Source organism: Panthera leo, chromosome A3 (assembly GCF_018350215.1).
Source record: "Panthera leo isolate Ple1 chromosome A3, P.leo_Ple1_pat1.1, whole genome shotgun sequence".
Classification (NCBI taxonomy): domain Eukaryota; kingdom Metazoa; phylum Chordata; class Mammalia; order Carnivora; family Felidae; genus Panthera; species Panthera leo.
The window spans coordinates 109,235,829-109,307,917 of record NC_056681.1 but is presented as its reverse complement, the minus strand read 5'-3'; the positions used below and the strand labels follow the sequence as shown (position 1 = coordinate 109,307,917).

General features: G+C 43.4%; 2 long non-coding RNA genes across 12 annotated transcripts; both read right to left on the bottom strand.

Annotated features, from left to right (window-relative positions):
* Nucleotides 1-34,106: 34,106 nt before the first annotated feature.
* On the bottom strand, nt 34,107-51,132 carry LOC122216414. 11 transcript variants are annotated; one of them, XR_006200883.1, is made up of 6 exons: nt 50,658-51,132; nt 49,551-49,690; nt 40,684-40,839; nt 39,071-40,016; nt 37,421-38,924; nt 34,107-34,308 (listed from the first exon to the last, which is right to left on the bottom strand). It is a non-coding gene; the product is annotated as an uncharacterized LOC122216414 (long non-coding RNA). The 11 variants fall into 11 exon arrangements; XR_006200891.1 differs by lacking the exon at nt 34,107-34,308 and having other exon boundaries at nt 37,334-37,862; nt 38,067-38,924; XR_006200893.1 differs by lacking the exon at nt 34,107-34,308 and having other exon boundaries at nt 37,334-38,924; nt 39,071-39,315; nt 39,675-40,016.
* Nucleotides 51,133-55,101: 3,969 nt separating this feature from the next.
* Nucleotides 55,102-61,522, bottom strand: LOC122216415. The gene is made up of 2 exons (XR_006200894.1): nt 61,310-61,522; nt 55,102-55,639 (listed from the first exon to the last, which is right to left on the bottom strand). It is a non-coding gene; the product is annotated as an uncharacterized LOC122216415 (long non-coding RNA).
* Nucleotides 61,523-72,089: the final 10,567 nt, after the last annotated feature.

The window sequence follows — 72,089 nt, the reverse complement described above, 5'->3', positions numbered from 1 at the left end:
TTCATGTGACAGTGGTGTCAGTGGAGTCTGTGATGGTGGCATCCAGGGGATGGCCTTCATGAACTTTATAAGCCCTGTGCTGAGTGGAAGCCAGACTGGCAAAAAAATGGCTCCAATATATCTATATCTCTGTATGCGATTTTATCTAAAAGTATACATCACCCAGGAATTTAGCCAGAAGATACTCATTTCATTAGTCAGAATATTTCAAATTTTCTTCCACATTGGTAATGGAGACAAAATGGGGAAAAATAAAGAGGTTAAAAAAACATATAAATGCTAAGAATCACAGAAGTTAAACTCTCTCGACTCTTGCTTTGTTACTCAGAAATGTTTTCAGTCAGGGGCACCTTGGGTGGTTCAGTTAGTTGAGCGTCGGACTTTGGTTCAGGTTGTGGGCTCAGGTTGTGATCTCCTGTTCATGAGTTCGAGCCCCGCATCAGACTGGCCGCTGTCAGCCAGAAGCCTCCTTCGGATCCTCTGTCCCCACCTCTCTCTGCACCTCCCCCGCTGGTGCTATCTCGAAATAAAGAAACATTAAAAAGAAAAAAAGAAAGAAAAGAAATGTTTTCAGTCATTTGCAAGAGTAAAACAAATTTCTAGCAGACATGCATTTTCCTCATACATTCCAACTTCTAATGACCTCTCAAGCCTTCTGATTTTTGCCTGTGTGTTTCTAATATGGATATTGCCGATTCACGTTTGACTAATTAGAAGGTACAACAGATAACTGGTCCAAAATAGAAAGACATTTTAGCACAGGAGTAATGTGGTAGGAGGAACCACAGCATCAGTAATTTAAGAGGTGAATCTTCTGGAACGCTTCGTGGCTTTGTCCCACACGTAACCTCTCACAATGACCTCCCATCTTATCATCTCTTCTAGTCGTTCAGAGTCTGCAATAGTCTGACTTTAATCTCATCCATCAAATGGGAATAATCAGAGCTCCCAGAGGTTTTTGGTCAAAACAAAGGAAACAATACAGGCAAATGTGATTTGAAAGATGTAAAAGCTGTATGTGTTTAGAAGGTAGTTCCTTTATGGCTGTGTTTTTGCTTTAGCCCCCTTTCAGTGTAGGGATTTCCTGTCCCTGAACCGCAGGCTCCATGATACCTGGAACAAGATTTCTCTAACTGCCCCCCCACTCCCCCCCACCCCCGCCCCATGTCCTGCTCAACTTCTACTGATGACCAGCATAACTCTGCTTGAGTATTTACCTTCTAGCTTAGATTTCAAAACAATGGTTCTTAATGACCAGCCTATCCTTGCCTTTAGGGACTGGTTTGTCTACTTCAGACTTACCTTCCACCTTCTCCCCTTGTTTCCGAACCTAGATAACAAGTCCCCCAGCTTCCTAAAAAAAGAAAAAACAAAAACAAAAAAACAAAAATCCCAAAAAAACTAAGACAAAAACGAATAAACAAAAAACCCAATGATCTCCTTTGGTCTCTTTTGGCCTGGTTTATTCTGCTTCCACACAAGTTATGTATCTGAATTATTCTGTATTTTTTTTAAGTGTTTATTTTTGAGAGAGAGAGAGAGAGAGAGCAAGCGCAGGGGAGGAGCAGAGAAAGAGGGAGTCACAGAATCTGAAGCAGGCTCTAGGCTCTGAGCTGTCAGCACAGAGCCCAAAGCGGGGCTCAAACCCATGAACTGTGAGATCATGACCTGAGCAAAAATCAGATGCTTAACCGATTGAGCCACCCAGGCGCCCCAAGATCCAGCTTTATGAAGTGAATAATCATCTCTTCATTTGTCTGTTTTGTAAGATTTCAAATTAATGTATTAGATTCCTAATGACAAGATACCCTCATATCTGATAGAGATAAAATGTATCTTTTTGGGGGGGGGGGAGTGTGTGTGTGTGTGTGTGTGTGTGTGTGTGTGTATACACCAAGTGGGGTGAGTGGGTGCTGGGAGAGAGAATCTTAAGCAGCCCCCATGAGCATGGATCTCAGAGCTCAATCCTACAACCCTGGGATCATGACCTAAGCCAAAATCAAGAGTCAGACACTCAATGACTGAGCCACACAGGTGCACCTAAAATGTATCATTTTTGAATGCTCTTAAACAAATATAGTTCTTGTAGGCTCTTGACTGCCTATCTGTGTGAGTCTCAGAGACTCCAAGAATGGACTTTAGAGTTACCCCATAGTAGAATTATGGGGTCACAGGATGGATGGTAACAGTTTTTTTATTATTAAAAATTTTTTTGATGTTTATTTATCTTTGAGAGAGAAAGAGAGACAGAGTGTGAGCAGGGGAGGGGCAGAGAGAGAGGGAGACACAGAATCCGAAGCAGGCTCCAGGCTCTGAGCTGCCAGCGCAAAGCCCGACACGGGGCCAGAACTCGCAAACCCCAAGATCACGACCTGAGCCTAAGTCGGAGGCTCAACCGACTGAGCCACCCAGGCGCCCTGGGAAGTGACAGTTATGAGTGAGAAGGTTTACTTTCCTGCACGTGAGTCCTCAAGAGTATTAAGGAGGCAAATACACTGAAATATGATTTGCTCAAATTACCAATAAGGCTGCCACGTATGTTTTATCATCTTAAGTCTCTGATTCAAGAAATGTCTTACCCCGAACACTATTGTCTGCACGCAACAGGGTTTTTTCAGGACGTTAGCTCTGAGGGCAAGCATGTAATAAAGATATTCGGCTACTGCGGCTTTTCTTCTGAGGGTGCTAGGGCTTTAAATGAAAGCAGTAAATTTTCTTCTGCTGCAGTAATGAGAAACCCTCAAACCATTTATGTAGCATAATTCAGAAGTTACAGGACAGTTTACAACGAAGCATTTTTATGAGCAGTCACATGCAACAGTCAAAAGAGCTTTCCTTATTCCAGCTTTAAAATGCTAAGACGTCCAGCCACACTGTGAACCTAGGAGAAAAGGAACTGAGCACGTGGGGAGGGAGTCAGAAGGCCTGGGTTCGTCTGCAAAATCTGCTCGTCACTAGTTCATGGCCAGGGCCGCTCAACCCACCTGCTCGCTGCCTCTGTTTCTTTATTTTTCAAGTGGGGATAATAAAGTGGGGTCTGTCTTGCCTGGTCCTGCCTGCTTGGGTGGCTCCTGTGTAATAATAGAAGTAAATATTCTGAATACTGAGAAGTGCTCTGCATGCTGTTATTTGATCTCAGTGAATGACTGGATACATATATAATAAACTATCTGTCAATATTTAAGATGAATATTGTTGGGTTTTTTTAGAGGCTCTATTACTATTAATCTCTTTAAATTATAAAAGTCATACATGAACGTAGGCTAACTGTAAAAAGTTCAGACACATATAAGGCAAAAAAAGAAACAAACCCCAAACACCTCTTTTTTCACATGCCAACTCTCACCCCACCCCTGTCTCCTCAGAGCTAACCACAGTCATACTTGATATGTACCTTCTAGATCATTTTCACACTTAAAAAAAAATCCATAAACAAATATACATAGTTTTTACATAAATGATATCAGTTATGATGGTTTTCCATACAATTTGTAGATGGCTTCCTCAGAAGTCAATGAAATATTTTACGTATATCCAAACTAAAGTATTGGCAAGGGGCACCTGGGTGGCTCAGTCGGTTGAGCATCCGACTTCGGCTCAGGTCATGGTCTCACGGTTTGTGGGTTCAAGCCCCTCGTCAGGCTCTGTGCTGACAGCTCAGAGCCTGGAACCTGCTTTGGATTCTGTGTCTCCGTCTCTCTCTGCCCCTCCCCTCCTCGTGCTCTGTATCTCTCTCTCTTTGTCTCTCAAAAATGAATAAACATTAAAAATAAATAAATAAATGAATAAATGAATGAATGAATAAATAAATAAATAAATAAATAAATAAATAAATAAAGTATTGGCAAAAGGCTTTACACCTTTACTGCAGAGACTCTCTTGTAAATCTCATGCATGTACCTTGCTTTTCTCACTTCCATTGCTTCCTGGAATGTATTTTATTTTACCGTATCGTATGCATCTTTGTAAGAATTTTTAAAACCCTTCGGGAACAAGGTGAGCTTATCAAATGTTGGTTGCTTCTGCTTCTTCCCTTCCCTTGATCACTTTACTTTTTCTAAAGAAACTCTCAAGCTGATAGAAACAAGAGACTCCCTCTCCCCCTGCCTCCAGTGTCTCTCTGGGTCATTCCAAGTTCAGGGAGTGACTTTTACCTCAGACAACCCCTTTCTCAGACACAAATCCGCATCTATCTTTACATCCCTCTAGCATTCTTTCGTAGTTACCTCAGGGAAATCTCCACTCCTTGCGCCCTACCCCCCCACCCCCCCTTCACTTGCTTGATCAAAAAACACAGCCCACATTCGGCTGATGCTAATGATGCCTCTACATCCATGAAAAAGTGTGTTTGCTGATTTACTCCTGCTAAGGTATTTCTCACGTGCCCTGGCTATGCCAAGATACCATGGACCACCCAGTTATGCAGGCATGTGTCAGGGGGGCTGACTTAGTTTAAGGAATCATAGGCGGCTTCTCTGAGGAAACACTGGCCTAAACTGGGGTCTGAGAGAGTAGGAGGAGGTAACAAGGAGAAAAGTGGGAGGGGGGAGGGGTGGGTATAGGAGGAGAGGAGGGAGTACATTTGCGTCTTGAAACAGTACCTCTGACTTAAGTATGGAAAACAAGTTGGAGACAAGCTAACGTATTGCATGAAGACTTTCAAAAGATTCAAGGAAAAATAGATGTTGTTTTACGAGGGTTAACAGGTTCTGATAATCTTGTAAAATCTCTCAAAATGTTCATTTATCACCTAATCCTCTGATTACTAAATCCTTTCAAGCATTTAAGTATTATTTCAGATACAAATCTGAAGAAATTACTTCTCAATTATGATGATGTATATTACGCCCAGAAGGTTTCTACTGTTTTGGGAATAAACTTTTCTTTTTTAACTTTTTAATTTATTTTTTTGAGAGAGGGAGAAAGAGAGAGTGAGAGTTGGGGAGGGGCAGAGACAGAGGGAGACAGAGGATCCGAAGTGGGATCTGTGCCAACAGCAGACAACCCGATGTGGGGCTCGAACCCACGAACTGTGAGGTCAAGACCTGAACCATGAGATCACGACCTGAGCTGAAGTCGGAGGCTTAACTGACTGAGCCACCCAGGCGCCTTTGGGTATAAACTTCTGATGGAATGGAAGGTTCTGCTATGGTCCTTGCCCTGGAAACTGGAGGGAAAGAAGGTCCAAGTGAGGCAAGGTGAGAAGGAGATCCCCAGAGGACCACCAGGAGGCACTCAGTGCTCTTACCTTGGTGTACTTACCTGGGCCAGGACATAGTCTAGGTCCTCAAGTTTGGGGAAACATGATTCATTATTCATTACCTTCCTGCCCCTCCTACTCTAGTTTCTCCTACTTTTGTTTGAAATCATTTATTCATGATCCAGATTTTAATATGGTCATACTTATCAATAAATACTCAGGAACCACTCGTTGAGGAGGCAGTAAGAAAAAAAAATATCAAAGCAGTATGAGCCAGATTCCCTATTCTGACATTGGCAATGTCAGAAGCATATAAAAATCAGGAGCATATTTCATTCTTGTCCTCAGCAAAAGGCTCAACAGAGCAATATTAACTATCATGGAGACAAACAGACTGTCACAAACGTAGATCAGCTATTGCCATTTAAGGATTGTCTCTGAGGATGGGATTCTGTCTTCTAAAAATTTCATGACTCCGATTTAATCCACAGATGAAAATATTTAAAAATAAACCTCACCAAAGGATACTGAGAATGCATGCTGTCCAGGTGACGTTCTGAAAACAAATCTTCATTCACCCTTATTTCATGGGATACTGATTTCTATTTTATTCCAGTTTTAAACCATGGCTTAATGTATTTCTGTTTTTTCAGCCCCCAGTTTTTTTCCTTTGCTGTGGTATTTCTGGACTTCACCTTCCAGGATGCTTGAATAATTTGTGATGGGTTATTTGAAGAAGATTCCAAGAATGAAGGAAAGAGTTTGGGTTGGTGAATGATTCTGCTTGAAAATGCGTTCTCTGTTGAGGTTGGAAAACGATAAGGAAAGTAAAAACAGTGAGGAAGGGAAAGCAAGAAAGGAAACAAGACACAAGGGATAAGCAACAAACAGTTTCATTTACAGGGGGAAATGGATAATTTATATGCTTTCTGTAGATATGGCCAACTGGGAATTAACCCATTTCTAGTTTTCGCAACCACAGATGTGGCTAGTCCAAACTGGAGGAAAAAATTAGGTTGAAGCGATTGCACACAAGAAATCGTAGTCCGAGTTTCTCATTGAAACATGGAACAGAGATGAGAGACAGTGAGGTCAAGAGCATTGGCTTTGAAGATTTAGACTGATAGATTGTATATAATAATGAATATATATATTTGAATATATATATATATTTCGTGAATATATATATATTTATATATACAGTCATCTATCAATCCAAATGTATACATGTATATCTATGTAAAATTATCTCCATCTTTATCTCCACATGGATACTTACATCACACAGTAAACACTCAATGGCCGTATGCTTTTGTTATTATTGTGATTCTCGAGGTGAGATTGTCTGGAGTTGTGGTATGATGAATAATGATCCCCCAAAGATGCTCGTGTCCCAATTTTTGGAGACTTGCATGTTACGTTTTATAGCAAAAGAGGTTTGGCAGATGTGACCAAATTAAAGATTTTGAGAGGGGGACACGATCTTAAATTACCATGAGGCTTGATGTAAACAAACACAAGGGTCTTTATGAGAGGGATGTAGAAGGAGTCAGTGTCAGAGAGAAGATAATGTGGTGACTGAAGCCAAGGGACAGGGAGAGATTTGAAGATGCTAGCTTCGAAGATGGAGCAAGGGGGCCATGAGCCAAAAGATGTGGGCCACCTTTGAAAGCTGGAAAGGGCAAAGAAACATTTTCTCTTGGAGCCTTCAGAAGGAATGAAACCGTATGGACCCATTTTAGCCTTGTGACCTCCAGAACCATAAGATAATACGTTTTGTTTTGCCACTAAGTTTGTGATAATTTGTTAGGTCAGCAATAGAAAACTAATGCAGTTGTGGTTGCAAAGGACCCGTGGGAGCTTCCCCCATGGTCACCTCTCTCTGGGTGGCCAATCTGTGGAGAGTCACAGCTCCAGTCCTACAGGAGCTGGAGCATTGAGGGGACACCTGAAGGCATTCAGAGGCAGACTCCCCATTACTGTCCTCAGATACTTTCAGACACGTGCCTTGTCCTCTACATCACCTGTAAGCAAACTGTACCTGGCCCTGATCCCCCTTTTCAGCAGACCTGGGTTTTGGTAGGAATTTAGAGGAGCCAAGCAAGAGAGGGAGAAGCAGGAGCCCGCCCACACACATTGCAAGTGGTGAATTACTGGCTGAGGTTTTCCTGGAAGGCTCTTAAATGGCTTTCAGAGCATTCTTTGTTGGGCCCCTACATTCTTTGGCAGGGCTGTCATGACCCAAGGGGTGTGGTGAGCAAGCCACATCCTCTTGGGTGTTTTGTGGGCCGCTTTGCCGCGTGGCATAGGGACCCTGGCTTGACAGACCTGTTTCCCCCTAAACCTATTACTCAGGAAACGTTTGACCTTTTTCTGTTTATCCTTGAGATGAAAAGGTCTCTCCAATCTTCCACTATGAAAAAGAGTTTGTCCTTAAGTTTTAGGAACTGTTATTTTGAGTCCTTACACCTGCTAAATATCACCCCATGTCCCAAAGGCCGAAAGTAAAAGGCAACAGCCGCTCTCTCCTCAAGCAATGATTCAGCCACTGTAGTCAGACAAGAGGCCATTATCCTATTCTGTAAAGTCTTGCTCACTCCTATACACAGCCGTAGTCACTTGCTGTATTGAAGCACTTGTTCCCACATTCTGGAATCATTTGACTCCCCCTCCTCCAAATCCATGTGTTCTTCAATGTTGGGATCATGTCTAGTAGTACTTGGTATTCCCAGAGATTAGTATGGTGCTTGGCACATAATAAGCTATTGATAATGTTTGTTGGATGAATGAACTTTACCCCACGTAGTAGTTATTTATGTACTTGATAACACACCAGATATAGTTGCTTTTATTAACCCACCAGGTATAGTTGCTTTTATTAAAAAAAAATTGAGGTATAATTTTTATATATAATCCATCAAAAAGTATTAAATATTGTGTTCAATGATTTTGAAAATTGAATACATCATGACAATTGAATTCACCGAACAAAAGATAACTACTATTTATGTACTTTTTTCACCATGGATGAATTTTGCTCAATTTGGTCTTCATATAAATGGAATCATACAGTATATGCCTTTTTGGTTAGCTTCTTTTGCTTAGCATAACAGGAAGTCTAGATTCATCAACGTGTTGTATCATCAGTGTTTGTTGTTGTTTTGTTTCTGATTACTATTCCAATTTATGAAAATATCACATTGTGTCTATCCATTTTCCTACTGAACATTTGATCTATTTCTAGCTTAGGGCTATTGTGAATAAAGCTTCTCTGAATAATCTTGTACAGATCTCTTTGAGGACATACATTTTCATTTCTTTTGAGAAATATTGACTATGGAATTTCTGAGTCATAGTATGCATGTAGAAGATATTTTTTGTTTATTTATCTAAACTTATCAAAATTAATTTTATAAGAAATTGAAAGACTGTTTTCCTAAGTAGTACCATTCTCCATTCCTACCAGCAATGTTTGAGAATTCCATTTTCTCCACATCACCATCAACTTGTGGGTTGTCAAACTTTATATTTTAGCTATTTTAATGAGTATAAAATGATAGCTCATTGTGGTTTTAATTTGCATATTAGTGATAACTAATTATGTTGAAAACATTTCTTATGCTTATTGGTCATACTTATATCTTCTCTTGTGAAATGGCTGCTCAAATCTTTTGTCCATCTTAAAAAAATTACATTGCCTTATTATTCACTTAGAGGAGTTCCTTATATATAGTGAATACAAGCCTTTTGTCAGAGATACGGACTGGTTTCCTATTCATTATCTTAATGATGTGTTTTGATATGCAGAAATTTTTATCTTGATGAAAGCCAATTTTTATTTTATTTTAATTTATTTTTTATTTTATTTATTTTTTATACAGTGTTGTGTATCTTTATTTTTTTTAATATGAAATTTATTGTCAAATTGGTTTCCATACAACACCCAGTGCTCATCCCAAAAGGTACCCTCCTCAATACCCATCACCCACCCTCCCCTCCCTCCCACCCCCCACCAACCCTCAGTTTGTTCCCAGTTTTTAAGAGTCTCTTATGGTTTGGCTCTCTCCCTCTCTAACCTCTTTCTTTTTTTTTTTTTCTTCTTCCCCTCCCCCATGGACTTGTGTTAAGTTTCTCAGGATCCACATAAGAGTGAAAACATACAGTATCTTTCTTTCTCTGTATGACTTATTTCACTTAGCATAACACTCTCCAGTTCCATCCACATTGCTACAAAAGGCCATATTTCATTATTTCTCATTGCCACGTAGTACTCCATTGTGTATATAAACCACAGTTTCTTTATCCATTCATCAGTTGATGGACATTTAGGCTCTTTCCATAATTTGGCTATTGTTGAGAGTGCTGCTATAAACATTGGGGTACAAGTGCCCCTATGCATCAGTACTCCTGTATCCCTTGGGTAAATTCCTAGCAGTGCTATTGCTGGGTCATAGGGTAGGTCTACTTTTAATTTTTTGAGGAACCTCCACACTGTTTTCCAGAGTGGCTGCACCAGTTTGCATTCCCACCAACAGTGCAAGAGGGTTCTCGTTTCTCCACATCCTCGTGAGCATCTATAGTCTCCTGATTTGTTCATTTTGGCCACTCTGACTGGCGTGAGGTGATATCTGAGTGTGGTTTTGATTTGTATTTCCCTAATGAGGAGTGACATTGAGCATCTTTTCATGTGCCTGTTGGCCATCTGGATGTCTTCTTTAGAGAAGTGTCTATTCATGTTTTCTGCCCATTTCTTCACTGGATTATTTGTTTTTCAGGTGTGGAGTTTGGTGAGCTCTTTATAGATTTTGGATACTAGCCCTTTGTCCGATATGTCATTTGCAAATATCTTTTCCCATTCTGTTGGTTGCCTTTTAGTTTTGTTGATTGTTTCCTTTGCTGTGCAGAAGCTTTTTATCTTCATGAGGTCCCAATAGTTCATTTTTACTTTTAATTCCCTTGCCTTTGGGGATGCATCAAGTAAGAAATTGCTGTGGCTGAGGTCAGAGAGGTTTTTTCCTGCTTTCTCCTCTAGGGTTTTGATGGTTTCCTGTCTCACATTCAGGTCCTTTATCCATTTTGAGTTTATTTTTGTGAATGGTGTAAGAAAGTGGTCTAGTTTCATCCTTCTGCATGTTGTTGTCCAGTTCTCCCAGCACCATTTGTTAAAGAGACTGTCTTTTTCCCATTGGATATTCTTTCCTGCTTTGTCAAAGATTAGTTGGCTATACTTTTGTGGGTCTAGTTCTGGGGTTTCTGTTCTACCATTGGTCTATGTGTCTGTTTTTGTGCCAATACCATGCTGTCTTGATGATTACAGCTTGGTAGTAGAGGCTAAAGTCTGGGATTGTGATGCCTCCTGCTTTGGTCTTCTTCTTCAAAATTACTTTGGCTATTCGGGGCCTTTTGTGGTTCCATACAAATTTTAGGATTGCTTGTTCTGGCTTCGAGAAGAATGCTGGTGCAATTTTGATTGGGATTACATTGAATGTGTAGGTAGCCAATTTTTATTTTTAATGCTAAGTGTTTTTTTGTGTACTTTCTAAGTATTCTTTGCCTACCCTAATATTGCAAAGATACAATTTTATGTTTTTTATTAGAAATTTTATTCCTCTAGGTTAACTAATCTCATTGCATGGGGTGAGATTGAAATCAAGCTTATTTTTGTTTTTCATATGGCTATCCAGTTTCCAGCACCATTTGTTAACAAGTCTTTCTTTTTTTTAATAGAATTATCTTGTCACTTCTACTCAAAAATCAATTGGCTCTATATGTGTGGGTCTATTTCTGGAATTTTTTTCTATTGGTGTTTGCTTATCTTCATATCAATACCACAGTGTCTTGATTCATATAGCATTACATTCTGTTTTGAAGCCAGGTAATAAATTATTTCAACTTTATTCATTTTTGAAACTATTTTGGCATTTCTGTAACAGTTTTAGACCCAGCTTGTCAATTTCTTTAAAAAAGCATGTTGGAAGTTTGAAAAGATTGTATTAAATCCGTAAATAAATCTTGGGAAAATGTCTTAAGAACATTAAGTTTTCCAATTTATAAACGTAGTATGTCTCTATTTTGTCTAATCTTCTTTTTTAACAACGTTTTATAGTTTTTATTGTAGAAGAATTGTATGTCTTTTATTAGATTTTTCCTAAGTAATTCATATTTTTGATGCTATTGCAAATGCTCTTTTTATTTATTTAGTTTAAATTGTGTTAAATTTATTTATTTTATTTAAATTGTTTATTGCTGGTATATTAAAATAGAATTGACTTTCGTATATTGACCCTGCTAAATTCACTCATTGGTTACATAATTATTTTGTATATTCCATAGAGTTTTCTACATACATATTCATGTCATCTTCAAAGAACAACAATTTTACCTTTTTTTTATGGCTTTTATCTGTATTTATTTATTTTTCTTACCTTATTACAATGGCTGGAAACTTCAGTAAAATATTGAATAGAAATGATACAGTGGATACCCTTGACTTATTCCTGATCTAGGAGGAAATATTAAGTATTATGTTAGCTATAGATTTTTATAAATGCCTTTTTAGCAATTGGAGAAAGATTCTTCTATTTCTAAATTTGTCAGAATTATCATGAGTAGGTGTTGACTTTTGTCAAAGACTTTTTATGAATCGAATGAGATGATCATATACTTTTTCCCCTTCATTCTTTAATTTCATTGACTAATTTTCTAATGTCAAACCAACCTTGCATTCCTTGAAAACCTCACGTGGTCACGATATATTTTCCTTTTAAATGTATAGCTGAATTATTTTTCTAATATTTTGTCAGTAATTTTTAATCTATGTTCATGAGGAATATTATCTATAGTTTCCTGTTATTATATCTTTGTCAGTATTTGGTATTGGGATTATGCTAGCTTCATAAAATGAATTGGAAATTATTCCCTCCTCTATTTTTGAAACAGCTTGTGCTGAACATTATTTCTTCCTTAATGATAGATTTCATCAGCAAAAATCACCTAGGTCTCAAGGGTTTTTTTGTACAAAGGTTTTTTTTAAATGAATTCAGTTATTTGAAACAACACAGGAATATTTATTTATTTATTTATTTATTTATTTATTTATTTATTTAATTTTGTTATATATTCCAATATCTATTTTGGTAAATTGTCTTTTTCAAATTAATCATCTATTTTATCTAATATTGACTTACACTTGTTTATAATAGTCTCTTGCTTTCTTTTGCATAATTGTATAATAGTATTTTCTCTGTTTTTCTTGATCAGTTTTGCCTGGAATTTTACTAATCTTTTGAAAAAATACTTATTGACTTTATTATTTGCCAATTTTCTATTTCATTGATTGCCATTCTCACCTTCATATTTTTCTTTCTTCTACTTTGGGTTGTATTTGTTCTTCTTTTTTCAGCTTCTTAATGTGGAGGCTTAGATCATTTATTCTGTATCCTCCTTTTTTTCTGAGAAATTTAAAAACATAATTTCCCTCTAAACACTTCTTTAGCTATATTGCATGAATTTGGTATGTTTTGTGTTCATTATCATTCATTTCAAAATATTTTCTAATTTTCTCTGTGATTTCTCCTGTGACCACAGGTTATTTAAACATGTATAGTTTAACTTTCAAATATTTGGGTTTTGTACAAATATCTTATTGTTTTTATATTAATACCACTACTGTTATAAAATGTACTCTGTGTGATTTCAATCCTTTTAATTGTAATGAATCTTATTTTATGGCTCAACATATTTTGTCTATCTTGGTTAATGGCTCACGTGCAGTTCAGAAGAATGTATATTTTGCTGTCGTTGGGCATAGTGATCTATAAATGTCAATTAGGTCAAGTTGGTTGATAGTGTTATTCAAACCTTTAAAAATTTTAGTATCCTTTTTGCTACTTTTTCAATCGGGTACTGAGAAAGCAATGTTAAACTATTGAAGCGTGATTTTAGACTTGTGCCTTCCTCCCATTTTCCCCATCTTCTATCTGGTTTTTGCTTCATATATTTTGAAGCTATTTTTTTTTTCTCTCTCTCTCTCTCTCTGTCCCATCTTTTTTCTTTCCTTTTTTTCCCTACTACCTTTTGGGTGATTTACTTATTTTTAAAAACTCCACTTAAACTTCTGTATTGACCTTTAAGTTCTGCCTCTTTATAATACCTCTGAGTGATCTTTTTAAGGTTATTTTAGATATTAAAATATACATCTTTAGGGGTGTCTGAGTGGCTCAGTCCATTAAGCATCCGACTTTGGCTCAGGTCACGATCTCATGGTTGGTGGGTTTGAGCCCCGTGTCAGGCTCTGTGCTGACAGCTCAGAGCCTGGAGCCTGCTTTGGATTCTGTGTCTCTCTCTTGCTCTGCCCCTACCTCACTCATGCTGTTTCTCTCTGTCTCAAAAATAAATAAACATAAAAATCTTTTTTTTTAAATATACATCCTTATTTTTTTAATGTTTATTCATATTTTGAGAGACAGAGTGTGGGTGGGGGAGGGGCAGAGAGAGAGGGAGACACAGAATCTAGAGCAGGTTCCAGGCTCTGAGCTGTCAGTACAGAGCCTGACGCGGGGCTCCAACCCACAGACTGTGAGATCACGACCTGAGCTGAAGTCGGACGCCCGACCGACTGAACCACCCAGGTGTCTCTAAATATACATCTTTAAATTATCATAATCTATCTTCAACAATATCTTGACAATCAGCATAAGAATCTTTCATCTGTGTAATATCATTCAGGCCCCTTCTACCCCTTCTTTTCTTATATTTTACTTCTACTTATGTGGTAAACTTCATACTACATTGTTAGTTTGGCCTCGGTCCGTAATCTTTTAAAGGACGACATATAGGTATGTGCATACATATCTATAAACACCTACATCTACATAGCTATATGAATATACATCATTTAGGTGTTCTTTTGTGTTTCCCCAGGTATTTACGCTCTCTTGTTCTTCACTCTTTTTTTTCTTCTTAATTATTTCTTGTAGTGTAGGAGTGCTAGTAACGAATCCCCTCAGCTTCTGCCTTTCTGAAAATGTCTTTTATCTTACTTTAATTTCTGAAAGAGATTTTTAAATTTAATTTAATTAATCTATTTTTTTTAACATTTTAATTTATTTTCGAGACGCAGAGAGAGACCGAACAGCAGCAGGGGAGGGGCAGAGACAGAGGGAGACACAGAATCCGAAGCAGGCTCCAGGCTCCGAGCTGTCAGCACAGAGCCCGACATGGGGCTCAAACCCATGGCCTGTGAGATCATGACCTGAGGCAAAGTCAGACGCTTAACTGACTGAGTCACCCAGGTGCCCCTCTGAAAGATACTTTTATAGAATTCAAGGCCGACAGTTTTCTCCTTTCAACACTAAAATGCCATTCCATACTCTCTGGGCTCCACTGCGTCTCTGAGAAATCAGCCTTCATTTGTATTGTTTCCCCCTTATGTGTAATGTGTCTTTTTTTCTCTGGCTTCTTTTAGACTTTGATTTTCAACTTTGGTGTTCAGCAATTTGACTATGATATGTCCAGGTCTAGTTCAATGTCCTCACCACTTCCCAGCAAGCAGCATTTCCTGAAGATGGCAAATGGCCGACTCCTGCAAGGAGGGCAGTGAAACAACTATCTGTGCCTGTGACCTTGGGATACTTGTGTAACTGGGATATTTTCAGTTTAATGGGTTCCTTGGTCATTATTGCCCTTGATTTGTTTCGAAGTTGTTAGCATAGGAGAGAGGAAGTCGGAAGTACTGGCATTGGTTTGAATATTCTACCAGTAAATCATCATATGTCTTATAATTCATCTTTTATTGCAAGTAAGAAACTCTAGCTTTTTAATTTTTAATTTTTTAAAATTTATATTTATTTATTTTGAGAGAGAGAGAGAGGGAGGGAGGGGTGGAGAGAGAGGGAGAGAGGGAATCCCAAGTAGGCTCCACGCTGTCAGAGCACAACCCAACTGTGGGGCTCGATCCCATGAACCGTGAGATCATCACCTGAGCCGAAATCAAGAGTCAGATGCCTAACCAACTGAGCCCCCCAGGTGCCCCTCTAGCTTTTTTAAATAAAATTTTTTATCTAACAAATACTTATTGAGCCCTATTCAGAAACGTTTCTAGAACTAGGGTTACAATGATGAGCAAAACCAGATACAAACTCTGACCTCATGGAACTTTTACTTCAGAGAGAGACTGGCCTTAGCAGTCACCAAACATGAATTTGAAAATGCCATCTGAGCTTACCTTTTATTCTATGGATCTCATATGAGTTCCTAAAGATGATTTACTCTGTTGCGATTATAAAAATTAAGCACCACAATTGAATGCATATGTTCTCTAGAATTAGTATCGGTCTAAATTTTTAAACATTTCATTGCTATGTTTTATAATGTAGAGTCAAATCTGTAACAGGAAACTTACCACATTTCATTTAATCTAAGATACCGTGAGTTGTAAAACCATTATTTTATATACTACTATGAAAGCAAAAATTTGTCAATTAAACTACCATGTCAACAAATTTAAGACATAACCTAATATCAGAGATAATTGAAATGTGAGCAAGATCGTTCAGTGCTTCCCAAAAAGAGGCCTCTGGACAAAAGTCACCAGCATTGCCTGGGAAACGGTTAGGAATGCAAAGTATCCAGCGTCACCCCAGACCTGAGATGTCTACAATTTAGCAAGACCTCAAAGTTATTCTGAAGCATGACAAAGTTTCGGCATCACTGAAATACGATATTTCAAAAAACTTTTGTAGATTCATTCATTCAGCAAACACGTACTGAAAACCTATTACATGTGAGGCATCACACCGGATGCACGATGTAGGTACAGATTTGAACAGGACTATTGCCAACCGGAGTTTATAGTCTAGAAGCACGTTTGTAATTCCGGAACTAAAAGATCAGACCCAAAGTAATGAGTACTGTGACTTAGGTGCCCTGCAAAGGCTGGGGAGGGCCCAGGGGAGAAAGGTAACTTCTGACTTAAATATTGGAGAGAATTTTATGACGGAGGTGGCATTTGAAACTGGGACTGGAAGGATGTGCAGGAGTTTCTATTTCAGAATGGAAGCAAATGAGAAGTAATATTCCACAGACGGTTTTTATCTTCCCAACACCCTACCTCTTATGCATATTCTTGAAAAGGTTACAAATTAATCAGAAAGGCATATGAGGAAGACATACATGTGATGATGATCGTGCTAGTCTTCTCTTTGGACTCTCTGGAGACGTGTTCACCCTGGTGCCGACAGAAATTCCAGTGAGCACCAGGGGAAAAGGCAAGGCTGAGCAGTTTGTTCTTTTGTTTTTGTTTTTTGTTTTTTTACCAGCTTGCAATACTCATGATGGAAATGCTGTCGGTAAGTGGACAATGTCCCAGAGGAAACAGCTCTTATAGAAGCACAAAGGGAGAGAAGCAAGAAACTGAGGAATCTTGGTGATGTGTATTTTAGGTTCAAGTGGCAGCAACATGGGTAACCCCCCGATGTCACCGTCATGGAGGGTCTTGAGCTAATCTCATTCACATTGCTATCGACCAATTTTCTGGACATATAAACTTTAGAAGCACAAAACATTTGCACTGAAAAGACAAGTTTAAAGTGCCAAGGATAAAGGGAAAAGCTTTTGTTTTTTAACCCCAGCAGCAGTGTGATGGCCAACTTGGACTACGTGCCTTCCGTAAATTAATTTAATGCCATCTGCCATTTTCGGCCGCAGAGCACTGTGTATCATGTTTGTGCTAGTCACACCATTATGGAGGAGAGGGACAGGCTTCGCATTCATTAGGGACAGTAAATAGCCCTAAGCCACACAACTGCTCACCCGAGAAGTGTTTCGGCCATTTCCCTTCAACAGGAAGAGGCGTTCTTCGTGAGACAACTGCAGGAGGTGTGCAGAGTTAGAGCTGTTGACCGCGGTTCCAAGCACAGTCCCCCCCGCTCAGACCTGTTCCCAGCTCCTGAGTTTTGGAGACAAAAGGAATGCTTCCTTTAGCCACAAGCACTTCTTATTTTCCACTTCAATTGGACATTAGCCCCCGATTCTCCACCGCTCATCTTTCTTAATGTTTTTGTTTATTTTTGAGAAGTGGGGGCCGAAAGACTGGGGGACAAAGGATCTGAAGCAGGCTCTGCACTGACAAGAGAGCCCGAGGTGGGGCTTGAACTCACGAACCCTGAGATCAGGACCTGAGTCGAAGTCAGCCGCTTAGCGGACTGAGCCACCCAGGTGTGACTCCACCTCTCATTTCTTTGGCCAGTGTGATAGACTTACGTTATGTGTTCTTTCTCCCGACAGGCAGAGGATACAAAATGCACAGGTAGGCTCCCAGCAATTCCGGAGGCTTTTGGAAGACCAGTTGTCCTCATGTCTCTCTTGGGAAAACCCCCTGACACATAAGTGGGACATGGCCAGCCTCTCCTCTGTACTATTCCAACACGTTGGAAACTCTAAGAACTCCTTGTGTTAGATAACAGGGTCACCAGGGGCAAACTGAGCACAACCCTTCTTGTGTGAACCTTAGATCATGCTTTCAAAAGTCAGAGTCTATGTTTCTCGGCTTGTGGTGTCATTCTCAACTCACTAAGAATAACTGTCCAAAGCCAGTTGATGTTTCTAAGCTTTAGGTTCCAGACCACACAGAGATGACAATCAGATGCTATCACATGACTTGCTTCTGTCTGTTAAAATGCAGTGGGTAAGACAGCATAAGATTTCAGCGTGGGCATACTATTTCTACCTTGGGGGAAATAGAGGCAAGCAGGGGTCTGCAATCCTAGTTTTGGATATTCATGGAGAACTATATGTCCATAAAGTATCCCAGCCAAATTGAGTGCATTGTGCTTTTGGTTTTGTTTTGTTTTTTATCATTGATGCAATGATACTTCACGATGAAAAACTCAAATATCTTATATGCAAGGCATTATTAACAATGAACTGGACTGGGGCCTTACTTGCAAGGCTTCTCTAGGTTTCCGTGGGGATAGTGGAAGAGGCTTGCAATGATTGGTTAAAAGCCTGAGATTTGCATTCAGGTAGGCTTGGGCTTGAATCCCAGCTCTTCTGTTTACTTGAAACTTGGAAAAGTTGCTTCCCGTCATCTGTAGAATGGAGAGGATAATGTCTAGCTTGTAGGGTTGTTAGATTTGTTCCCAAGAAGTGAGTGTGTTAATGTTTATAAACACATTACTTGGCACGTTCTCACTGAAGGGTATTTAAAAAATTTCCCACACCTGCAACATGGGCTCCCTTATAAACAGAAGACCTCTTTTCCTACTTAGCAGATAACAGCCTGTAGAGTCATCCTCCACGTAAAGCTTATAGGAAGGGAGGAGTGGGAGAAGCAGGGTAGAGACTTGGAAACAGAGTAGATAACACAGGACATTCTCTGAGTGTCAAAGAAGGATGTTCTCGATAGCGTTGATGCAGGAAGTCACGGCAAAGTTGGCCATCAGTGCCATAGCGGGGCACGTGTGTGACCATCACGGACAAGCTCCCAGTCACTGTTTGTCACTAAGGCATCATTTGAGTGGACGCTCTAGAGCAAATGATGCTTTTAGGAAAGGCAACAAGAAAGTTGCACAGCTGGCCACTGTGACTAGGAGGTAAGGGGCTAATACCATGTGCTTGCAGAGTAGATTTTCCAAACCACTCATCTGTTTTATATTTATAAAACTGGCATTTGAGCACATCATTTGGCACAAAAACTGAAGGGCATTAATGTTTTCATATGGATCTTGAAAGTATATTTAAAAACTAATTGCAGCATGGGAAACCACTATTGGCTTTGACTAGCTGACCATTAATTCTTCATTACAAGAGTGACAGCTGACAATGGCAGCTACTTTTCCCTTATTTCCCACTGTCTAGGAGGGGATCATCACCACGTATTTCTCTGCCCAGAGAAGCATTATTCTGGTCAGATGAATATTTTGAAATCACAAAACTTGGCATGCCCTTGAACCGTCTTATTATTTTAGGCCCACAACTGGGTCACCGAGACCCCTGGGCCAGTGCATTTTTTTTTTTCCAGGTGAGAGCCTGAATACACAGAAATAAGCAAGTACACAGAAATAAACCAACCATGTGCCTCTTTGGGGCATCTGATTTGGCCTAGAAGAGTAGACTCAAAAATAACTAGATGCTTAATTACACATCTAAATTTAGTCCCTGTATTTGCATGTGTAAGTAATCAGGGAAATATTTGCTTAGAAATGTGTTCCATTTCCTCTGTTTTCTCTAAATCAAATTACTGAGCAGCAGATCTGAGTTTGAAATACCTTTTAAAAATGTGTTCTAGAGCCCCACCACTTTAGGCTGTGATCCTGTGGGACCTCAGAACCCAACGGGGTTAGACATGATGAGAACTCTTTTCAAGGGGGCTGCCAATGGCATTCAAGGACGTGGACCAAACTAGATCAAGTGACTTAGGATGCAAGTCCTTTTTTTCCTCATTGCCCTCCCAACAGGGGCTAGATCTCATTTATACTGATTCTGCTCTCCTTTTGGCAACCATAGTAAGGACATTCAGTAGGCACACAGGAGGAGCCTTATGAAGGACAGGACAGAGCCTGGAATAGTACTGCCTATTTTCATTCATTCATTCATTCATTCATCCATTCAAATGTTTCAAGTGACTATTATATGCCATATTATAAACACAAAGATGAAAAAATCTAGTACCTGCTTTTAAGAAGGTAAAAGTCTAGAGGGAGGTTTCACACACATGACAATATGCTGTGATGGGTGCTCTTAACATAGGTGGGTGAATTGTTGGTTCCAATTCCTCACTTCCCTGTAGCATTAGTATTATACATTCATTCTTCCTGGGGTTTCCCAGGGGGGAGTGTACTTCCCTGGGTCTTGGTTCTGGGCTTGGCCATGTGCCTTGCTTTGGCCAATTAGGACACAGGCAGGGGCTGAAGAAGCTTGCTCTTGGCCTTGAGTTTTTGAGTTTATGCATCACCGTGAGAGACGTATGCTCTGGTGGACCACTGCCCCTCAGAATAAGACATGGAACAAGGGCTGACCCAGCCAATCTGCAGATGGATGAGTGGGAAATAAATACTTTTGGTTGTATTTCCACTGAGATTTTGTGACTATGTACACAGCAAAAGGTGACTGATACACCAGGCCTAGTGCAGGCAAACCTACAAGGGGCTCCAAATCCAGCCTTAAATTTCCTGAAGAGGCTTCTGAGAGATTGTGGTGACCAAAACTGAGGCCTGGGGGATATGTGATCTGTACGGGAGGGGGAGGGCGAGGAGGGTTACTTGGGGGATGGTGGAAGGAAGGGCAGATGGAAGGAATGGAGGTACAAGTGAGCGTGGCTTGTTCTCTGGGTTCCAGGTAGGGTATGTTGGCTGGAGTGGGTGAAAGAGCCCATAACCTTGCTAGGGCCACTGTCCTGATGGGAGTAAAGCCCCAATTCAGCAGCTGACTTGCAAGTGCTTTCACGGGATATTGACTGCTGTACCATCACTGAGGATTTCTTTGCCAGGAGTTTCCTGGAGAGAAATCTACGCATGGGAAAACTTCTCGTCTATTTATTATCTATTTCCTATTCTCTATTTCCTCTTCTCTGTATCCATTTCCTATTATCCATTTTGAAAGTAAGGGTCAAATTGACGAGGCGTCTGGTTGAAGAGTCAAGTTCAGCATGTATGATACGTATCATCCTGGTGTATGGGGTATGTGAGGTCATTCTATGTCCTGTATAGTATTAGCTGCAATTTTGGATAACATCTTCTATGAACTGGATGACTGTTTTTGAAGATCTATCATTTTTTGTTTTCAGGATGTATATTCCAGGATCGTAGAAATTTAGAATTGGTAGACACTTTAGGTTTTCTAATGTAACTTTCCTGGAGGCACCCGAGAGGGGAGGTGGGTAACTAGAGATCACACGGCAAATTCTTGGCATGGCTGGATCAGGCAAAGAGTTTTACTTTAATCTGTTGTTCACTCTCCCTTTCCTCCTTGTCTCCCTCCCTTCCTTCCTTTTCTATAGTAGTGGGCCTTATCTGGGATATTTTTCTTTTTTTTTCTCCTCATGCTAGAAACCCCATTTTTTCCTATTTGATCAGGGCCATGACCAAGGCAGCCCAAGCCCTTACCTCTTACGGGAAGGCGTCATATGCTGAGGGCACAGCTTAACACACACACACACACACACACACACACACACACACACACCTAACCCCAGCACTAACTCTCTTCTCTCTCTATATTATACTGAACTTAGTATTCTAAACATATTGATTATTTTCTCATTTTCCATTGATAAAAAGAGTCTTCATTATAATAGCCCATGTTGATTTGAAGGAAAGGGGATTTTAATTGGGTTCAAATGACCTAATCTTTTTTTTTTTTTTTTTTTAAAGAAGAATAATGCATTTGGCTGCCCGGGATCTGGCATTTCTTTGAACAATGCAATGTTAGAGAAGCATTATAGACTCAGTGGGATTAAATCACCTTACATATGTGTTTCTATATTCTATCTGAAACCAAAGTCATATTAAATGGTGATAATAAGAGCCATTTCCACCCATAACTCATACTGAAAATGGACTTGGTCATGACTCACAAACACACCATTAACACATAGTTAAGTGTATATTCTTTTTCCCTCCTTCTTGGGAGGCGGGGTAGGGGTCTAGAACAATTTTAACTTCACGTGGTATACACTTTTCTAAAACTTGACTGACTTCTTGAGTACAGTCTTTTAATGAGATCTATAAACTCAAAATTCAGAAGGTTCTTTTTATCCTAGTAAGTACAAAATTGCAAAGATGATCTTAAAAGCCCGATGACTTAACTATATACTCTTGAGTCAGTAATTAAACAGAGAAACCATTCAGCTATTTGGCAAGGAATTTTCCCGTGAAAGTGTCCCAGAGTTAGAAGCTCTCCAGATCATATAACTGGAAGTTAAAATTAACAAGCAGAAACATGACTGGCTTTGCTTTTAGCATTTCTTTTGGATGAAATCTGGCTTTGGGGCAGCTTGTAATCTGGGTTCTAGTTCCTGCTCTGCCACAATTAGACATGTGACCTTGGGCAAATCACATAAGCCTCTGTGGTCTCAGACTCCTCATTTGACAAATTAGAGGGTTGAACCAAGTTAGCTCGAAATTTCTGCCCATTTCCACGTCTAGCACTTGAAGTTATTATTCCAAGAGTGGTTGGTTGTCATTTATTCTCCAAATCCACTTAGATGAGAACCATAAGAACAAGGCCAGAGCTGCAGCAAGTAACACAACAGGTTGAATTTGAAGAACTTTACAACAGAAAAACATACTGACAGTGAGGCCAGATTACACAGTCAATGTGGCTGCTCTTAGAGGGCCCTGAGAGTGCATTGATAATAGAAAGCCTATTTGGTTTACATCTAGTTCTCCCTGATTAAGCATCGCTTACAAAGGGGAGGGAGGCCATTCTAGCACAAAAGGCCTATCTTCTCATACGTGATTATATTATTTAGTACCACTGTTAAAACTCTTAGTTTAGTAGTAATCGCCAATAACTTAAGTGACTTTTGGTAACGCTTTTCATTTTATTTAATGTATTTATTTTTTTCTTTGCTTATTTTTGAGAGAAAGAAAGAGAGAGACAGAGCATGAGCAGGGGAGGGGCAGAGAGAGAGGGAGACACAGAATCTGAAGCAGGCTTCAGGCTCTGAGCTGTCAGCACAGAGCCCAATGCGGGGCTTGAACTCTTGAACTGCGAGATCACGACCTGAGCCGAAGTTGCACGCTCAACCAACTGAGCCACCCAGGCACCCCAACACTTTTCATTTTAAAGACAGAGAGATCTCATGGAACCCAAGAACAGAAATGCAGCTGGGCCTCAGGAGAGGTCTGCAGCCAGGAACAGAAGTTGTCAGCTGTCTCTACAGGGCCTCTTATCTCTTGCAGCTACTTCTCTCCTGTTATCACCTACATTCTTCTCCTTTTCCAGAACATGTAGCCTCAGGTAGAAGACTACCCACTCCCCAACCAGCACCCAACGCATATACACAACCTGTTCCAGAAGACAAAGGGTACTTTGTCTTTTTATATGGGAACAACCTAGATTAATTGGAAGTTTCTCAACTCAATTCCAAATTCTTAAAAGAGGGAATCTGGTTGCTCTGATTGGCTCAGCCTGGTCACATATTCATGCCCAGGTCCAGTCAGCTGCAGCCAAGAGGGCAGGGTCATACATGGAGGAGGGATTCCTCAGTGCAGGGCTCCAGGGGCACTTTTCACATTGTGTTGTCTGTGTGTGCCGTGCAGTGGAGTTTAGCAATGAAAGATCCTACCCTTGCCTGGAGATAGTTCTCTGAGAAGGAGACAAGTGTCTCCATTGCCAAAGGCATTTACTATAAGCAAATAAGTGCACTTGCTAGAAAGTCAGCCTCCTCCTCAGTTCGACTCCCTCCCACTTACCTGACCTCAGAATGTTTCCTCTGCTTGGGGCCAGAAATTCCACCAATCCTGTCGGACCTATGAAACAGGTTTCATTCTTTGCAGTTCTGTATTCTTGTGTCTGAGACGCTCATCTAGGGATCAATGAAGCAGTGGGTCTCCTGTGAAAGCCACTGAAATCCACTCCAATGTCTCAATGGCTCTCAAGACATCGATGAGACCGGTTCTCTCCTCCTCCTCCTTGGAGGCGAGAATTCCAGGTGGGTGATCTCCCAAGGTGCTGTCTTCTAGAATCCCAGGATTTTCTTGATTCCATTTCCATAATCAGCTCCAAACTCATCCTGCACTGAGAAAAGACAGTCCCCACAGCAACCCCAAGACACGTGTTTCTCCTCCGAAACATGCAAATCCACTGGGCGTGAGCCAGTATTACACATTTGTAATTTATTTTCTTTGATTCGGAACTTCTTCATGCAGATTTATGAACACTAGACGTGAAGATCAATTTAGCCCTACTTCTGCCTTATTTAACTTGGCTATTCTGGACTGAGCTTTTACTCAAGTGGCTATAGTTACGATATCAAATCTTTGAAAAGCTGAGCTGCTTTGTTTGGTGCTTGGCATCTGGTGCGTGTAAAATGGCTTGGATCCGATATTTCCTTTCCTCTAAGTAAGAACACATCTCTTGAAAAGGTTTGGTGCAGTCTTGCCAAAGAAGGAAGCGGGAAACCCAAGCCAGCCTGGAGTTTCGTGAGCCATGGAAAACTGGCTAAATTCACCATGAAAATAATTTGGAAACGTGAAGTAAGTACAGAGCAGCTCTTCTGAGCCCAGCTCTTCATTCCAGCCTTGGGAATACTATGTGTCAATGCATATTTGCTGGAAAATCACAATTATGTTGACATCCTTTTAATTCATATGAACCCCGTTCAGAACTGTGGTCATCTGAACAAGTGTCATGAAGTTTCCCTTTGGTCTGTCTTCGGAAAGTAATGTGTGTAATGGAATCAATGATACAAACAGCAGACCAAACTTTTCTCAAGTGATTAACAATTTGATTTGCATATGATGAATGTGTCCATGTTAAAGGCTCCTGTGCTTTTATTAAACTAAGTCTAGAGTGTGAAAAAAAAATTACGTTAAAAGCATCCTGTGAAACAGGATTTCATTAATTCAAACTGTTGTCCTACTTGTCTTCTGAATTAGTGAGACGGTACTGTACATAAAATAAAGTCAGATGTCATTCTCGTCCTCCAAAACCAGCTCACTCGGGTGCTTACAAGCTCCTGGGAGTTTCCAAAGGTGACCAAATTATAGATTTCCGCAAAACTCCCAACTTGTGTGGGTTTGGTTCATCAGCTGCGATTCTGTTTTGTTCGGTCACGCCCACATTTCCCCCCTCCTCCAAGGTTCTTTTCTGGGTACATGGTAAGTGGATTTTGTTTGTTTATTTGGTGATCTGTTCTTAAGGGTTGAATTTAGAAGCTCTCATACGCAGGCATTAATACAAGCGAGAGGGGAAGGGTTTGGGTTTACACAACACGAGGGTGTCCACGAACTTGAGAATGCCTACCACGTGCCAAGAAAGCTGTGCTCAGTGCCAGGGATTTGCGGATCAATGAGATGGGGTCCCAGGAAGAAAGGCAGATGAAGTGCCAATGTAAGGCCAAAGGTCCCATTGGGAGTTTGAGGATGGTGATAATTGACTTGAAAGTGAAGAAGGGTCAGTGACGAAGTAACAGGCTGTGCCTTCAAGGTTGCTGAGGCGTTCTTCAGCGGGGCAGGTAAAGGCAGAAAGGCGTTCAACAAGGGATGCAAGAGCGCCGAAACAGCAGGGGATGTGCCCCTGAGGAGGGCTTGGCGCTGTAGGGCACCGGGGAAGGAGCAGGAGACGAGGCTCCTGGGTAAGATGGGCTGTTCTGTGGCCAGTGGTTTGTAAGGGTTTTTTGTTTGTTCGTTTGTTTTAAGAAACAAGCTTCCTTTTCAATGAATTCTTTCATCTGAACTCCAAAATTCAAAAGAGATAGATGAGACGCAGCTCTTTCAAGGTGGAGGGAGGGCTTCGGGGCTCACCCTGCTTAGCCCCTGGGGCTCTCTACAAAAGGCCGTCTAAAAGCCAAGCCACAGGACAAAGGGGGAGACCCCAATGTGCAGCAATGAGCCAGGCTGTTTGTGTCTCTGCAGGGTCCATCTGGCAACACTGCTGGGAATGAAAAGAGACAGGAGGCGGGGACACCCCCAAGGGGGCTTATAGTCACACAAGTGATGATAGGGCCTGAAGAACGGCTCAAGTAGGAATGGCCAGAGACATTTGCAAGGTCCCATCACTGCTTGTCAGACGTGGCAGGAAGGGAGGGTACCTTGAAAGTGATCCTGAAGTTTCCTTCCAGCAGCTGTGAGGCCAGCAATACTATCTGAGCTTCTGGATCCAGCTGATAAGATTGCTTCTTTTAGATTCTTCAATGAATGGTTTTACCCTAAGAGGGGGCTCTGCGGTCAAGTGTGAAAGCGCCAAATGCTCATGGAGAAAGGAAATGCCATGATTAGAAGCTTCGTCTTCAAGATCTTGTCTTGGTTTTGGATATGGGAGGATCTTGAATAGGAACTAATAGTTGTTTAAACAACTCCCCTGGGCCCTTTGTTTCCTCTAGTCTCATGGGTCTGAAGTGGGCAACAAAACTCCGACACTTTCCAGCAAAGTTTGAACTACCTCTTTCTGCTACAAATGTTTCCTGAGGAGTCCATAAGAGATACAGATTACCATTCTTTTAAAACAAAATCTGAGAAACTGACAATTTGGCTTGTTATGTGGAAGGCTTGTTGGCCGTTTGAATTTTACAGCCTCCAAAATAAAGTTCTTTGATGGAAAACATTTCATTAATTTTTGCCAGTGAACTGGAACTCACATTTACGAGGACGTGAGACCATTTTATTTCCAGAAACGAACGCTGTGATGACCCTTGTCTCGCATTTCTTGTGGAAATGCACCCTTGTTGTTAGACTAAGGGAGAAGGTAGCAGAAAGCGTTGAAAGAAACAGCTTTGTTTCTTGCTCGGAGGAAACGATGTTGTAACTCTACAGAGGATGTGCTAGCACTAAGGAATCAACTACTTTCCGTTAGCCCTCTGCTAGTTGGCCAGGAAGCGTGCCAACATTGGAGTATCCTAGCGTGAACAAGAATGCTATTTTGGTCTGTTGTAAAGAACTGTGGAATGCAGATTTTGGACCGGTTCATCACATTCGTCAGCAACCACAAAACAAATGTTATTTCAGAATGAGGACTATGGATGCAGAAAGACTAAAAATTAAATAAAATGAAGATTATGGAGACATTTGCACAGTTTAATGAGTATGCTCACTACTCGAGCTTTGCCTTCCCCCCCCCCCCCCCCTTAAGCCAAAGGCTTCCACACAGTGTTGGGAGTTTGCGAAGTTTGATGAGGGCCAGGTGTAGAGGAGGAATTGAAGAATTCCCCCGCTTCTCCTTCCAAACCATGTGGGAGGGACAAAACAGCCCATTTTGAGTAATTCCAAACACTCTTTCTTAAAATGAAATAAAGGCTCTGTCTACCCCGAGAAGTTACCTATAGAATTCAATAACTTCACAATAATTAGATTCCTTCCTTGAGAGCTTCTCTGGAGAGTATGGCCATTTTCAAAGAAACAATTATAAGTGCTTTGAACAGTAGCAACACGGTCCCCAGGGAGGCAGGGGTTTCACAGAGTGACCAAAGTGGGCATCTGATGCTGGCCCTCTGACCCTGGCTATCCTGTGTATGCATATGTGCACTTAATCTCTGTGTCTTTTTCTGGACTTTCACTAGGAAGCTTTTGTCCAGAGTATCTAGGGTTCTCTCCGTTCATGGAATCAAATGCTTCCAAGATTCTCTGATTTATAGTATAGGCATTAAATGTTACCTCCATTTCACAGAACTATTAGCTTTCATGAGTTAACAACTTTGCTTTCCTTAAATAAACAAATAGAAACATTTGACGGGAAAGAGTATTGGACTCAGTTCCTCTGGTGCTGGCATGCCCTCATTTAATGTGCTCCTGCCTGCAATTTCATGATTAGAGATTTATTCCTTAAGTTTTTTTTAAAAAAAAATGTTTCTTTATTTTGAGAGAGAGTACAAGCAGGGGAGGGGCAGAAAGAGAGAGAGAGAGAGAGTGAGTGAGAGAGAGAATCCCAAGCAGGATCTGGAGCTGTTATCACAGAGCCCCACACGGGCTTGAACTCACTAACCCATGAAATCATGACCTGAGCCGAAATCAAGGGTCAATATCTTAACCGAATGAGCCACCTAGGCTCCCTGAGATTCATTCCTTGAATTAAATATTGTCCTCTTTCCTTTACATTTTAGATCTCTTTGTGGGAATTGTGTTAAGTCCCTTATGTGAACTAGTTGAATCCTGAAAACAATGAGAAAGTCTGAAAATAGCAAGGGTTTGTGAGAAGGTAGAGGACAGCAGCACCTACACCGTGCGGTTGTCTGCGTAGATTGCTATAACTACTTTCTGAAACACTTTGGGGATTTACTGCTGGCCAAGATGGTGCAATAGGGACTGAAATTGCTGGCCTTCCTGAAAAAAAAAAAAGAAAAGAAAGAAAAGTATCTGATAAGTTCAATGAAAGAATGTTTTTCAAGATGCTGAACATCAGATAGTGGTTAGTGACCCCTACCAGAAGGGAAACAAACAAGGTGAGCCTTATACTTGTCCCTATGATCACCTTGAGGGCGTTTCTGGGCCAAATCCCAGAGAGGGGACCCTGGGAGGAGCCCAATGGACTCCCTGAGTTGAAGAGACAGAGTTGAGAGGCTGGGACACTGAAGGCCACAGGGCAGGGTACTGTTGAGTACTATAGAGAGAACCACAGATATCCATGGAGGGCCCCTCTCCACTTAACAGGGTATTGATTAGCATGTGTGGTGGGGAGGCTACCCAAAGCTGGGGAAAGAACCACCTGAAAGGATTAGAAGGAACCGTAGGCATGCTTACAGCAGGCTCATGCCTATTTCTACCAGCCAGGCTGAAAAACCTAATAATTCGCAGGGCATTGGGTAGAGTGCTCAGAAGGGTCTTACCTCAAGAGTGGCTGAAAATTCTCTCTATACTAAATGTTGTTCTGGTCCTGCCTAAAAACTCTTCAAAGCAAAAAATGAAAGGATCTGTTTTCAGCCAACTCAACCGTGTCCCAGAACAAAGTTGAAGAATATTTATAGGAATACAAAAATATCCACCACCCACCGAGATAAGCTCACAATGTCTGGCATCCAAGCAAAGTTTACCAGTGATGCAGAGAAGTAGGAAAATAAAAGGGAGGGAACATGGATACCACGTTTTGAGGTATTTGAAGACAACTAAAACCAGGTCTCTGTTCTCAGGAGTTCATCATCCTGCTCTCCGACCATAGCAGGTTCCCAGTTGTTTTAAAATGTACCTGGGATTTTAATTTTATTCAGGTATAGGGAGGCAACAGATCAGAAGATGATCACCATTAAAAAAAATGTATTTTGTTTACCAACAACATTTTTCACAGAGCTAGAGCAAACAATTCTAAAATTCGTATGGAACCACAAATGTTTTGGCTGGAGAAGCCAAAGCAACCTTGCAAAAGAAAAGCAAAGCTGAGGCATCACAATTTCAGACTTCAAGTTATATTACAAAGCTGTAGTAGCCAAAACAGTATGGCACTGGCACGAAAATAGACACATAGATCAATAGAGCAGAAGAGAAAACTCAGAAATGAGCCCACAATTAATCTTTGACAAAGAAAGAAAGAATAGCCAATGGGAAAAAGACAGTCTCTTCAACAAATGGTGTTAGGAAAACTGGACAGCAACGTGCAAAAGAATGAAACTGGACACTTCTTTACACCATACACGAAAATACATTCAAAATGGATGAAAGACCTCAACGTGGGACCTGAACCCATAAAAATCCTAGAAGAGAACACAGGCAGTAACTTCTTTGACTTCGGCTACAGCAACTTCTTTCTAGATATGTCTCCCGAGGCCGAGAAGAAAAAACGCCTAAAGATAACAGAGTTGCAGTGTCCCAGTTTGGTTCCAGAACAGTACGGGTATGTAAGAAGGGAGCAGTGATTTGAAATAAAGCTTTAACCCGACCTGGCTTCTAGCCTGAGCCCTGGACTGACCAGGAAGGCAGTCGCTGCATAAACTCCATGGGATGCACTGAAGCCAAGGCATCAGCAGCTCCAATAGCAACAACTGCAGACACACCTTCGTGTGCCACCATCTTGGTGCCCTTGGCTTTGCCACCTGCACTCTGGCCCTGAGTTGGGCACTGACGTTGCAACGGTGACGGACTAAGGCAGTGGGACCCTTGCTAAGCAGAAACAGCTGGGGTGGTGGCCTTAATGGGCATCAAGGGACAGAACGTATGTTTTTCTTTCTCAGCAGTGACCAGAGGTGTTGTCAAGCAAACGGGGGGGTGGGGGGGGGGGGTAGGGTGCAGGGGGGTGGGGAGGGGGGAGGGAATATGGCTGACACTACATGGTGGCTGTGAGAACTCATTTTCAGAGCTTGAGATACATCCAGGGACACCCAGAATTATTTTGAAGGAGTTTGAGGGGGTCTAGAATTCTCCCAGAGGAGGCTCTTATCCATGGCTGTTATGATTGTCCTGTTCTTACATCCAAGCTGGAGCTGCCTGGGAAGTCTAAGCACCCTGCTGGTTCTCAGGCTAGAGTCTGTGGATATATTCCTGAGGATGTCTGTATTCTGCCCAAGAATTTATCTGGGGGGAGGGAGAGTATCATTTTGATGATAATCTTAAAAAAAAAAAAATCAAATCTCTACTTTATCTTCTGGATGACCACTGTCTGACTGGGAAGTCCAAGATCAAGGTGTTAGCTAATTCAGTTACTGGCGAGAGCCCTCCCAGTGGCTTGCAGATGGGCACTTCTCTCTGTGTCTTCACTTGGAGACAGAACTCTGGCCTTTCCTCTTCTTGTAAGGACAGTAATCCCATCACGGAGGCCTCCCTTTCACGACCTCATCTAAGCCCAATTCACCTCTAAATACTGTCACCCTGGGGGTTAGAGGTTAAAGGTATGGATTTTGGGGGAGGACACAAACATTTAGTCCATAACAACCACATAATAATGAGTTCAGTGCTTGCTTTTGGGATTTTGTTTTCTGTTCGTATTTGCATCACACAGAGGACAATGACAAAGCACAGGGTTTGAATGAAGGTTTTGCAATGGAAAAAAGGGGGTGGGGAGGGAGAATTGCACCAGCACACGCCCATGAGGGTGTAGGCATGCTGAACCAGAGCTGAGCCAGGAGCGGCGCATTCACGTAGGTAGTGAGCAGATATATTACCAGCGGCCTCTTTGTTCATACCAGCTTGCAGTTGGTGAGGAGGAAATGCACAATGGAAAATGTTCTGTTTCTGATTGACACCGTCGTTGTATTACATTCCCATGAAATGCAGGTTTCAAAAATGCTACAAATGTAGCCTCATCTTTGAGCATATAAGGCAGTTTTATGAAGCTATCAAGTGGTAGATCATCAAAATTGGCATTTGAGGATTGCACACTAGCAGAATTATTATCATTATTATTGTTAAATTTGGTTTTGCGTATCCTGAACTAGAAAATAAAGCTTTGGAATTTTGCAATTTTTAAAAATACTTCACTTACCGGAATAGTACTCTCTCTACGTTAGCTCGCCACAGACAAAATGTAGAACTGAACTAATCCAGCTCCTTTCTCCTCTTCAACCATGTTGGTCAGTCAGTTTCAACAAATGACAAATTACATTAACTTTCTATTGTTAATAAAAGTGCACGTTTGTAATTTTGTTTGTAGTAACTTTGAAATTTATTTTGGTTTTATGGTTGGCTAAGAACCACAAGGATAAGGGCTTTTAACCTAGTTTTATATTGTTCTATATTTAAGTAATATTATAATACAAATAACACTGAGGATCCTTAAGAATTTTGTTTCATTATAAATGTGTCTCTAAGTTTTCACAAACACTTGATTATCAAAATGAAGCATCACATCTACTATGTATCAAGCTGGTTTCGCTGCTATTGTTCAGAGTGAAAATTGTTTCAATATAACTTAGATTTATTCTCAGACTTCTTTAAACTGTGACTGAATGTCCTTTAATACCCAACTCTGGTTGACCAAACCTCTTTTTTCTCTCAAATGGGTTATCCTTTCTCCTACTGGGTGCCTCTCCCGCTGTAAGTTCTAGAACTCCAAGAGGCATGCTGACATGTCCATGCACGGCCCCCAGCCCTCCCCACGCAACCACGTGTTTTTCCAGAGCACTGGTAGCCAAATCTGCCTGCTATTGTGAGCACTGGCCTGCTTTTCAAATGCCCAAAGCACAGTTAAGACCAGGCCCTGGAGTTTAACTGAAAGCCTAGGGATGGTCCAAGAATAACAGACAGTAGCATAGTGAGTACCACAAAGAGTTGCAGTGAGGGCTCACAGGTCAATCCCCAGCCTCTGACTTCCCGCTTTCCCACCCGCAACTCTCTGCCTTGTCCCCAGAAGCTCAGGCCCCACCAAGCATCTCCAGGCCTCTCCCCTGGTTTCCTGCTCCCTTCTGAGCACAGAATGACAGACAGTAAAACATCCACCTCCTTCAGGGGGAAACTCCCACCACTACCCAGAGAGTGAGCTCTGCCTTCCAAATTCTGGGTTATCTAGTCTTTAACAACACTGTGTGGGCTGTTCCAACCATGCAGTTAGTTCCTGTCTGTATTAAGAAACCAAAAAACTTCTCTAATTCTGTAAGGATATGGCCGTCCTAAAAACACGTTGCATTTACATTACAAAACAGAACTTAATAGGATGGGCGGTAGCCTCTGTGTCCGGGTTTATGCTAACTTCACTTTTCTCCAAGCAAACATGAGCACGTTTTATATCTATGTAACCAAAGAGCCCTTTCTGGTTATTTCCCTCCAAATAGAGAAAGTTTGCTCCAAAGAGGGATTGGTATCATATCTAAAATTGCTAAAACAATGATAATAATAATAACAATAATAAGAAAGTCTTAGCTCTACTGGGTATTACATACAATAAAGAAAAGTTTTAAAACTTTATGCAAAAATAGAATCAGATATCCACAATCAGTTTGTATTTTGTGAAAAGCAGTAAAATGTAACATTGGAGCTGTGAACTCTTGAGTCAGACTACCTGGGATTTGGGGTCCTGCCTGTCCTACTGACCGGCTGGGCCAACGACCTGAGCTCAGCGTGTCCCTCTCCTCATCTGTAAAACGGGGATGACAGTATCTCCCATACAGATGTATTATGAGTTATGAGGATTTGTAACAAGATCTTAAAATATTGTACAGCATGTAATAAATACTCAGCAAACATGAACTATGATGATGATAGTGATGGTGATGGTGGTGATGGTGGTGACATTTGAGTACTCTGCAAGAGTTAAAAATTAGAAGGGGGGGTCTCAATTGGTGTTCCTCACCATCATCGTTGATAATGAACACTGAAAAGTGGACACTGTCTTCTCCTTCCCTTCACTCTCCTCCATGCTGCATGTGTCCATGCCAGGTAGAGCACTACAAGGGACTCTGGAAGAGCTATGATTGAGCCAGTTGACTTTTCCTGACCCTCATGCTCCTTTGCGGTTATTCTCATGGGTCGCTAGGAGCCCGGATGGGCATGATTCTTTATGAAGGATTAGCAGGGGGGAGTTGTATTAGGCTTGAGGTGAGAGAGGAGAGTTTGAGGAGGGCCATGGGCGGGAGCTCCAGAGGGGCAGTACGTGAAAGGCTGTGGGGCAAGGGTGCCCAGGGGAAGGATCTTCAGCTCTAACGGTGGGTAACTAAAGAACTTCCCTCTCAACTCCCAGAAACAAAGCCCTCTAGCTACGACTGCCCACCTTCTCTGACATGTGGACCTGGCCTTGGCAGCTTCTCCAGAGGGCTGCAAAGCTTCTAATCTTCTTCTCTGGAAACTCCAGCTGGGAGGCAGCGACGAGATTTCTGTATCTTGATCTCAGTCTTTTCTGCTTCTCCTTCCCACACTTCCCAGCACCACTGACGATCTTCCCTGCTGTCAGGTCTTAGCAGCAGGAAGTGGACTCCCAAATCAGAGTTTCTCCTTGTGCACCCTCCCACCTTATGTCACAGCCCGGTGGACGTAAAAGATATTCGTGATGGGTTCATGGACATGGTCACTCATTCGGCCAACAACATTTCATGAAGGGAGAAACAATGGGCATTATAGGGGCCCCCAGAAAAGCAAACTTAAATAATTCTGAAGTATGGCACTGTATTAACGTAAATTATGAAAACAAAATACTATGGTCAAAAATGCTTTGGAGTCGCAAAGTAAAAAACAAACAAACAAACAAACAAAAACGCTATCTACGAAATACTTGCAAATGTGCCTTCATGATAAAGAAAGATGAATTAAATATAAACAGTAGTTTTATGACTGTAGAGCAAGTGGACATATTTTGAGTCTGATGGCCCAAGTTTATTATTATTATTGATTCAAATTTTGTATACTGGCTGCCTTGTTTTTTAAATAAATTAATGTAAACAAAATATTTAGTGTAAACCTATTAGGCAGATTATAGTTACCGTATTTGCTGTTTTCTCTATCAACAGGTGGAGCATGTTGAATTTGTTTATTTACTCTCAAACCACTGTTAGGTCATTGTCAGATGAGAGTTGACATGATTAACTTCTCAGCCCCCATCTGTGTGAAACACCAAGAAACAAAAAAAAGTCACTTCCTTATAGCCCTCTGCAGAGCCCCAGAAACTGCTACGGTGCTCACGGGTCACCTCTCTCCTCCCCAGGGGTGCTCATGGGGTAGAGGCATCGCCCTACCCTGGCCGATCTTTTGTGTTTTCCCCATGCACGGCAAATCCCAGTTCATTAACCGAGACCCTCACTCATATACTTTATTACTTATTGGAAAGAAAGGAGAGTGTGGGATTGGCGTCACCATTGGCTTTCTTTTTCCTCTCCCTGCCCCAACTTCTGGGTGGTGGCAGCCCTCACTGGATTAAGCTTTGTGTAATTCTGAAGCTATATTCTGGGCGCCTGCATGGCTCAGTCAGGTAAGCATCCGACTCTTGATTTTAGCTCAGGTCATAATCTCACCTTTCGTGGGTTTGAGCCACAGAACCAGCTTAGGATTCTCTCTCTCTCTCTCTCTCTCTCTCTCTCTCCCTCTGCCCCTCCCCTGGCTTGTGCTTTCTGTCTATTGAAAAATAAATAAATAAATTTTAAAAAATAAAATTAAAAAAAATGTGAAGCTGTATTCATAAAAGAAATATCAAGATCCTGCAGAAATAATCCAAGAAGGGGTGCCTGGGTGGCTCAGTTGGTTAAGCATCCGACTTTGGCTCAGGTCACGATCTCTCAGTTCATGAGTTCGAGCCCTGCATTGGGCTCTGTGCTGACAGCTCGAGCTGTGGAGCCTGCTTCCGATTCTGTGTCTCCCTCTCTCTGACCTCCCGCCCCCCCCCCCGACCCCCACTCACACTCTATCTCCCCCTCTCTCTCAAAAATGAATAAACATTAAAAAATGTTTAAAAAGAAACAGAGAATCCAAGAAAAACTGGAAGCTGCTATAGATATTTTTTTTTTTTTTTGTTCTCTACTTTCTGGAACTAGGGGCTGATTGTTTTGAGATGCATAATGTAGCTGGAGCCAGTGGATGAAGGAGCCAGTTCTTATTTTAGGAAGCGGCCTTCAAGCTCAATTAGAAATCACGAGACCTAGTTTGAAATTCCCAGTTTTGCATAATATAATATAAAAAATTATCTGTTTTTTTTTAAATTAACTCAGACAAGGTTATTAAATCTATTTGACTCGGGGTTTTCTTATTCCTCCCCCCCCCCCCCATTTCAAACCGAAGGTGTTTTGGTTCCCATAGAGAAGAACTAAAATAATTATAACTATATTCATCTGACTAGCATTTTCCATGTGACAAAATGTCTTCATGCACTTTTCCTTTTTTGGTCCTGTGCCCGTTCTTTGAGGTCACGCCTACCCTCATCTGACACTCGAGGAAACTGACCTTCAAAGGTGAGGTTCACTGGCCAACATCATGTGGCTTTTAAGCAGTGGATCTGGGCTGGAGATCATCTTCTGACCGTGAAGAATTACTCTTATTCTGTGAAGTTGTATTTGCGGGAATGACAGACTGGCTGCACATACAAAGTTAGTCGAGTCTCAGAAACCCAAATAAAGAGGTGGGAACCCGCTTTGTGAAGTGGTTAGAAATGGGCTAAGACCTCCAAAAACAAGTAATTGTTCACAAACTCAGATCCACAATGCTCCTTTTGCGGACAGTATTTCCTCTCCTGCTCCTGCTGGCATGCATTGGGATACAGCTGACTCAGCCTCACTCCATGACTTGACTTTTCTTATCTATGTGTGACAACCTCAGGGAACAAAAGGTGCTTTCTTGCGTCCAGGGCAAACAATAATGACAACTTACATCCTGACTCTGCTAATATTTGCGGTGTGATTTTGGGCAACCCATTTCGCTTTCCCACTCCTGTTTCCTCACCTGTAAAATGGGTATACAAATTCCCACTCTGTTGAATTTTAGTGACTACTAACTGAGATTTTAATGCTAGCTAATCCCGATAAACACAGATGCTTTATCAATGCAAGTGCCTCTGCCTGCGCTTCACGCATCTGGCTCTCGAATTTCTCTGTTTTGCCTCGGACTCGACACTAAAGCCAGGATGATTTGAGCTACAAAAGCTGAATACGTAGTTATTACCTCCTGGAATGTCAAGGCTTGTTATGTTTCAACTACCTGATGGGAGGGGGATGCGCCACCTTACTTGCCCTGACAGGCTGCCTCCCCAGTGGTGCCCTCCACACCTGCCATCTCCTCCTTTTCCAGGGCACACAGGGCTGGCAATGAGCAGGCCTTCACATGTGGTTGTTGAATAAATGAACAGGGGTGGCCTGAGTTTAACTCCTATCCCACAGCTCTCACAAAAGGGCTCTGTAACATGGCACGATTTTCCTTAATTATCTGGCTAATCACAGAGGGGCAAACATGAAGAAAATGGGTGTCATATTCTAATAATCAAGCTAAGAGCATCCCATTTCCCACACATTCTCAGCTGCAGGTTCAGAGGCCACTTGGTGTGGCAGCACAAGAACAATGTCACCCTGAGGCTTGGGGAACTGCTGAAGAAGGAAGTAGAGTCTGGAAGGTGGTCTTCTTTAAACTCTAGGTATTGCCTCTCAGAGGCGGCAAAGAATGGCTCTGAGAAGAGACCAGGATGGCCATGGTTGATACTTTCAGAGCTTCCTTACTACCTACCCCAGTTTCTTGAGGGTGTTGCAATGCTTGGAACTGTCCAAGCTGTGTCAGTTTTCATCCAATTACCCGTTGGTTCTTTCGACAAGTAATTACTCAGAACCTTTTACATACCAGGCACTCTGCTGCGTGTTGCATAGACAGTGCCCAACCCTCAAAGAAAGGCACCTTAGGGGCGCCTGGGTGGCTCAGTCGGTTGAGTGCCCGACTTCGGCTCAGGTCATGATCTTGTGGTCTGTGAGTTTGAGCCCCGCGTCGGGCTCTGTGCTGACAGCTCAGAGCCTGGAGCCTGCTTCAGATTCTGTGTCTCCCTCTCTCTCTGCTCCTCCCCTGCTCACACGCTGTCTCTCTCTCTCAAAAATAAATAAAGATTAACATGCAGTCATTAAAACTGTGTTAAAAAAAAAAAAAGAAAGGCACTTTAAGGTCGTTCGATCCAACCATTGTCTATAGTTGAATACCTTTATTGATACATTTTTCAGTCTCCAAAAATTAATGGAGGACCATTACGAACCTCAGATGGAGACCCACGTCTTCTGCCGAAGACAACACAGCTCTTTGTCCTTCTGGCTGCTCTGAAATGAGAAGTTCCTTCTTGTAGTGAGCCCACAGATGTCTCTGGTCCTAGTTCCACCCCTCTGGGGCCAGAGAGAATAAATTCAATCCCTCTCCGTATGCAATCTTTTCAAAACTGTGCAGTCAGCTCTTGCACCTCCTGAGGCTTTGAGAAACATTTTTGGAATCCTTGTGCAGCGCTGCACGTGACGTGGGCCCGTTTCTGTCCTTGCCACCATCTCCCAATCCCCGAGGATGGTGGACAAAGAGACACAAATGGCAGGAAGATATCCCGAGATTTTGGTGAACCACATGAAGGGGAACAGACGCGTGTAGTGTCTGAAGATATCCAACGTGTAGCCAGTACAAAACATGGAGCGAATGAGTTAGCCGGATATTAACTGCAAGGGGATGGAATAAAAATAGGGCCATTCAGACAGATCTTCAGGAAAATTTCCCAACCATGAGCCCGGACTGTGCCAAACCCCAAACATTTGGAAAATAGCTTGAGATGTTCAACGAATCCCAAACTTGAGCGTTTGGGGATGGTTTGTCCTGTCTTAATTGCCCCTGTTTTCACTCGAGTAAGTTGACAAGACACTCACTTGCTGAATTTCTTCCAGAGAAAAAGTGGTTTCTGATTCAACACAATGAGAGCCTCTCCTTCCTTTTTTTTTTTGGTCTCTTCCTTCTCTTTCTCTTCGTTGTTGGCCAAGGTTCTTCCCCAGAGACCACAATTCCCCTCACCGAAGACTCTTTTCAGTGTCAGGTATGATGGGCATATTGAGAAGGCTGATTTATATTCAGCTTGAAGTTTCTCTTTTAGAGAAAAAACTGACCATCCCTCCTTCTAAGCAGCTGGCACGTGTGCTGCAAATGTATTAAACGCTTCCAGATTAGATTCCAGCAGAGCACAGTCTATCTTTGTACAAGGCTAATGGGCCACAGCTTCTAGACAGGCCTCTGCTTTCTGCCGGGGAATTCTCTTCTCGGCTCAGGTAGAGGAGCCCTACAATGCACAGAGAATAAAGGCTTCAGCATCCCAGAGACACATACTGGCGATGGCTGGCTCACACGCCTGGGTCACCTAGACTGCCCTGGGGACCCTGATGAGGAGACTCTCCCATAGCTAAATCTGGTATTGCTTCCCTTCCAAGAATCACGAGGCAGTTTGTAAGATAAAAGTGGCACTCAATTGGACTAAGCCAACCTCTCAGGATATTTGGTATGAGCTTGGTGGCAGAATACCAAGTCTGATGGCAATGCTTCTGCGTGACACGGTCACTTGAAAAAGAGAGAAGTTCTGGTACTGAGGGATGCTCTTGGGAGGTGGCAAGGAGGTCGATGACAGAAGGTTGGTCTTTCCTTTTCACAAATGGAAGATTCTTTATCATCAGAAATAGGACAGCCCCGGGTTTGCCAGCACTTGTGATGCAGTTTGCTCACTCATGAAGAATGGAGACCTGAGTAAATTAAAAAATATATTGTCCTTCAGGCTACTCAGATTCACAGGTTAACTAAGGCAGAGGATGGTCTATCAGACACTGTTGGCTGTCTACCCAATATCCATTCTCCCTGTCACCCTAATCTGATTGTGGCAGAGACTTACCTCACTCCATTATAAAGCCGCATTTCCCAGCATCCCTTGCAACAAAGGCTAGCCTTGGGACAGAATTTTGGCCAAGGAGATATAAGCAGAAGTCTGTGGGGGATTTCAAGGAAAGTTTTCTTTCAGAGAAGGGTCACTACTTTCTTCCATGTTGCTTGCTTCCTTTTCCATCTTCCTGTTGCAAACATGGATATGGGCTGGAAGGATTGCAGCCATCTTGGGACCATGAGAATGCAAGCCACACACTAGATGGCAAAGCAGGAGGATGGAAGGAGGCTGAGATGTGATGACATCATGGATCTGAAGCACAAGACTGGACTGCATCTCTCTGTAACTCTCCCTCTCACCCAACACACGCACGCACGCACACACGCACACACTGTCTTATCTCAGGAAATGGAACCACCGTCCTCCCCAAAGCTTTAGGACTCAACCTTGACTCTTCGTGTTCCCTTGTAGCCCCTTCCACTCTTCCGTATCCAATTTATTATCACGTCTGTTGATTCTACCAGCACAGCATATCTCAAATTCACCTACTTTTCATCTACGCTGCCCCCTCCAGAGTGAACTCATTACCACCTGGAATGTTACAGGAGTCTCTTACTGGGTCTCTCCACAAGGTCTCTGCTTCTTGTAATCCATCCCCATGAAGCAGAAGTGCTTTCTAAAAAGAGATCAGGTCACACCATTCGTTACGCTCCCACTTAAAGCTCTTCGTGGCTCTCTGCTGCCTTCAGCATGAAATCACAACTACTCACAATCACCCCTGAGGCCCCGCATGGCCGGATACCCACCTCTCCAACTCACCTCTCGCTGTTCTTCTCTCTGCTTTCAGTGGCTCAAAACCACCCATTCCCCATCCCAGATGCTCTTGCCTTCAGCTCAGCTCCATCTCTTCCTTCAGGTCTTAGCTAACGTGTCAGGCAGAACTTCCTGTCCACCACATCTAGAGAAAATTCCCCTGCTGTTTCCCTCCATCCCAGGTTGGAGGAACTGAATTGGTTCATAACGTTTGAATTGGTTGGCGTCCTTGGATTTATTTGCTTTGAGACCGTCAGCTTCTCAAGGATAGAACCACATGTCTTTCTTGCTACCTTTTATCCCCCCTAGGCTAGTCTACTGCCTAGAACATAGTTAGAGCTCAGTAAGTATTTGTGGAAGAAATGAACAAAACAGTTCATTTTATATGCTTTTTTATTTATTTATTTATTTATTTTTAAAATTTTTTTTTCAACGTTTTTTATTTATTTTTGGGACAGAGAGAGACAGAGCATGAACGGGGGAGGGGCAGAGAGAGAGGGAGACACAGAATCGGAAGCAGGCTCCAGGCTCCGAGCCATCAGCCCAGAGCCTGACGCGGGGCTCGAACTCACGGACCGCGAGATCGTGACCTGGCTGAAGTCGGATGCCCAACCAACTGCGCCACCCAGGCGCCCCTTATATGCTTTTTAGAATCTGTGGTACAGAACACTGTGTTTTCAGAGAGGAAACCTAACACAGTGATACAGTTCATGGACCCCAGAGCCATTAAGTACTTAGCAATGACATGATCTTGGGCAAAGAACTTAATCTTGGTTGTTTCATCTGTAAAATGGGGATAAAAATTCGCCTACCTTGTAGGATTGCTGTGAGGATTAATTGAGTTAATTCATATGAAGTCATCGGACCTCCTCTTCTTCTTTTTCTTCTTCCAGTGAGACAGAGATTGTGTTTCATGTATATGTTTGCTTCTCCAGTGCCAGCAAGAAGTATGGTCCAGACTGGATTTACTACAGCATTTATTGAAAGAAAAAAAGGAAGCACAAAAGAACAAATTAACAAACCAGAGATCAATTCCAGACCTATGATGATATTCTTTAAAAAATATTTTATTTTGCGCGCGCGCGCGCGCGAGAGAGAGAGGCTCGAAACCACAAACCGCAAGATAATGACCTGAGCAGAAATCGAGAGTCGAATGCTTAACCGAGTGAGCCACCCAGGTGCCCCCAGACCTAAGTTGATATTTAATTGATTTACAATGACACAAGTCTAAAAATATTCAATAACACAGCCATTATCCAGGTAATTCCAGCAACATCCAGGTAATTTCTTCTCTATCAACAGAAGGTGCACAGTAACTAAGTGAACTGCAAGGTCACCTGAAAGTCTTTAGGGACTCGTGGCTGGCCCTGCAGAGAGAATTGTGAACCCCTGGTCAGCAATCCACCATTTCTGCTCAGCGCCAGTAGGATCCTCTGACGCTTCCACACCCCTCTTATGAAAGAAGCAGGTGGAGTTGTTTTATTCATGTTAAAAACAAAATGACTAAAAATGGCAGAAAGCAATACAAATGCTCCTAAAATGAAATCAGTGACATATACGCAGCCATCTGCAATCCATCTGAGAATCCAGAACCCAGGAAGAATTTAGTTTCAGGAAGGAAAAGAAACAAAAAGATACAGCAGGCAGCACTAGGAAATAGCCTTCAGAAATGTTAACAGTGTACAGAGTAGCCTTCAGAAATGTTATAGTTTACAGAGGTCAGAAAACCCAACAGGGACAGAACACAGCTATAGGGATTGTTTTCCAGAGCTGGAAAATTACCACATCTCCTGGTATTTGTGTAAAGGGCAACTCTGTGGATTCCTTGAGGGTAGGGACAGTGCTTTAGTCTTCCCTACCTGAGCTTCTAAACTACACACATGGATTCCTCTGAGGACCTTGACAATCATAGTAGGTGCTCAAGAAGTATCTGTTGAGAGAATGGATGAGTGATTAACTCATCAGTACATCATGGAGCCCGGGCCTTGCCCCTCCCAACATTTAAAGATAAGTTTGGGGAATTGTCGGGGTTCCTGGGTAGCTCAGTCAGTTGAACATCTGACTCTTGACTTCTGCTCGGGTCACTATCTCACGGTTCGTGGGTTCGAGCCCCACCTTGGCCTCCACACTGTTCAGAGCCTGTTTGGGATTCTCTCTCTTCCTCTCTCTCTGCCCTTCCCTTGCTTGTGCTCTCTCTCTCCCTCACAGTGGATGAATAAACTTAAAAAAAAAAAAAAGAAATTTTGGGAATTGTAACCTGGTAAATGGATATAAAAAAGGATAACTTGTAAATGTGAGAGGCATTGCTCTCAGCCAATTGTATTCTCTTCTTTGGAGAAATACCTATTCAACTCCTTTGCCTATTTTTATATTGGGTTATTTGTCATTGCGTTATTGAGCTATAAGTGTTCTTTATATATTCTAGATACGAGTCCTTTGTCAGTTACCTGGGACATTTACACTTGCAAGTATTTTCTCCCAGTCTGTGGGTTGCCTTTTTCATTTTTTTTTTGATGGTGTCCTTTGAAGCACAAAGTTTTTATTTTAGTGAAGTCCAATTAATTTTTTCTTTGTCACTTGTGCCTTTGGTGTCATATCTAACCAACTGTTCTCTAATTCAAATTCACAAAGTACTCCTGTGCTTTCTTCTAAGAATTTTATGGTTTCAGCTCTTACATTTAAATCTCAGATCCATTTTGAATTAAACTTTGTATATGATATGAGGAAGAGGTCCAACTTGATACTTTCTCGTGTAGGTGTCCAGTTGCCCCAGCACCATTTGTTGAAGAGATTATCTTTTCCCTATTGAATTGTCTTGGCACCCTTCTTGTGATGGTTAAATTTATGTGTCAGTTTGGCTTAGCTGTGGTGTCCAATCATTCCTTCAAACACTAGTCTAGACATTGCCGTGGATGTATTTTGTAGATGTGATTAACATACACAGTCAGTTGATTTTAAGTTGACAAGATCTTACCTTTGATAATGTGGGTGGGACTCATCCAATCAGTAGAAGACCGTTAGAGTGAAAACAGAGGTTTCCCGGAGAAGAAAGAATTCTACCTCAAGACAACAACACAGAAATCTTGCCTGTGTTTTCAGCCTTTGGGCCTGCCCTACAGATTTCAGACTTAAGACAGTAATATCAACTCACCTGAGTTTCCAGCCTGCCAGCATGCCCTACAGATTTTAGACTTGCCAGTTCCCACATTACATGAGTCAATTCCTCAAAAATAAATCTCTCTCTCTCTTTTTAAAGAGTTTTGGTAACCAGTTGCTTCTTAGATGTGCATTTATTTTTGAGAGAGAGAAAGAGAGTGAGGGAGGGGCAGAGAGAGAGAGGGACAGAGGATCCCAAGTGGGCTCTGTGCTGACAGCAGAGAGACTGATGTGAGGCTCAAATTCACGTATTGTGAGATCATGACCTGAGCTGAAGTCAGATGCTTAGCTGACTGAGCCACCCAGGTGTCCCCCAAAAATAAATCTCTTAATTCACACGTACATATATTCTATTGGTTCCATTTTTCTGAAAAAAACCTGACAGATACACTTGTTGAAATCCCAATTGACCATAAATGCAAGGATTTATTTCTGGGATCTCTTTTCTATTCCCGTGATCTCTATGTACACCCTGACTCCAGAACTGCACTGTCTTAGCTGCTGTAGCTGTATAGTAATTTTCAAAGTAAGAAGGGTGATTCCACAAATTTTGTTCTTCTTTAGTCAAGACTGTTTTGTTTATTCTGGGTTGTCTGCATTTCTGTATGCGTATGAGGATCCATTTATCAATTTCTGCAAAAAAGGAAAAAAGGCAGCTGGGATTTTGATAGGATTGAATCTGTAGACCTCCTTTGGAATTATTTGTTTTAATGATATTGAGCCTCCCAATTCATGAACTTGGAATGTCTTTCCGTCCATTCTGGTCTTTGTTCATTTCTTTCAACAACGTTTTGTAGTTTTCAGTGTATGAGTGTTGCCCCACTTTTATTAAACGTATGCCTAAGTATTTCCTTCTTTTTATGCCAGTTTAAATGGAATGTGTGTTTAACTTATGAATTATTCATTGCTAGTATAGAGAAATGCAGTTGACTTTTGTTATTGATTTTGCATCCTAAAGTTTTGCTAAACTCATTTATTACTTTTGCTAGATTATTTGTATGTATGGATTGTCCATATAGAAGATGGTGCCATCTGTGAATGGAGATAATTTCGCTTCATCTTTCACAATTTGGATGTTATTTATTTATTTATTTATTTATTTATTTATTTATTGCCTAATTGCCCTGGCTAGAACTTCCAATACAAGATAGAAGTGGTCAGAGTAGATATCCTTGTCTTCTGCTTGATCTTAGGGAGAAAGCTTTTTGGTCTTTCACCATTACTGTGATATTTGCTGTGGGTTTGTTTGCTTTGGAGATTCCCTTATCAGGCCGAGGAATTTCCATTCTATTCCTAATTTGTTTGTTTTGTTTTATCATGAAGGGATATTAGATTTTGCCAAATACTTTTTCTGAATCTGTTGAGATAATCACGTGGTTTTTGTCTTTTATTATATTGATATAGCATATGACATAAATTATTTTTTGTATGTTGAATCACCCTCACATTCCTGGGATAAATTCCACTTGGTCATGGTATATAATCCTTTTTATATATTACTGCACACACACACACACACACATGCACACACTTAATCTAAAAACCACTATATTAAAAGCATTCAACAACAACAAAAATAAAATAAAATAAAATAAAATAAAATAAAATAAATAAAACAACCTACCAAGTCAAAAATAAAGCAAACATAAAATCCCTCCAGACAACTTTGTAAGTTGAAGATGCCTTTGTAACTTTAAGAAATTATTATCTCCGGAACATTGTCCAGTATAATACACTGGAGTTGACCAAAACCTAAAGTAGTTCATTCATATGAATCAAACCTCATCAGAAAAGCAGAATTCAATATGGTCCCTAGGACATTCCTGGATTCCTGCCACAATTCCCAGATATCACATACTTTTCTTCCTCCTTATCTGCATTTCCATTTGCTGCTTCCAGAGCCCTGTGGAGTGGGGGCAAGAGGTGAAGGTGCAGCTTGGTAGGCAAGGCAGACACGTGGGATCCCCGTCACAGATGCAGCATGTTAGGGAAGGCACCAGGCCAGCAAGTAGAGATAGGAATGACCCAGGCATTATGTGTGTCTGGTGAACTCAGCCGTTGAGCATGGTCTTGAAGCCTGCGGGATCAGAGATCCCTTCAGTCACTCAGCAACCTAGCCTTGAGCCACGCTATTGCAGCCAGGACAAGATGATCGTTTTCACTTTGAGATGTGCATTTGCATTCTTGGAGCTTCCGTGTAAGGAGTCCCATTTATTTACGGTGGAAGAGCTGAATGTACAGAGAAATCGGGGGCTATTATGAAATCTTGGTCAAGGGCAAAGGACATCAAGGCACATGTAAAATTCATGTGATCTGTGCCCTCCCAATGTGTGTCAGAGGCGACAGCTTCACAGCACTCTTGTGTCCCCACATTATCCCCTTAATGTTGTTATAGGTCCCACCGCCAGGAAGAAAGTCTTCCTTACCTCTGACCAGCCTTTCCTCTTGTTCTATCATCACTGGAGATGGAGAACAGCTGTCCTCTTTTATGGACTCACAGTTAATTTAATTTATATCTGCTGTAAACATGATTTCTTAAACCTTAATAGAACATTTCAGTTCGGCATGTAGAAAGAGCCCTCTGCCCTGCCCCAGTCATTCCCAATAGATGTGTTTTATTGCATTAATTTATGTTTTTGTCTCTGTTGTTGTTGCTTGTTGTTTTTTCTTCCCCAACAGTGTGATTTTATTTTTATGGCCATATTCTTCCTAGGAATTTTCTGGGCATGTGACATTCCAACATCTTACCAATGATTTATCCTGCTGATGGGTAGATGATCTCACCAAGACAATGAAATGAGAGGTTCAAGAATGCCGCATGGTCTCAAGGTGAGCAAAGAAAGACCCAGGTATTATTACTGTAGCTCTTCAAAGTTGGTGTGGCTGGAGCTCGTGGCCGAAGCGTTTGTAGCCCGCTTCATCTGCGTAGCTAGCATCACGTGAGAAATATGTGAGGGAAAACATGGAATGAAATGAAGCGTCCTTCCCCTTTGGACATCCTTCTCCCTCGGCCAAAGGATGGAGAAGTCTTTTGCAAGGATGGCCTGGTACCTTCCACCCACTGTTGGCTGACCTGTAGCCCAGACAGCAGACATGAGGAGTTGAGAAATGGGCATATGATTGTTCCAGAGAAAGTTGCATAAAATTTAAGCCATGGGGCTCGAGTGTCTCCGGCCCTGTAGACTTATGGCTTCACGTGTGGAGGAGAGAATACAACAGCAGATTCATATCTGACTAATGTAGTAATGGCTCCCCACCAAAGCTCCTTGAAGTTCCCTTCAAAGTAAGTCAATAAATAGAGGCAGCTACTTGTGAGACTAGGCCTAATGCATTGTTTGGCTCAGTTCTGAAGAAAGTACAGTGTCTCTGTGACTGGCTTTGAAATGAGTGGACTGGGTTGCATTTGATCAGTTGGAAATGAGAAAGACAGGAGACCATCCCTACATGGAGGAGGCACCCTGTGAACGTTTATTGAGTGTATTGAGCACCCATCTTTATTGAGCACCATCTAAATGCTAAGCTCTCTATACTCGGCATTTTGGACACAGTGGTGACTGAAAGACAAAAATCTCTATCCTCCAGAAGCTTCTATCCTATTAGAGAAGCTAGCCTAAAAATTACATTTGTAACATTGCCCCTGGTGGGGCTATCTGCGATTCTTCAGAAAAATGAAGCATGATAAGGAGCGAGAGACGGAGCGTGGGCAGGGGGGTACCTCATAGGAAGTAGAGGAAAACATCTCTGGGGGAGTGATTTGGGAGTGATTGGGGAGTGTTCTGGCAAGGCACAGACTTGGGGGAAAACATTGCCCTGAAACATCCTGAGCAGGAAAGAACTGGGCAGGTTTGTTAAATAACAAGAGGCCCTCCATATTTCGAGTGTCCTGAGGCACGTTGTTTGCTTTCTCTGAGCCTCGTTTTTCGTATGGACGTAAAGCCCAGATGTCATAAAAACCCTGTGGCCTCTTTCTCTCTTAAGACAGAGGAAAAATTGGCTCAAGGCATCTGCCTATCTCTACAACCACAACCACCACAATCCTGTGGCTAAAAAAAAAAAAAAAAAAAAAAAAAAGTCCAAACCTTCCTGCTCAAAGATGTTCCCTTTGCGGAGGGGCTCTGTGCTCATGCCCCTTCTGTGTCCCAGCCCCTGGTCTGTGGTGTGCACGTTTGACTTTTGAGGCGTCGGCCAAGAAGACCTTTCTGTAAGAACTGTAGAAACCACCCCCTACCCCCGTCCGAGCAATTGGGTGCACAGCGGATGGGTGGAAGATTGGGGGATGGGAGAGATCCAGGAGGGGGCACAGCCACCTTGTACAGGAATGGCATTCTAACACCTCAGCGGGGGCAGTCCTGGGAGTTTACTGGCTCTTTTTCAGGTCTGGCCTCTAACTTCTTTCCCCTCCTTTCCTTTCTTTTCCCCCTTTTCCTTCCTGCAGCAAAGCAACAATTTCTCCTTTCCAACCTCTTCTGACACCCTGAGAGCCCAATCACCCCCAAAACCATCTTTCAAAGTATTTTCCTGAACACACACAGTGACATCTCTGAGTATAAATCTGGAGTCAGTTTTAGGGGGAAAAAAAAATCCCGTTCACATCCTTATGTTTAAATTGCAGGTTATCATATTAACTTTGCAGGGTTTTTGGAAGGATTACCTGGGATAATACACACACCAGCTTTGGCAACATTGCTTGGATAAAGTAAATGCAGATAAGCAGAGGCAGTGATGGGGGCGGGAGAGGGTGGTTGTTATCAACTCACTACTCCTTTGAGGTCAGGCAACCCTGGGGATTAAGTTGGAGAAGTTAGGGAGATGAGGGCCCGGGAAAGCTCTCGCCACAAAAACGACAAAGAAAATCGCTGTCAAAGGAGGAAGAGAGCACATTGAGCTGCACCAGGAGGCCAAAAATAACCAAAAACCTCTAGAGATTTGGAGGTACAGAAAAGCAGAGCAAAATGGATGGAGAAGAAAGGACATGGAGCGGGGGCAAGATTGTGCCATAAAATTTTAGATAAACCTTGTGAGAATTCAGATCTCGGTCCCAAGCCTGGTAGGTGAAAGGCCTCTCCCACACTGCGTAACACACATTTACTGAATGCAATTCAGAGTACAAAGCGAGTTTTGGTTAAAGATCGTGGTGTACAGATGTTAATTCTCCCCCTCTCTTCCTCAAAAATCTCAAAAAGAACAGAAAATGGAGGCACATTTTAGTTGCCAGTAAAATACGGATGCGACTACATTCTTGAACCACAAACAATGTAGCAAATCTGCCAAATGCTGTGAAATCTGGACCAAAATGAGGAAGAACACTGGGAACTAACAACATATCCTCAGACCTTAGGCAAGATGGCCATTTCCCCCAAAGCAACAGAGGTTACCCTGAAATGCAGGCAAGGACTCTTTTTTTTTTTTTTTTTTTTTTTTTTTTTAAAGAGAGAGCAGGGGGGTGGGAGGGAGGGGCAGAGGGAGAAAGAGAGAGAATCCTAAGCAGGCTCCACACTCAGTGCAGACCCTGGGATCATGGCCTGAGCCGAAATCAAGAGTCAGAGGCTCAACGACTGAGCCACCCAGGAGCCCCACAAGGATTCTTCAAGTGGTGTAAGATCTAGGGGCACAGAGGGCCACTCACTGCAGGAGAAGACTCTCCCCGTAGAGACCGACTTTGACACCACAGCACATGGCCGATGAAAATGAAGGAGAAACCGGGGTGACACAATTCTCATCCGCTACTTACTCTCTTCACTGTGGAGACGACCGGAAGTGAGGTGAGATGTAGACATCGGAGGAACACGGCATTTTGCAAATTGCCAATCTCTTAAATGATGAAAACTGCACGATGGTGCACATTCACAGGTTAAGGAAAGTAATAGGTTTGGTGAGAGACTACAGGAAGCAGTATGTTCGAGCTTACCAACATTGCTTCCCTGCCTCTACGGACTACCTTTCAGCAAGTATAGGAGATGAACCATGATCAGAAAGAATCACCCACACAGGTCTGCTTTGAAATGAGAGAGAAAATAAAGAAAAAAATAATGTAAGGAAGGGGGCGCCTGGCTGGCTCAGTCGGTGGAGTGCACGACTCTTGAGTTTGAACCCCACCTTGGGTGTAGAGTTTACTTTAACAACAACAAAAAAGTAAGACAAAGGAAAATAAATAACAACAGGAGAAATTTTCCAAGGAAACAGAGAAAGAGTTCAGACAAAGAGTTTTCTCTATGATCTCAAGGACATTATAGGAGATAAATGTAAATGAAAAATATTACAGAGAAGAAGGCTATACTATATGCAACAAAATTAGAATAAATTTACCTTAAAGCAGGGCTGCCTGGGTGACTCAGTTGGTTGAGCGTCCGACTTCAGCTCAGGTCATGATCTCACAGTTCATGAGTTCGAGTCCTGCGTCAGGTTCTGTGCTGACAGCTCAGAGCCTGGAGCCTGCTTCAGATTCTGTGGCCCCCTCTCTCTCTGCCCCCCACCACTCACGCTCTGTCTCTCTCAAAAATAAATAAACATTAAAAAAATTTACCTTAAAACAGACAGGACTTTCATTCATTCATTCAACAACCAATTACTGAATACCCCCTATATGCCAGGAGCGCTGCTGAATGCTGGAGTTTTAGCGGGGTTTAAGATTAGAAGCATCTCTGCCTTCATAGAGTTTATAATCTAGGATGGTGGGGGAGGGGGTAGAAAAAATAAAATACATAGAATAAATATATGTAGTCCTAGTAAAAAAAGTAAAACAAGACTATGTGATAGGAGATGAAAAGGTAAGGTCTTCTTTAGATTGGGTGACTAGGAGAGGTCTCTCTAACCATGTGGCATTTTATCTAAAACCTGGATTAATAACGTGACACTTTTAGGCCTGCAAATTTCTAAAGGGACATTCTAGGTGTATATAATAGTAGCAAAAAGAGGTTATAAGGAAGAGGATAGACATGAGTGACAGTTAAAGTGTATCCAAAAATACATAACTGGTGTTTGCAAAGAAAAAAATGAACAAATAAAATAGGAAATACGTTCAAAAATATAGTAGGAAAAATAATTCCCAAATAAATGCTTAAATCTGCTGAATGCTTAGAATCCGAAAGCATAATGCTGTCATGAGCACTCTGTATTTGAATGACCAACATCAGTACATAAGGAAAATAGGATAAGCAGGGGTGCCTTGGTGGCTCAGTCGGTTAAGCATCTGCCTTCGATTCAGGTCACGGGTTCGAGCCCTGCATCGGGCTTTGTGCTGACAGCTCAGAGCCTGGAGCCTGCTTCGGCTTCTGTCTCCTCTCTCTCTCTCTCTCTCTTTCTCTCTCTGCCCCTCCCCCACTCACGCCCTGTCTCTCTCCGTCTCTCAAAAAAATGAATAAACATTTAAAAAAGAAAAAAAAAAAAAAGAAGAAGAAGAATAGAATAAGCAGCCTTGATTCTGGGCTGGTCCGGTGCCTGGCTTTGACCAAGAGCAGACTGTGTCAGCTCTGAGCCTGTTCCAAGAGGCCTTGTGTACTTCCAGTCTCTTTCTTGCAACTCTGTTACCATTATGTGAGCCAGCCTGGGCTATCCTGATCCTGCCCCGGGATGAGAGATCACATGATCAGGCCACCCCCTTTGCCCCTGCTGAGAGATAACCAACTCTTACCACATATGTGATGTGGGGATCCCAGGGCAGCCAGGCTCCAGACCCAGACGCATGTCCTAACCATAGATGCTTTTCACCCAAGGCAATTCACCCAAGATCAGCCAATCCAGAGCTACAGAACTGCACTTCCCCCTCCAACCCCCACCACCCCAACCCGGACCTGTAGAGCTGTGTGCAATGAGAAATGGTGTTTGTTTTCAGCCACAAAGCTTTAGAGTGGTTCATTAGGCACCAAATCCTAACTGATAAATATCTGAATGTATTTCATAATCTTTTTCTTGCCTTTGGAGAGATAATTTAGGACATAGTCTTATAAAGAAATGTTTACCTGAAATTCAGCACATCTAATTATATTTTAGTTTCTTTTTCTTCTATTAAATTCAAGTGGAATTATGTTTAATGGTTTTTATTAAAAATAGCTTTAAGATGCCTGGATGGCTCAGTTGGTTAAGTGTCTGACTTTGGCTGAGTTATGATCTCGTGGAACATGTGTTCGAGCCCCGTGTCTGGCTCTGGCTGACAGCACTGAGCCTGCTTAGGGTTCTCTCTCTCTCTCTCTCTCTCTCTCTCTCTCTCTCTCTCTCAATAAGTAAATAAACATTAAAACAAAAAAGAGCTTGACAGGTAATAAGGAAGTGCTCACAGAAGGACAGGGGCATATTGAAAGGCTGTAAGAACAATGTGGATCCTGGATTGGCTCCTGGACCAGAAAATGGACATTGGTGGGGAAACTATCCAAAAACACGTAATTGGTGTTCGGATACTCTTTAACCGCCTCCCATGTCTAGTTATTAGTATTGCCTTGATGTTCATCCTTCCATTCATTGTGTTGTGGTTGTGTAAGAGGCTACCATAGGGGAAGTTGAGTGAAGGGCAAAGGGAACTTTCCTAAGTCTAAAATTGTTTCAAAATGTAGCTAGAAAAGAGCACAAAGATGTATTAAACAATGTCAAGAGAAAGTTGGATTTTGATCTTACTTTTGAAATATAAAACTTTTCCTCAGTGAAATAAATGGAGACACAGGTAAAAATAGCTAATAACTAATGCAGATAGTAAGTAAACATTGCTATTAGGTGTATGATGGCTCCAATGAATAGTTTTAGATATGCAGGATATTCAGAGAAAGAAGTTTGTCGAGGTAAATGTTTAATGTCTGCAACCTATTATATCTGGTGTTATTAATATATTGGTAAATGTTTGGTCTGTCCAGGACCAAATCGATTGTACATTCCGTACCAGCAGAAGTTTGTATATTCATGACACTTTTAAAGTAATTATTAATATATTTCCAGCCTAATTTCAAAGATTGCATGTTACTTTAATCGGAGGAATAAGGAAAGAAGTCAAACACTACGTTACCTCTCGGAGGTAGCAGAACATGACAAATACAGAATAGACATCAGAAGGGGTGTAGTCTCCTTTGGCGATGCACCAAGGAAAACACCGTTTGGTACAGGTTGAAATAGCACTTTCCTTAGAAGAGGAGCAGTGTCTACACATCACACACACACACACACACACACATGGATATATTATATACAGATACAAATATGTATGTGTATGTATATGGTCTCTATATAGTATACATATTATATATATTCGTGTATTTATACTATTCTTTACACCCATTTTGGTGCCATGACCAAATGACATCCATATCATACACCACATGCAAAACACACTTTTAAATGTATAAATAAACAACTCCAACACATTCTGATTGTTTCACGAGGCAGCTATTTTTTTTTTTTTTTAAAGCTGAGTAATTCCGTACCAGGTTCATTGTAGAAGAAGTCCCTGGTGGGTTCTGAAGCAACTAGAAAACAACAGAAACCTTAGAAACTTGTAACTGACAAATCAAACTATATCCGGAAACAGTATTGACTCAGCAGTAACTCCCACCGAGAAGATTATTTGTGTTTACAAAAGTTGTGTGTTAGGCCTCTCTAATACTATTGTCAAGTCAAATGTCAAGAATGTTAATTAGTAAAAGAAGGGGAGGCGGTCCCTCAGCACCAGCTCTCTGTAAACAGAGCGCTGCCCCTTGAGTCCCAAAGCAACTACATGGAGGTGTTCTTTGCGCACAGGAAACAGTACATGATGAAGCATCTAGTAAAGCAGATGTGAAAAGTTGCCATCCGAAAACGGTTTATCAAAAGAGACACTCTTATTGTAAATTACCAAAAACTCGTTTCAGTTTGTTTAGCTCACCAACGCGTGGGTATTCAGTACGTGAGCTTTATTTTGGCTCTTTCCATTGTGTTCATCCCTTATTTGAGCAGCGTGTGCCCTCTGTTAGAAGGTCTCTCCAGAGTAGATTACAGAATGCAGAGATATCTTTATAGTCCACTGATAATTTTCCAGTTCTAAATACTCTACTATTTAGCCATCAGCCTATTAGCTCAGGTATAAAACAGGGAAGAAAGATACTCCCACGTTAAAACCAACATGTTTTATTTTCTCAATGCTCCTATCTCTTACCCTATTGAGATCTCATGGCACATGCAGATGGCTGTGGATTGGTTTGATAATTCTTTTTTTTTTTTTTAACTTCTTTTAGCCCTAGGATTTAATCAAAACCATTTCTTTTGTGCAACATCGCTCTGAATTCAACCACATGGGACCTGGCAAGCAAGTGTTGGTAACAGACCCTGCATCTGTCTCGTGTCCATCAATGTCATGGTTAGCTTGGAAGCTGACAAAGCATCATAAGTTTCTTCTCAATCCATTTAAAATGAACCCCAGTTAAAATAAAAAGTAACACAAATCAAACAGGTTTTTTTGAATATTAATTCTGTAGGCACACTGTCAGAATCATAAATGAGTTTTGCATAAGGAGTAAAATGAAAGATAACAAAACACTTATCTTTAGGAAGAATGTCCACAAATGGCTATATATGTTACTGTGAATTGTTCTTAAAAGTAAACCTTCTCATGTATTCAAAATAATTAAGAGTGGACAAAAATCTCCCCACACCAATGCAATTATGTACATGTTCAGTAGGCAAATAGTCACGCCTTGAGCTCAGAGTCTAGGATACAATCATCAGTCAATCCATTCTTTGTTCCTTTCCCCCTTGTCTCCAAACTTTCTCTCACTACCTAAATACCCACATAGGATTCCAAATGGGTCCAATAGCTCATCTGGGCAAGCAATAATGTCCGGGACATGCTCGTTATTGTATTTTAGGCATTTGTTGACAAAGATGTATTGGGTGGGTTTGTTTTTGTTTTTTGTTTTTGTTTTTCTATCTGGGGATGTTCCACCTATCCTGGCATGGAAGAAAAACTGGGCTGAGGGGGTCCTGCCTCAGCCAGCAGGGTCACCGTCTACTCTGCAGATGTTGGTGGAGTCTTAAGGAGCATGAGGTCTTGAGACAGGGAAGAGACCCAGTGGTCTACTTTGCCTTCTAATCTAAAGCCAAGTGTCTTATTTTCAATTATTCCCATTAATATCGTGCAGTCAGCAGCTGGGTGTAAAGCTCAGGACCTGCCCCGAGGGATGGACAGCACGGTGGCCTGTAAGACCACGGCACCACCTGTGTGTTCAGATGTCATCCCTTCCCTCCTGAGAGCCAGGCCACCTGCCAGGCCAGCTGCAGAACCAGTTACTTCTACACCATATTTGACATGGACATAAGACATGATACTTTTCGTGACAGGAGGGATGTCCACACAAGTTATCATCCAAACAGGACACTTTTGAAAGAGGCAACTATTCATAATCATAACAGGTCAACAGATATGAATGGAGCCTGTCCCAGGCACACGGAGACACATGGCTATTAGCCAGAGGAAACTTTTCAGGATGCCTACCTCTTCTCTTCAGTAGATTTGCAATGAAGACATTCATAGCTTCCCTGAGGCCCCACCTCTGGAGTTATACTGCCTGGAAATATTTTGAGAATGTACCTTGGGGCAAAACAGATTTGTTGAAGAAAATGTCCTCACAAATGTGGAGCAAAAACTACAGAAGAAGCCGTCTTCCCCCTTTGCCCTCCCAGTGCGGTCGGAGGAGATTCTAGAATTAGAAACGAAACCAAAAAATGAAAGACCTGATCTGAGAGCTTAATTCTCCCCTTCAGGAAACAAACACCCAGCGTGGCCAGTGGGTTCTTTAAAAACATTCCCCATCCATTTTCCACCTTGTGTTCCTTTGGTCTGCAGTTGACTGGCTCTCATTTCATTTTTGGAAAAAAGTGATTGTATCTCCAGCCTAGAAACTTTGATACACTGTGCCATTATCAAGGAAGTCTCCTACGTGGGGATTGCACATCTACCCTGCCAGAGCACGGCGGCATGTGGTCCCGTAGACATCATTTTATGCTTTCTTCTTGCTTTATTTGAAATACGTTTCATGTACCATCTCCAACAAAAATGCAGTCGTTCAACAAGGAGAGAGACAGAGGGCCCTGAGCTGCCCAGGGAGAAGGCCAGGTCTGGGGCCGCAGAGTGGGGAGGAGTGTAAGTAAAGGCCTGGGCAGAGCGGCAAGAAATATTTGGCATTCCTGGCTTCCCACAAAGGGTAGGTCACGGAGAGGGAACAAGCAGTTGGGTTGGAGTATGTACACCACAACTATTCTTTCTCAGGCCACATCCAGGCCACTCTATCACAGCAACGTCCCCGGTGGGAAGACCCCGAGTTTACTCCGCAGTGAGGGAAATGCTCCGGGTAATTACACACGATGCCTGTCTATACGCGGGATGGGGTCAATGTCTGTGGCAAAGACAGCTGCTGGTTTTGAGGCTGTGTGTTAAATCCACTTTGGCTAACGACCGTTTAGTGCATTTAAGGGACGGAGCACTGAGCGTCCCCTTCCACAGGCCCTGGTCAAAACAAAGCCCACTTCTTCGTGACGTGCCCACAGGTGGTCTGTTTCAGAGGCCTGCCATCAGCTTCTTGGATGGGGATTTTGGAAGAAGAACCACGCTCGCTGTTTCCTGGGTAGTGAATTAAAGACATGCCTCTCTTCTCTCTGAAACTTTGGGAAAGAAAAAAAAAAACTAAACAAAACCACCGTCATTCATAACAACATAACCACACATACATCAAGACAAAAATAATCATTTAGTTGAAAAGAGATTTTGTCATCAGCAGGCTTTCTTTCTGCCCACCTCACTGGGCAGGGTAATTTGGCCCCTGCAGCCAGATTTATAAAATGCTGCAGTAAGATGGCTTCACGAGGTTTCTCAGCCACGGGAATTTCCAGCTACTGGAAATACCCAAGGCCAGCGTAAGCTCATTTATTTTTCTTAATTTGAGTGTCAGGTTATAGACTAAATAGCAGATGCCTGATGTTCTCAAGTGCTTGCGAGGCAAATGTCACGGGACAGGACACGAATGGAAGAATGCATGGAAAATGGGACATCATGCCCCAGGGTCAGCAGGTGGGCAGACCGCATGGAAACCTTCTCCTCGGAGTCACGGAGGTGAAGTTTCCGGGTGATAAATCTGAGAAGGTGCCTCCCGTTGCAGGGCTCAGAGCAGCAGGATGGCCTTCTTGCCCCTTGTACGCTGTGGCCCCGTGGCCCAAGGAGAAGTGGTGGTTTGGAAATCATGTTAAGACTTCTCCATGTGGCAAGAGTCGTTAGGGAGTGTTTTTGTTTTCTTCTTCTGAACAAGTAGTGTCCTAACACAGCGGCCACATGTTTTGCATTTCCTGTGACAGTCCTAATTTCTAATATTTTTGTGTGCACATCCTGATAAGTATACCAGGATCACTTTCGCTCAGCATTAGGTTCGGAAAACTTGGTGGCAGAAATCTTAGAGCATCTGTGTATTTTACAGGATGAGCAGAGGAGGAGAGAAGGGAAGGGGAGGCACGGAACCCCTAGTTCAGGACAGGTAACGTGCCAGTAATCTGTACCGTTGGCATGTTTGGTTCCCACAGGGGTGGGCAGCATTGCTCTGGTTTTAAAAATGAGGAAACCAGCTCAAAGTTGCTCGGCAGCTCACCCAAGGTGGCTGGCTAAGTAGTAATGATACCAAACTTTGGATCCAGATCTGACTCTAACACCCATGGCTTCTCCACCTTTGGGTAAGTCACTCATTCTGTTCTCACGAAGCTTCGTCATTCTTAGGGAGGTGAGATTTACAAACATGAAAATTCTAGATGATAAAGATGGGATATAACGTGTTACGTTATGACAAATGATCAGCGCTGTTAATCAGATAAGTTACCCATCTGTTGCAAAATGTGGCCCACGTGTACGCCCAAGTTATATTCTCGGTGGAATAAATTTCCATTTTTTTCATTATTTCTTGAGGATTGCAAATTCAATGGAGAACGGAGTGTCTTTCAACCCCATGTGGGGACTGGAACTCAAAGGGGTCCAGACACTTCAGTCAAGATGCTGACTCTGCTCAGGAGGCACCCCCACACCGTCAGTGTCACGTCACGTGCTTGATGATGGCACCATGCTGCAGAGATGGAGACAGTGCCAACAGTTGCCCTCCAACAGGTAGCGAGGGCTGTGATGCTTTGCAAGGACTGTCGGCAAGGACAATACGTTCCATTCCATAAATGGTCACCGCGTACCTGCTACATAGAAAGCACAATGTTGAAACATGCCGCCTTCCGGCTTCCAGCTTCTGAGAGAAGGAGACAGAAAACAACTATCGTCTAAAAAAAAAAAAATGCCAGTTGATAGATGCAAATAATATACTCTGGCAATTCCGAAGGGGAGTGATATCCCTGCATCTAATGGAGAGATCAGTGGAAGAGGCATTTGACATAGGCCTTGAAGTATGTGTAGGAGTCCAACGGACGGGTGGGGAAGGAAAAACAGAAGCTAATATGCTCAAGGAGGAGAACGGAATCTGTCTAAACAGTGGTGAGTCATCTAGCTCGTCTGGGTTGTGGAATATATGAGAGGGAGTAGTAATAAGGCTTATTTTCCAGGCTTGCACTTCACCTTGAACTTCAGTCTGTGCAAGATCCATCACTTCTGGCTTGTCCTCCTGGGGAGAGCAGACTCTCTCAGTCAGCAGGCGGCCTTGTCAGTGGGCAGGGGGCCGAGCAGCTCTCCTGTGTGTGTGTGGATGAAGGCCAGGGATACAGGGGCAGCAGTGGTTTTTCCCCGGTGAGAAACTAGGCCTAGTTGGTGAGAACTAACCTCGCGGGCCTGGGAAGCTGATCTGGCCCTGTTCCTGAACTCCTGCCTTCTCTGCCCCAAAGCTCTAAGCCCCTGGACAGAAGGCTGGGTCAGCTCTGCTTGCAGCCAGAGGACACTGAGAAGGCCACGTCTCACAGGCGCCCTTCTCTCAGGTCCCCAAAGCCTCTAGAGCCGACAGCCAGCATCACTTTGCATCTGGCCCCAGGCAATGGCTACCTAGCAACTGAGCCATAGACGTTTGCCCTTAGGATATAGTCTGAGTGTCGGTCTGAGGTGTTTTTTTTTTTTTTAATTTTTTTTTAACGTTTATTTATTTTTGAGACAGAGAGAGACAGAGCATGAACGGGGGAGGAGCAGAGAGAGAGGGAGACACAGAATTGGAAGCAGGCTCCAGGCTCTGGGCCATCAGCCCAGAGCCCGACGCGGGGCTCGAACTCACAGACCGTGAGATCGTGACCTGAGCTGAAGTCGGATGCTTAACCGACTGAGCCACCCAGGCGCCCCTTGGTCTGATGTTTAAAACCAAACCAAACAAATTCTGCCCCACTGCATCTTCAACTGTTGACTTCTGGTGAAGTGTCTTCTAAAGGCACAATCAGCCCTCCTGTGAACAGAAGCGAGCAATTGAAAACCTTGCTCTCTGGGGCACCTGGGTGGCCTAGTTGGTGGAGCGTCTGACTCTCGATTTCAGCTCAGGTCATGATCTCTCAGTTCATGAGTTCTAGCCCTGCTCTGACAGTGTGGAGCCTCCTTGGGATTCTCTCTCTTCCTCTCCTCTGCTTGGGCACTCTCTCTCTCTCTCTCTCTCTCTCACACACACACACACACACATGTGCACAAAAAATAAATAAACTCTAAAAAAAAAAAACCCCACAAAACCTTGCTTTCACTCTTCCCTCATTTCCTTGCCCTGTGAAAGCATCTGGGTCTAAATTGGGCCCCAACTTATCAGTATGATGCTTGCTACCCATCACAACTGACTGGGGAGTTGTTGGAAATGCAAATGCTGGGTTCACCCCAGGCTAAGAGATAGGTCTGTGGGTTTGATTTTATTTTTATGTATGTCCCCCCAGGTGCCTGGACAAATGCCGTATAACTTTGGATATCCACATTTCCTGTTTGTTGCATCCTAGAATTTCCAGCTGGGACAAGTTCTGAACATCAGCTAACACAGCACTTTCTAAATTCATGGGAGCAGGATGCCAGTCTAGGAACTAGGGAGATAGCAAGTAGCGTTTCCTCAGTGGATCTGACTGGAAATCAACTTCTCTTGGAGCATAGATTGGCATCTCATGCCTAAAGTACAGCATGAGAATGTTGGTCTAGTTCAATCTCCTCTTTATGCATTTGAAGAAGGAGAACTGCTGTGCCCCATGGCACATAGCTCTAGACCCGCAGGCTCACTTCCCCTGCCGGTGCTGCTTTGGAATGATCCCTTCTATTTCCCTGACTTGGGTGAGAATGGCATTTGTGAGCAGATGAGACACTTGTGGGAAAACCATGTTCTAGAAGTGTGTGAGGTGATGTATGCTGTTTTGACTTGGACTTTTTCTTTAAAAAAAAAAAAAACTTGTTATTTGAGAGAGAGAGAGAACTCGAGGGAGGGGCAAAGAGAGAGAGAGAGAGAGAGAGAGAGAATCCCAAGCAGGTTCCAAGCTATGAGCACAGAGCCCAACGCAGGTCTCGAACTCATGAATCGTGAGACCATCACCTGAACCAAAATCAAGAGTTGGACACTCAACCAACTGAGCCACCCAGGTGCCCCTAACTTAGACTTTTCCTGAGCATTGCTTTGAGTCCATAGCAACCACTGCCGTCATAGAACATCTTAGAACCACTGAAGAAAAGAGCAATTCCAGATTTGGGGACTTGGTGAGCAAAAATTCTCTACTTCCTCCCCAGCTTGAGCACGGCTTCTTCATTGGAGTCCAGGCGCCTAGAGCACAGGAGTCAACCTCCAGCCACAGGGACTATCTAGGCTGCCCTGGGGTCACCAGGGGTAGCAGAAGAGACGAGGACGAGCCGCAGGAGCACAGGAAGCCGGGAGGCTGCCGTGGGAAGCAAGAGGAAGGTGGGAGGGGGGGGCGGACATAATGTGACTGCTCTGGTCCCTCACTGGCTCATGTACTCACCTGGCACCTGACACCGCATGCTGCCAGCAAAGTGGATCCTTCATCGAATGATGCAAGGACTATGAACTTATCTGCTTTACGCCCTCAGGACATCTAAGCGTGGTGCCTTGTTCCTACAAATTGCTCTGTGATTATATAATGATGGACCAAGAGTGACACAGCAGGGAACCTTTCCATCTGCAGAGGAAAACTGCTCTTACACACACTGTCCCAGGGAAACCACCTTCTCTTCCAGAAGGCAAGCGTCTCTGGCTATTTGGAACTGCCTGTTGACCCCCATTCCTCTTCAGCCCATTAGTCAGAGGTAGAGCTGCTCCTGGATAACACCCTTACACACCCTTACACACCCTTACACACACACACACACACACACACACACACACTTAATCTGTTAACTTTTGGATCTTTGCCCAGAAGCCTCCAGAAGCCCAGACCCAATCCTGGGTTCCCAGGTCCAAAATTTTTGTAGCAAGAAAAAGCATTCTCATCTGAAACTTTTAATAGCATATAAATAAAGTGATCCAGGCTCCAAATGGCCCAGGCAAGGCCACCCCATATAGGGCCGTGAATATCACAATAGGTGATTGTTTTAAAGTGTTTTAATGAGTCTCAAAACATCCTACATAATATCAGCCTCCACTCCAGTCCTCCTGACAGACTCCAGTAAATAACATGAGTTGACAGGAATAAAACAGCTTGCTCAGGAGTAATTGAGTGGAATTAGAATGAACAGACAAGAAAGAAAAATTGGTGCTTGGGTCACAAGGAACTTTTTGTTGGGAACGCCCTGGGGGATTTGGTGGGATGTGGCCCCGCTGACTAATCACCAGTATAGAAAGTTTACAGTCTCTCCACCATGCCAGCGTCTTTAATAACTTGAAAAGCACAAGAGGTGGCTGTTAATTTCAAAGACAGTTATATGAAGCTTTTATTGAGTGTGGCGCAGAGTATATAGTTAGCAGCCTGTGAGATAATGAACCCTTTAAATAGGGTTTTCAAAAACAAAACCATCTTATTTTTGCTTGAGCCAAAAGAACAGCAATGTTCTCCTGTTATTTGAAAGCCGAAAAAATATATATAAAGTAGGATCTCTCCATTGCACACGAGAAGAGCCGCTTTCTTCACCAAGGGCGTGTGCCATGCCATGGAACCATGGACACTTAGACGGACTCAGCTGACCTTGCCAGGACATGCCTTTGCCGGGAAGCAAGCAGATAGGGGAGGAAGGGGTTAAATGTGATGGCTGCCACCCTCATGAGCATTGGCTCCTGGGCCTTCTCTCCCTGACCTGGGCTGACAATACTGGGAAGAGGTGGGGCCCCCTCTGGCCCCCCAGTGTCATGAAGTGAGTAAACCAGAGATCAAACCAGTGGCTTCTTGAATTTAAAGAGATAAAGAACCAACCTGTGAAAAAAGCAGGACTCCACATGCCTCCCCTGGGGCGTTCTGGGGCTGGAGACGGAGGGCCGGGAGCAGGGTGGGCAGACATTGCCTGTCCAGTCTAGAACCAGTTAGGATGGCCTGCTCTGACCTCTCGACGCGGCACGTGAGGAATGGACGCGGTGAAGTGAGCCGTTGATGGGCCTGGAATCTCCAAGCCACTGTGACCGGGGACCCTGCCTTCACCCCCTGGCAACATCTATGATTTTGACCCATGGAGTACCTTGTGCTTTTATCATTGTCTCTCCCTCTTTCCCTCCCTTCCTCTCCTCCCCTTCTCCATCTCTCTTCCTCCTTCCCTCCCTCTTCCCTCCCCTCCCCAACCCTGACTGCGCTAGATGTATACGTGCGTGAAGAGACTGAGATAGAGAAACCGGTCCAGCCCACTTTAGAAGTCATCTGTTTTTCCCTCACCCTATCATTCTTGCATTCGATGTTCATTAACCCCTTGCCAAGAACAGGGCTTCCAAGTGTGAGCGAGGCAGACATGGCTCCCCTCCCCCTCCCTCTACCCCCAACACACAGGCGAGTCCTACCTGGCCCAGCTGGCAGTGGTCAGGGGCAGCGCTGATGGACAGGACAGGTGCTACCCCGACTGCAGGACCGGGTGGGCCTGTTGCTGGTCTTTGCTGTGCCCCTCCTTCATTCCACCGTGGGTGTGTTGTGACAAGGGCTTTGCCCATAGGACCCCCTGGGCTGAGGAACAATGCCACCAAATCTGACTGACCAAGGACTGCAAAACAAAACAAAGAAACAGGGCTTCTCTCAGCCAGTCCTGGGGAGCAAATAATGTAAACAAAAAGATTAATTAAAGGAGAATGAATTATTTCCTGCCTCAGCACTGGCAACAAGCAGAATCTAAGAACTTAATTCAGTCTTGTTATTAGCAACATATACCCTGCCTTTTTTTTTTTTTTTTTTTTTTTTTAAGACACACTTCTGTCCCTCGTGTGATATGGGGAATTTAGCCATTTCCAGGAGTTTTTTCTGCAAAACATGCATCAAGTTGGATCTCTTCCCGAGCTGTAAATTCTTGCTAGCCCAGGAAAACTCCTTCTAGAAGCTTTTGGGATCTGGTGAGCCCTGAAGGAAAACTCCCAGCCTCACTCCTTTCCAGCAGTTTGGGAACATGCTGGACCTGCGTCTGTGGGAGTCTGGAATGCTTGCTTAGGAAGGCCCTTTGTTGGCCGCATCGCCTTGGAGCCACTTGCAGATTCCCGCTGGTCTAGGATGTATCAAGAAGCCAGAGAACAACCTTGTTTTAAGAAAAGAGGGAACTGCTTCTTCTAACGCTGTCAGGAAGCAAAACAGTCAAATTTGCTTTTCCGGAGGTCTGAACAGAGGCACGGATATTTGAATGAATGCACTTTCAAAGTCTCAATGCTCTAATTGCCAGTGGTCCCCAGTCCTTGCGGTGTCATAGAAGCACCTGAGAATGAGTCAGAATATGAGCTGCTCTTCTCCATGTCCTGTCTCCCCCACAGGAAGCTTCTTGTGTGGCACCTAGGAATCTGGATTTTCAAGAAACTCCGTAAGTGATCGTTGTGCAACCAGTACAGTGCCACCACCCATGAAGTGACGGCAAGTACTGTGACCTAGGGGCTGCCCACATGGCAGGGACAGCAGAAGGAGCTAAGATTGAGATGTTCTGGAGAAGCTCTTTCTTAGGAAAGGTGATCTTGGGGGTTCGGTTAGGCAAGGGAGAGAGAACGTTCAGTCCGGGGTGCTCCTGAGTCAAAGCCAACCATCACCTTCTTAAGGATGTCAGCTTGCTGACTCGCCATCCTGGGTAGCTTAATGGGCCCCCAGCAGCCCCCAGAGAGGAGGTCAGCTGGAAGACGAGTGCTGGAAATACCAGCACGTGACAAATACCTCTGCTGGAGAGCACTGGTGAGATTCCCTGAGGACGCCCTGTGAATCACCCTGAGTGGCAAGGCCAAGGTCAAGAGGTGGGTGTTTCTGGTCAACCCGAGGCTTCACAAAATCATTTCCTTTTGCCTTCACTTCAGACCTCACCTGTCAATGTGGCTTCTGCCAGGTACGCATGTGCTTTCTGCCCAAGGCTCCTCGAGCTGCCCAGTGCTCACACAGCCAGGGTGCGAACAAGCCTGTACTGAGCCATCCCTTTGGGTTAGAATGAACGCTCGAGAAAGGCGGGAGGCATTTCTGACCTTTTTGGAGTTTCAGTAATCTCCCCTACAAGCATTTGACTATGAATCTTCTGGGCAAGGAAGAAGCTTGCTTCCTGATGTAGAGCCCACTTTTCCACAGGGAAAGAAATAGCTTGTGAGCTCGTATCCAGGGTTTGCCCTTTTTAACAGCAAAACACAAGTTACGTGACCATTCAGAGCTTCTCTTCTGGCCAACATGGGGCGTGGATGTCTGAAGTGGACAGGCTACCTGTGCCTCGAGCCCTGGGTGGGTCAGAACCATGATGGGATCCGCCTTGGCCTCTGGGAAGATGGCTCTATGCCACCGGGTACTCAGGAAGCTGGGGACAATGTGACACCAGTCCATCAACAACTATCTACTGAGCCCCTGCCATTGTCAGACACTCTTCCGGACTGTCTGTCTTACGAATTGACTTTGAGAGCACTCAGATGGGACACACAGCCTGCATCGCAGCTTTATAACTGACTGTGACACCACCCAACCCCACCCTTTCCGTCTCTGGCACTTATCAGAGTCTGCAGAGCCAGTCTGGTTATAACATTTCCCGGAGGATTCCGAAGACACCTGGTTTAACACATTCCCCCTTCACACTCAGCTTCCGTGAAGTTCTGCCTTCAAGGTGGACTGAGGAGGCTGGTTGTCAGGAGGCTCGGGCAGTAGCCACCTCGCCTTGTGATGCCGTGAGTGCAGTAGGCTAGTTCCAGCGGATGAGGTCTTGTGACGTGGAAACTCCTGTTCTTGGGAATCTGAGTGATGGCTGTAGGGATCGTTTCGTCCAGGGGATCATCCGGTCACAAACAACCTAACGAGGGAGCTCTGAGGGTCAGGGAAGCACTCATCGCTTGTGTGCTTTGTGTCCTGCACACACTCCAGGCTCCAAACGGAGAAATGCTGCGGTCGTTTGCGCTTAGCGGGGGCTTCAGAGGAGATGCTCCTTCCTCCCTCATCCTGACAAGAGAGCCTTGCCCTGCCCCTATGGCAGCAGCACTAGAGAAAGTGTCCCAAGCAAGGAGTCCCCTCTTGCTCCCATAACTCTGGTGTCTCTTCCCAGTCTTCAGACTGGAGCGGGTGGTGGGCAGCTCAAACCACTCCCCTCACCCTCCCAGTCTGAGCTGGGAGGAGGCAGACCTGGAATTTTACAACTCATTCATTCATTCATTCATCCACCAAATATTTATTGAGCCACCAGTAAGCGCCTTTGGAACCACCTGGCGGCCTCCTGGTCCAAGTGCTAAATACACACCGTGGGGAAGGTGCTATCAAGATGAGGCCAGGCAGGTCAGGTTAGTCCTGGGAGATCACGTGGCAGCGAAAAGATGAGGGAGGCACTACTCAGCACAAGAGCCTGAGTGGTACCCAGGGAGCCTTTCGGGGAGGCTGTGGGGGATGGGGAGATAGCCGATCCCATGGAGCTCCGGGGCTCTGTGGTCATAGCAACCTGGAGAGCTGGTCTGCAACCCTCCTCCACTGAGCTGTTGCCCCACCTGCTCAGTACCCAGCTCACCTGAATGTGAACGCCTGGTACAGACTCAGAATAGACCTTTTGCTCCCACAGGGGCAGCACAGAAAGAATCCAAACACTTAGATGGTTGTACTTCATTCTCTGAGGTGGTTAGCAGGAAGATCGCAGGGGCCCTGAAACCTGGGATTTGCCCTAGAGGCTTCTTCGTCTGTGGGAATCCCACGGGTATGCTTCCCATAGCTAGGAGGGTGAGCCCAGTGCCAGGAGCGCATGCCCTGGGGCCGCCTCCTCTGAGAGTTGTTCCGATTGGGCATGCTCCATTTCATCCAGACCTTGCAGCCCTTCCTCCTCCCAGCGTGCTTGTCTATCCCCGGGACTGAATGGGGCCTTTTCTATTTCCCAAGTATCACCTCCTTCTGTTTCATAGACTCACATGAAAAAGGCTTTTTTTTTCTTTTTCTTTTTCTTTTTCTCATTTCCCTTTCTCTTTGTCTTCCTTTTTTCTTTTTTTCTTCTTCTTTTCCTTTCCCTTTTTCCTTTTTCTTTTTAAATCCGAGGGTTATTTACAAGGCAGGTTAAGCATAGACGCAAACTGTTAAATCATCAAATACTCCACAGTCTGGTACCAAATAGCTGAAGTAAAGATACCCTGAGCTGATCATGGCACTCGGGTAATACATCACTCTGATCAGGAAAGGATGCGAGAAAAGCTGCTGAAAGCCTGTCTCCACAGCCACGTGGCTTTGATCTCTGGGAAAGTGGTGATTAGTGCAGACAGCAAGCCATAGGTCTTGATTAGTCCATTCAAACCAGTGACTGCAGTTTTGCTGTAGATACGAGCACAGTAAAGTCAGGAAGTGTTGGGCTGAGCTTTAAACAGCCGTCTCTCCAGAGAAAACCCAGCTGTAAGGCGAAGATGGCTGGACCTGGCTGGAGACGAATGTCTACAAACACTGTGCTCCCAAGTCCAGGGAGAAAGCTGGTCAAGGTATCAACCCGCAACGGATGATTCTGATCTTAAATAAGATCCCTTCGGATGCAGCAGCATTTCAGTACAAGTGAGGAGAAAATCGCCCTGGTCAGAGAGGCTTTCCTTGTTTTGCCCCCAAAATGACACCAACCGGGCTGCAAATAGCCATCTCCTAAGCTGGGGTCTCTGGCTTCCACGGTGGGTTGAGTCAATATGGTGGAAGTTCAAACCTCTACACCAATCCTGTCTTACTATTTCTAGGCAGACAGTTGCGATTTGGGCATGGTGTTTATTTTGCGACTTTGGGCTGGTAGATGTAAATTCAGCACCGAGTCCGCAGAGTCTGGGGCAGTGCCAGCGGGGCACAACCCCAGGGTGATGGGGACGAGAGTGGCCACAGGCCTCCTGAGACAGTCCCGACTATGCCTTCTGTCCCATCCGGTTTACATTTAATTCTCTCCTACCTCTCCTGGCTTGGGGATGAATTACAGAGCCACTGGAAGGGAGGTCACTTCCCCAGTCTCAGGCTTTATTTGAAGGAATTGATGTGCATAAGCCCCTTTGCCTGGGGTGACGGAAGTGTCTGAGCTTAGGTGAGTCGGGCTGAGTTGAGACAAAGGCAGAGCAAGGGACCCAGTCTTGGGTCTTCTCTCCCCTCAGGTACCACAGACTGAGACCTAGACTGGGGGAATCAGGCTGAGGGGCCTCCACTGGTGAGGTATCTTGTGAAATCTGGGGCGAGAAGGAGAATCTTCCCACCTTTGTGCTGAACACAGAGACAGCATCTGAGAGGACCTGGGGGGTGTGGCAGCCCAGTAGCTGGGAAGCAGATTCTGCCCTCCCTCACGGGGGCTCCGCCAGGGGATGAGCACGCTGGGGGCTCCTAATAGTCCCCAGGGAGGCTCTACAGCAGTGCAAGGGTCCTGTAATTATGTAGGCAAGGGCCAAGAGGCCCTGAAATGTAGGTGTTCGTGTTAACAGGCCTCCCTGATCACATCAAACTGGGGAGGCCTGAGAACACCGGCTCACAAATGAAATAGGTAAGACCTGACTCAAACACTGTGGCCTTCTTCCAACCCAAAATCCATTTCACTGCTGGACAGCCAGTACTCTGTTATAGGCTCTCCCTTTCCAGAACCTTCCTTGGGGGTACTTCTCTCTTCTACCATACAAGCAAGCTCCCCTAGGGCAGGAAATTCATCTCTGCCTCCCTCACAGAGGCTAACCACACTCTGTTTAAGGGGTGCCCGAGCAATATTGGTTGAATCATTGAGTGAAAGGCAATGAAATATAGTGAGCCTAATTCTCCAGCTTGGCAGCAGCTAGTGAAGCTTAAAGACTGAATCTGTCAAGGAAATTCATAAGGCTAATTCATGAAACACTCCGGCCCTTTACGCTCCCTTTTAGTCCAGGAAATACTGGTGATCTCTATGTGCTCTTTATGTGCACTGATAATTGACTGGATTCTAAAAAAGAAAATCCCTTCCTAACCACTATTTTGTCTGAGCTAGGATCACCTTATTACGCCAACGAAGGTGTGAGACAGTAAGAGGCCTGAGAGAGTGTTTACCTTACTGGAAAACCTTTAGACTCACGTCGAAGGGTTGGTTTAGAGGCCTAATTCAGCATCTCCTTCTGGGGACCCATTGGGTCCAGCAAGGAAGGCTGGTCTTCAGCTGCCATGTTGGGTCTGCGTGGTTTCCAGGGGAGTTGGATACTTTTTAATGACACGCATTTCCCCCATTTAACCACACGTTCCCTGCACAGATGGTATTTATGCTCAGGAGGTGACTCACACTCTTTGTCAGCATACCTTTCTATATTAAATACCCCATTAGGTTTATGCTCACTGGGCTTCAGAGTGGGTTAGGTGGTATTAAAATATCCTCTTCTTTCTTTCTAGGAGGCATGTGGCTTTTGGAATTTACCCCCAAGTTCCCCTTTCTATAGACTATGACTTTGTGGGACTTCTCTATTTCACATCTGGGTTTAAACCCAAAATCTACCACTTAACTAGCCATGTGGTCTTGAGATTCTTATTGTCTCTGTGCCTCAATTTAATTACTCATAAAATGAGAACAATATTACTGATCCCATAATGTTGCTGGGAAAATTAAAGGAGGTTGTGGCACTGGGAAAAGACTGAAGCAAATATTTTTTGAATGAATAAGTGACTAAAGCAATAATAGAAATATAAAAAATTATCAGCCAATCCATTGTATATGATGACCATTGTTCACGTATAAGAAACCATTCTAAGTTCTTGAATGCATACTATCTTACAAGTAAGTGAAGGATTTGGGATGCAAACCTACATCTCATGGGCATCCAAAATCATGCCTTTTTAAAAAATGTTTATTTTTTTGAGAGAGAGAGAGAGAGAGAGCTTGAGCTGGGGAGGGGCAGAGAGAGGGGGAGACACAAAATCTGAAGCAGGCTCCAAGCTCTGAGCCGTCAGCACAGAGCCCAATGCAGGGCTCGAGCTCACCAACTGAGAGATCATGACCTGAGCCGAAGTTGGATGCTTAACCAACTGAGCCACCCCAGGTGCCCGCAAGATCATGCTTTTAACTTCTACCTGAACTGCCTCTTCTATACTTGTGATAAACTCCTTTGTCACTAGAGACTCACCAGGAATGAATGATGAGGTTCGTTAACTGTGGCTCCCTTTACTCTAATGTAACTAAGATTTTTATGTTTTTATAACTTACTGAGTTTCCGAGGAAAATACTCCTATGACACGACATGAACAAAGATCTTGGTGTCTGCGTTAAGTAATCAATGCCAAGTTTTGGGATCAAGCACCTAGCACCTGTTCCCTGTTACTCTGAGCAAAGAATGCACTGGGCTTATGGCCCTGAAATAACTTCACTGAGAGTGGGGACAGGAACCAGTTGTTCTCCTTCCTGCTTTCTGGTTGATGAAAACTGAAGGACATAAAGACCATTCTGCACCTTAGGCAAATAGTAGTCCTCTCTCTCTCCGGCTGCTGGAAAGAGTTTCACTTTTCTTGGGCACCGCGTTTTCCTGGTTCTGGTAGCTCCCAGTGACTTTGAATTCATCCAACGTCACTATAAAAGAGTGTACAAACATTTGCTCAGAACTGTGCTAGATTCTGTGTGGTTGCTTCAAAGGCTAGTGGTCCTGACTTTTGTCAGAAGAATCAAGATAGGAACAATCATTTATTATTAGATCACTATGTTCTAGGGGCTATGTGAGGTACTTCAAATATATTGTTAAAGTCAGGGTAGGCTAGTTTTTGCTGTAATAACAAACCCCGACAAAGTCTTAGTAGCTAATAATAAGTTTACTTCTTGATCTCGGTAAATGTCTACTGCAGGTCAGCTAAGGAGCTCCACTCCACATTTCTTTATATGTCCACCTGGAATAAAAGCGCTCCACCTATTTCATCTATTGCATCCATAGTTGCCATGGTCGGGGGGTGGGGTGTGTGTGCAGGGCGGTGCACAGCAGCGTCTCCTACTGGCTATTCGATGCTTCTGCACAGAGCGACACTGAGACCTTCTGCTTTCATTTCATTGGCCAGAGCAAGTCACATGGGTAAGTCCACCTTCGAGGGGCTAGGGATTTGCAGCCTTACCATGTGCCTAAAAGGAGGAAGGTAAGAAATTTTTAGTGAGCTGCACAAAGGACCACCATACTCACACCATCTGTCTTAAAGCTCATGACAGCTCAGTGAGGCAGGTGTCTTATCTTCTCCAGGCTGTGGGTGGGGAAACTAAGACAACTCTCCCAAGGTCAGACAGCCAATGAGTAGAGGGTCAGGATTTGAACAGAGAGACCCAGAGCACCGGAGAAACCTTCTGCAGGGTCCCAGAACATTCGGGACAGTATCCTCATGGACTCATTCTTCTCTACCACAATGAGCTTCCCTGCCTTTGAGTTCTCCTTTTATATTATGTTAGTCCTAAGGCATAGCTAAAATGTACAACTCCCAGACATCTTTGTATCATCTGAACTTGTATGACCCGTGCAGGCTTCACAATACCTTGCGTTCAATTCAACTCTGGTGAGACAAGCCCGTGGATGGAGTCCAAGATAAATGGATCCTTGCGCCAGAAGGAACCTTAGAAGGTCATCTCCAGATACCTCACTTTATAGCTAAGCAGGGCCTTGCCTTTTACCCAAAACCCAAGACCTGACTTGCAATCCAGAGGGCTTTGATTGGTGGGACTTTGCCCAGATATTTCTAGGCATGATATCATATTTAAAAAAAAAAAAGAAAGAAAGAAAAAGGCATGGACTGTAGCCCTTGTGGGCAAGCTCTGATGTGCTTGAACTTGAATGCAGCTGTAACTGGGGATTAGGCCCGAGTGGAGGGTTTAGTATCCTCAGAGTCTGAAATTTCACAGAATCCCACCTCTAGAATTCTTGCACACATTATCAGAAAATCTCCCTGAACTTTCCTAACGTTGCCATTCTGAGATCTTAAAGAAAACACTAATTGTATGTTTTGAAATCCAGAAAAGGAAAGGAGGTGAGGGACATTGAGACCAGCCACTCTGGCCCTGGCTAAGCCTCCCCCTGGCGCTGGCCCCAGGGATGAGCTTGCCTCTCTGGACTCCCAGTCGGGAAGTACCACCCTGGTTTATTTTCAGAGGTGGAAACTCAAGCAACAATTATCTCCTGTCACAGCAAATTAAAAGCCCAGGCTCACCCATCCCAGGAGCAGGGCCAGCTCAGCCCATGGCCAGCAAAGGGCCATAATGACAGGCCAAGGCTGGTGGTGCATTTCCTTTAAAGGCATGAGCCACTCATGAAACACACAAAATAAACAGAGACATAAAAGTCCATAGCAAAGGCCCACAAGTGAGAGCAAGAGTCTGTGCCAAGATCAGAGAGCGTATTTTGATTCTGTGGGGGATCAAGGATTATGGCAGCAAGAAGTGCTTAGTGGAAGATGAGTTTTGGTCTGTGTTTGAGATAACGGATGAAGCTATTGTGCATGACGCTGTAGAGGGTGGGGGGTGGGGGGGGTGAATGGCCCTGCCTGTCACACACACACACACACACACGCGCGCGCGCGCGCGCTCACACACTCACACACACATGCACACATACACTATGGCCTCAAGAACATCACCCACTTCCGCTCATTTCTATCAGAATCTCCATCGCTGCATGGATTCCTGCCTACCTCCCCCTGGACAAGGCAACGTGGCCCGTCTGGCCATGGTTTCTGCTTGGCATCCCTCTCTTTTCTCATGTTCTGTGCCTGCTTACTGCCAGGAACATAAGCAGAGCTTACCTCTTTTAAATCACCTCCAGAACTGGTGCTTCTGACCCCCGTCACCCTCCCCTTGCAACTTCTTTCCGTAGCTGTGTCTGCTGCTTTATGTCAGTGAGGACTTGTTATGTCAGTTTGTTGGAAGTTAGTTTGGGCTTTGTTATGGCATAAGGTCTACAGGAGTAGAGATTTTTTATTTTTCTTTATATTTATGCCCCACATGTTTAACTTTCAAAAAGTGTTTTCACATCCATCATCTAATTTTGTCTTCTGTATTGCCTGGTGAGGTAAGTGGGTGGGAAAAAAACATTCCAGTCACCCATGGGAACTTATATGGCAAGGTGGCTAAGAACTTTGGCTTTGGCTGGGCAGGTGGCTGATCTCTGTAAGCCCCAACTCTCTCATCTCCAAAACAGGGATAAAAATAGTTTCTGCCCATAGGTTATTTTAAGGATTAAATGAGCTAACACAGGTAACATGCTTACCTCACACAGAGAAGGTGCCCAGTAAAATTGCCATTATTTCAATGATGATGGAACGCGGGCTCAGAGAAGTTAACATCCAAAGGGTAGCAAAGCACGGTGGGAAAAGCAGAGGGGTGGGAGACAGTGGATTCTGGTTCTGTTTGCTATGGTGCCCTTGGGCAAATTGCTTCGCTTCTCTGATCCTCAGCTTCTTCACGTCTTAATTAGGAACAGTACATCATATATCACGTATGTCCCAGTGCTTTGGGGAGGATGAATCGAAAGTACTTTTGAAAGCCTGTTGTAAAGTGTGCCAAAAATGTTCATTTATTCATCCACCATAATTCACGCAGCAGGTCAGGGCCGGAGCCAGAGTTCCTGTTCCCCGGTGTCCATTCCAGCAATCTGTACTTTCCTCTGGAGCCCCC